General features: G+C 45.0%; 1 protein-coding gene across 1 annotated transcript; it reads left to right on the top strand.

Moving 5' to 3' along the window:
- Positions 1–33,202: 33,202 nt before the first annotated feature.
- fbxl16 (F-box and leucine-rich repeat protein 16) lies at positions 33,203–69,650 on the top strand (the record flags this gene model as incomplete). The annotated part of the gene is made up of 6 exons (XM_084331153.1): positions 33,203–33,901; positions 46,109–46,351; positions 48,048–48,313; positions 54,898–54,982; positions 56,512–56,575; positions 69,502–69,650. The coding sequence occupies 6 exons, from the start codon at positions 33,203–33,205 to the stop codon at positions 69,648–69,650; spliced, it is 1,506 nt and encodes a 501-aa protein (XP_084187279.1).
- Between the last annotated feature and the right edge of the window lie 2,439 nt (positions 69,651–72,089).

The following is a 72,089-nucleotide window of genomic DNA, read 5'->3' as shown; positions in this document are numbered from 1 at the left end:
TTTGGGAACCACTGCTCTATCTCATCAAATTGGCCCACGCAACTCCAATCCCAGTCATCCAGAATATACACTGTGTTCCTTCACTGTCTGCACCTTGTTTCATTTATATTATATACACTGTGTTCCTTCACTGTCTGCACCTTGTTTCATTTATATTATATACACTGTGTTCCTTCACTGTCTGTCTGCACCTTGTTTAATTTATTTACATTTAGTCATTTAGCTGACGCTTTTATCCAAAGCGACTTACAAGTTCTGTACGACAAGTCATCAGGAAGGGCACAACTCTATCAGCTGAGTAACAATATTCATCAAAGTGTTGAGTGCTACAGTGTAGGTTAGTTTATTAGGACAAGTGCATGACAGTAAGGTTAGTTAGGGTTAGATATTCTTTTCTTTTTTTTACTTTTTAATTAGATAATGGTTGAAGAAGTGCGTCTTTAGTCGACGGTGAAAGATTGGACGGGTTTCGGCTGTCCTAACTGGGGTGGGTAGTTCATTCCACCATTGTGGGGCAAGGACTGAGAATAGGCGACTTCTCTTTGATGACCGTCCCGGAGCTTGGATATGAGTAGGTCTGAGGCGGCCAGAAGATGCAGAGCATAGGGGTCTTGAGGGTGTGTAGTTAGAGACCATTGACCGGAGGTAGGCGGGAGCGGTTCCATTTGCCACACGGTATGCTAGGTTGAGGGCCTTGAAGCGGATTTGTGCAGCAATGGGGAGCCAGTGCAGGTCCCTAAGAAGTGGGGTGACATGGGCCGACTTTGGTAGGTTTGAGATCAGGCGGGCCACTGCATTCTGAATGAGTTGAAGAGGCTTGGTGGCAGTGGCCGGGAGGCCAGCTAGCAGTGCGTTGCAGTAGTCGAGGCGGGAGATGACTGTTGATTGGATGAGGAGTTGGGTGGCTTCTTTTGTCAGGAAGGGGCGGATCCTTCTGACGTTGCTCAGGAGGAATCTGCAGGTTCTGGTTGTCGCTGCGATGTGAGCAGAGAAGTTCAACTGGTCGTTGAGGACAACACCAAGGTTCTTGGCGGTCGGGGACGCGGTCACAGCTGCATTCTCGACTGTGATGGAAAGGTCGGTCAGGGCAGGGGGAGGGTTTGGCCGGCAGGTGGAGCAATTCTGTTTTGCTTAGGTTCAGTTTGAGGTGGTTGGTCGTCATCCAGGCGGAGATGTCGGACAGACAGGCCGAGATCCGCTCAGAGACGTGGATATCTGAGGGAGGGAAGGAGAGGAAGAGTTGAGTATCGTCGGCATAACAATGATAGGAGAAGCCATGAGACGTGATAATGTTACCCAGTGATTTAGTGTAGAGGGAGAAGAGAAGGGGTCCTAGGACCGAGCCCTGGGGGACACCCGTCCGCAGGGGGCGGGTGGCCAACAGGATCCCTCTCCATGACACTTGGTAGGAGCGGTCATTGAGGTATGTCAGCCATGTCAGCGCAGAGCCAGCCATTCCTGCGAGGGCCACGAGGAGGATCTGATGGTTGACTGTGTCGAAGGCTACAGATAGATCTAGGAGAATCAGGACAGAGGAGAGAAGTAGGGCTGGGCGATATAACGATAATGATAAATATCGCGATATATTTTAATAATCGATATCAAATATCGAAATAAAAAAAAATCGTTTTTTTTTTATTTTTTTTATGTGACCTGCAACAGGGCAGTTTTAAAACCAGAGGTGGTGGACAGACTTGTCTTTCTTGCCTGCAATGGCTTTGCTTGTCCAAATGACAATACTGACCAAATTGAGATTTATTTTGTTTGCTTTCTAATTTAAAATACAGTTTGAAACCGTCTGTACACAGTAGGCTATGTGTGCTAGCAGAACTAGACTCCAGTCACGAGTCACGGTGCACATGTGCGGTGGTTTGTCCACCAAAAAAGCGCCAAAATATCGAAAATAAACGAGCAGAGCCAGAACTGTTCAACTCCCCTGGAGCCACAGCCAGCAGAGAAGCCGGTTTACTTTAGCTTTTAAACCAGCTGCAGCCTGAGAACTGGAGTGTGAGGGGATGTAACACTAAAGATGGTGGCAATGACAAAGAATTGCTGCAAAATAAACATACATCTCTTGTTAATTTTTTTATTTGTATTTTTTTTTAATACTTATAACAATTCGATAATTATCGATATCGAGAAATATGATAACATTATCATATCGTTATCGCGATATGATTTTTTTTCCATATCGCCCAGCCCTAGGAGAGAGTATTTATTTTATATTATATACACTGTGTTCCTTCACTGTCTGCACCTTGTTTCATTTATATTATAAGTAAGTCAAGGTAGACAGCGCTCACAGTATATGACACTGGGTGCTGAAATCCCGAGGATTATCTGGAAGAAAGCAGGAGGCTGGACCAGCACTCTCAGATTAAAAAAAAATGTAATGGCAGTCTATAGTACAGACATGTTTCGGAACAGGTGTTCCTTCTTCAGTGTTAATAGGCTAGCAATGGTAGCTTGTAAAAGTGGGTGCTATATACCATGTGGGCAGGAAGTGACATCATTGAGGTGAGCTTGGGAATGCTAGTCAACTTTGACCTCCATAGTAAGGACTTTATAATATAATATAATATGTTAAAAACTCAAATTAAATACCAATATAAACCAGAAACTTAATAAGCCAATTGCAATAATTGCAAACCAAAATTCTATAAGAAAAGAACAACAGAAGGAAAAACAAGAGGAAAACATTTCACCATTCGTAAAAGTAATAATAATAATAATAATAATAATAATAATAATAATAATAATAATAATAATAATAATAATAATAATAATAATAATAATAATAATAATAATATAATCATAGTAATAAAAGTAATAAAAGTCACTTATTATAGGAAACAGGATAATTCCCTCTGGTTCAATACCATTAAACAAATGAATATAGTAGCCTGTCTCCCCCTCTAGAGGGCATTGTTGACTAACTCGAGTCCCATAAACAGTAAGATTGCATTTGGAGAAATAGCGAGCTACGGAACAAATGATAACCCTTTAGAAAGGACATAGTGGTGCTAGTCACTCTATTATGCATTTGAAATGTTACCAATGTTACATATCTCCGGGACCGATGAACTTTTATTTCGCTTACTCCTCCTCGTCTTCCTATGGCCCCTCTCACCGGCCGTGGTGGAAGGGGGCCGTCCGGAAAAAATCGACTGGCTGCGGAGGGAGTATTTCGGAGACATCTCTTGCCTAGGTCGGTCTCTGGGCTGCCTAGTAGGCCTGCGGGAGTGCGGGATGCACCATGTGTGTAGATAGTCTTGCTCGTCTCTTCGTCTCTTTGCATCTCTTATGCCGCTCGATGTCTTGCCTTGGCGATACGCAGGCCCCTCGGGATGATGGCGTCCTGCCAATAATTGGTGAGGGTCACGCCATGGAGTAGGGTACGGGTCTCTCTCTGCTTCTGGCGAGAATGAGACTAGGCAGTGGGCAAGGCGCTCACCACGAATACTGGAGACGCTGGGTTCGCCTGTTCGAGCCCAGCGCTCCACATTGCTTTCAGTTTAGCTGGTCGTCCGTACTAATACACATTGGCAGTATTAGGGGGTGGGAAACTGATGGGTGGGGATCGGGCGTTGTGGACAGCGACTCCTACAGGTCGGTTGGTGCGCCTGCGCAGTAGAATCAGGAAGCGATGGGGGCGGCGCCCCTCCAAAGCGCAGACCCCTGACGCTGAAAGATCGTGCCGCGCAGGTGGAAAGATGCGACTGCTGTTACCTCGAGTATCGGAGGGGACTCGTGCTATGTATGACTTAGTCCACATTGCAGCCGGCTTGTGGGAGGCAAGAAACAGCGTTCGAGACAGGGGAGGGTTGAATTGGATGATACGAAGTTGGGATGGGAGAAAATATAGAAAATGGGAGAAAAAGTGGATACAAAAAAAAGAAAACCTTTACATAGATGGTCATTTTGCCTCATTTTCCCAACTCCAGCATAAATATGAGCTCCCCCCCACTAATTTCTTTCGATATTTACAAATTAGGAACTATGTTCGTTTAAATATTCCACATTTTGAAACGTATACACCAATTGCTGTGATATATTCCCTCATGACTACAGAGCCCAATACCAAAGGCCTGATATCCAATTTTGTAGACTCATTTACAGAACACTATATTCCATCTACACAATGCTTGAGGAGGTCCTGGGAGAGAGATATCCAGGTGGACATTCCAATAGACACCTGGGATGAGGGCCTCCCCAGTATCCACTCTTGTTCTATTAATTCCAGACATCAGTTAATTAAATTTAAGGTGATGCATAGACTTCATTATTCTTGTACAAGATTGCACTCAATATACCCCTCAGTCTCACCACTCTGTACCAGATGTAAATCTGCTGAGGGCTCACTGGGTCACCTCTTCTGGTTTTGCCCGAAGCTCCATAGGTTCTGGAGTGAGGTGTTCCAATGCTACTCAAACATCTACACCCATGACTTTCCCCAGACCCAATAGTGGCTATCTTTGGCTGGTCACATAATATGACAACACTCAATTACTCTGAGATACAGACTATACAGTATGGCATGGTAATTGCAAAGAAATGCATTTTAATGCTGTGGAACAAAGAAACAGTACCACTTTTCCAAACCTGGTTGACAGAACTCATTAATATGCTACACATGGAGAGAATACGCTATGAGAACGCAGGGCAACCCAGCAAATTTAAAGACATTTGGCAACCTTTTCTTGACTATCTATCTTAAAACTAACAAACGACTAGATACAATATATACTGTAGATATCTAAAACAATGTGAACTTATAGAGCACTGTTTTTTTTTGTGTTTTGTTTTTGCTATGTGTTTGTTGTGTGATGTTTCTTCCCTCGGCTCATTGCTCTATAGGCATCAACTAAAGGGACTCTTGATGACCTGATGGTATTTTGTACAAAGACCACTGGACTATGTGGACTGAATGTCTATTATAGATATATATTCTCAATCTCTGATTTATCTATGTCTATGTCTAACACTGGTAAGAGACACGAAGGAGTGACTGGTTGTCTTGTTTTTTTTGTTTTTTTTAGGGGGGATGGTATATATATTTAAATTTGTCGCTGTGATGTCTTTATTTTGTCTGTCCTGTCTGCTTTGTTTGTATCATTCTGAATACACTGAATAAAAATAATATCAAGAAGCTTTTATCCAAAGCACTTTACAATTTGTTCCTCACATTTACCCATTCACTCACACATTGATTCACACACGGACGGCGGGGGCGACCATGCAAGGTGCCAACCTGCTCATCGGGAGCAGTTAGGGGTTTAAGTGTCTTGCTCAAGGACACTTCGACAGAGTGGGAGGAGTGGGAATCGAACCAGGAACCATCCAATTACCAGACGATCGCTCTACCTCCTGAGCCACTGACATCCTCAAGCTCTGCATTGTGGACTCTGGGTTGTGGACTCTGCGTTGTGGACTCTGGGTTGTGGATGCAGAGCTAATGATGCTAATGATGGAGCATCGCCGTCGGTTGTGTGATAGTAAAGGGTTAACCTTCTGTCGTGTGGCAGTGAAAGGGTTAAAGGCCCAATCCGTGATTCAAACATAAATAAACAGTGGATATGAGTTCTAAACTGTACTTGTTGTATTTTGTAGGTGTGTTTATGTTGGTAATAATCTGTAAACACTGGAGCAGATCATTTAACTCTTCAAGGATGTTTGTGTAAATAAACATCCCCACATTGAACATTTAAATATTTTATTTGGTTTAAATTGCAATCTGTTACGGTGAAAGGACAACAACAAAAAACAGATGATGTTCAAAGGTTAAAATAAAGCATCTTCCTCGTAGGTTATGAACACAAAGAATAACTCAAATATGAAAGAACAGTTATATATCGTATAGCTTATGCTCTGCACTCTAGTGGAACCCTATCCCTTATCAATCTAATACTGAATACATTTCTTCACATGTACACACCCACATCCGCTCCTCTACATAAGCGGGGACGTGGCCATACTAACAGCTCCTTCCCTATTTTCACCACCGACAAGTGTCTGTATACACCACTTGAGTTTAGTGCCGAAATAGTTGTTGGAAAGGAGCTACGTGGACATTGTATCTTATTTTTCTCTCTCTCACAAATTTACGAGAAAAGCTAAGACATAATGTTTGCACCTTCGGAGGGTTTGGACGCTCGCAACGTCACCCTTCACCAGCGCTTCACCATTGCCGCGTCCTCCGTGCGTCGTGGGGCGTCTCTGGCTCCGCGGTGGTGGCAGTCAGATATGCCGGGGCAGCGCCCGGTGGTGAGTTTGCCTCTCAGAGGGGCTGTTGAGCCTCCATCTCCCGTGAGATGGCCTGGTTCCGGCCCTGGTTCCCCCGCCAGTGGGCCGACAGCTCCTCTGGTGGCAGGGGATTTGCGACGCAGACTCTTCGCCTCAGCTCGCTCTCGTCGTAAGGCGGCGAGCAGCAGGGGCGAACGGCCAGGCTTTGATGTTGTGCTGGAGCCGGACGAGAGTTCTCTTGCCTCGTCTCCATTTCTGATGGAGACTGAGGATTATATGGAGGGGGCGAGAGCTCTCTTGTTCGAAGCCCCAGTAGAGACGTATCACTCTCCCCCTCGGGGAGTGGCAGGGAGTGTTGCGTCTCCTTGGGGTCCCTTGTACTCCAGGGTTGGGTTAGAACCTCCGACCCTGATACAAGATAACTGTAAGTTACATTGTTAATTTAGTTTGTATTTACTTTCCTAGTTTAAGTTAATTCAATTAAAGAAATTGTAACTACAATATTGTATCTACAATTACATTTAAATAAAATTAAGTAAGTAACATTTTTTAAATAGTCTTTGGTATGACTCGGCCGGGGCTTGAACTCCCAGCATCCCGAACTCAGGGCGGACACTCTACCCACGAGGCCACTGAGCCGGTTTTTCAGCTTCTCTATTTCAAGGCAATATTTACAAAAACTAAACTAAAACTAGTAATTTCCTATACAAACATGTTTCCTACTATTTATGCATAATAATCATCTGTTCTGTGCGCACGCGAGGGAACACGTGGCATCATTTAAACAGCGTACAGGCAGTTCTGATATTACGACTGCACCCCTGCCCATATCTGTGTCTTTTGGCCAGCTTCCTACCGCTCGTCCCAGGCGGCATGGAGGGAACGTTATCTGGGTTCTTGTTAGAATTACCATTGATGTGTTTTGGGTCTCGACGTGTGCATAGCGCTGGCCCTGTTCAGTGTGGAACCACGCATGGGCTGGCGCGCCTTGGTTGCTCATTATCATTAGTCATTATAGAAACAGCGTTTTTTGTAGAGCAACTGGGATGAAGATTTTATCTCTTCCGAGCGCCAGTGTACTAGGTTAGTCTCGACGAACTCTCGCTCATCTCTGGGGGGAGATGACGGAGTAGATCGAAACATTGGCGGAGGGGTCTCACGCCCATGGGGTGGGGTACCGGGCACGGTGCGTTCATGTTCTGACCGTCTTGGTGGCACCCTCTGTGATGTTTTAGATCGACACGCGTACCTACCCCCCTCTTAGGACTGGGGATGGTGGCGTGATTAGGACACGGACTGGTTCTGGTCGCGCCGGACCAGGTTGGTTAACCCGTTGTCCGCCGGGGCGCAGATCTGCTGTTCTGGTACCCTGAAGGACTTTGTGCTTTTTCGGGGGGAAAATGCCGGGTTGGCCCGGGCGTCGCAGGGTTTGATGTTATGGAGGTGTGTGTCGTGGTTACGTCACTAAGAGTTATCCTTCGCTGTTGTTTGGTCCATATTGTGTTGTACCTTGCGCTGTGCTAAGGGGCCTGGTCCTTCTCCATTTCTTTTCGCCCCTCCCTTCCCCTGCTTGGCGGGGCTGGGAGGGGGCTGTCGAGGTGGTTCTATTGTACCCCTCTGGCATCCCTGTGTACGTCCCGGTCCGCCGGGCCCAGGTCCGGACTCGTTCTCGTCGACCTGTTGGCCTGGGTTAACCCCTTCTTGAAAACTGAAACACTTGTACTGCCTGTATAGCCGGTGTTTACGCGCAGTTGTGTTTCGGAGTTTTTTCTTGGGGGGGTTAAGGGAACAACCGCCTCCTGTTAAACTAAACATAGGGGGGTGGTTGAATCCCCGGTGTGTTGGTAGCGGAGTCGACTCTCTGGTTTAGGCCGGGCTTAACCCCGTCTGCCTGCGAGTGTGCCCCCGCACTTTTCATGATGTTTGCCAATCGTGTCAGCCTTCTCTACCTCGGCCTCTCTAGGGGGTCGGGTTTTGTGGAGGCTGCGACATGGTGCACACAGGGACCGAAACTAGAGAGCGCCACCCGCCATTTGCGCTCAGTTTTTACGTTTGGCGCCTCCCACTGAGACGTCTGAGCGCCGTGTGACGGGCAATCAAATAGTCATGTGAAAACCGAAAATCATGATCCAGTTCTCACTCGCTGTCTCAGCAGACATGAAGCGCGCACCGCGCACTGCTGCTGCTACCCCCTCCCCACCTGTTTCTGTATGCCTGCATGTAAACAGAGGCTATTGCCTCCGAGTCACCGTGACGTTAGTTAGCACTGCTGCTCCTACCCCTGTATGCCTGCATGTAAACAGAGGCTATTGCCTCACCGTGACGTTACTCTAGTCAGTGTGGGACCTTCGTGAGATAACGTTAGCTACCGTTACAAAATGACCCAGTCAACTATTCACTTAGTTTAATACACGAGGCATTGTGTAACGTTATCCAGCCGGCTAGCTACGGATAGCTCCCGACATCAACAAATCCTCCAGCAATAGTCCAGTGCATAATACCTCCGTTGGCTAGGTAACTAGTCACTACGAAATGTCGCAGTAAACTAAATAGTTCACTGAGGCGTTGTCCCAACGCCATCCAGCAGTAGCTACAGATAGCTCTTGGCATCAATGTCCTACAACAACAACATGCGTATTCGAGTCCCTGGTTTACATCGCATGAGTGAGGGCTGCTGACTAGGGTCCAGGTGCAGCGCCGGAGAATTCTTTTGCATGCTGAATGTAGCGTTTAGGGTCCAGCTGCACCCCCGGAGAATCCTTGCTGGAGCTGGAGGCCACTCGAGTATACACACAGACAGTGGAGCTGTTTGCAGACAGCGAGGTGGCGATGTCTCGCAGATAACACAATCACAAGTATGATTATATAATATATATATTTTATTAAAAAGAAAATCTATATAAAATAATAATAAAAAAAAAATGTTATCAAAAAAAAGTTGGCGGGTAAGAAATATGCTTGGCGGGTAGATTCTTCCCATCTACCCGCCACTGGCCGGTGAGTCAAAAAGTTAATTTCGCTCCCTGGGTGCACAGCATACTGAACGCCCCTTCCGCCGGGGTGCTCTTCACAGTAGACCCCTTAGGCGCCTGTCTAGTTTGCAGTGCTCCGGGCACAGGTAGAGTTACGCTCTTGACCTGTTGCCAGGAATGAGGGATCAACCTCTTTGAGGGTTGATTGAGTTCAAAGTCTCCCTGCTCACCCACAAATGCCTCTACGGAAACGCCCCAATATACCTCAAAGAACTCATTACCCCTCACTCCTCCTCGACATCTCCGCTCTGGCCAGGCAAACCTCCTCCAGCGCCCAAGGACAAATCTATGCACTATGGGAGATCAGGCTTTTTGCTCCTCCGCTCCCAGTCTGTGGAATGCTCTCCCTGACTACCTGAGAGCACCACAGACTGTGGATGTTTTTAAGAAAGGCCTCAAAACCCACCTTTTTAGTAGAGCCTTCTGTTGACCTTTTATCAAATTTTTTGCTCCACACATTTTATGTTCTTTTACCAATTTATTTTATCAGTTTTATTATTCTATGTTTCTCTGCTATTTTATGTTTTAGTCTTGCCTATTTTTATATTCTTTCTTTCCTTTATTCTCGTTAGCTTTTAAGTCCCTTTAACTGTAGCGCTCTGAGAGTTGCCCCGCAACTGTAAAGCGCATTACAAATGAAATCTATTATTATTATTATTATTAGGGTTGTCTCCCCGGTGCGCCGACTGGACCCACAGTGTTGTGGGGGTGTAGCCTCTGTGGAGTGCTTCAGGGCGGCGTGCTGTAGGGGGGAAGGGCCTGCTCTTGGATTGGGCCCTGTCCGATACGCTGGCGATGTGGGGGGTGGTGTCACTAGTGACCGTCTGGTGGGGTCTCGATGCTACGGCATCGTTGGCCTCACCAGGCCCCCTTTCCGGGGGGTCCTGACCCTCAGGCTGTTCCTTGGGCTGGGTCCTCCTCCGCGCTCCGCTGCTATGGCCTTGCCACGGGGTTGGGTTCTTGACCTTTGCCCTGTGATGTTAGGGGCTGTAACGTTTTTTTTCCCCTTCCCGTTCGTTCCCTAGTGGCATGTGGTAGCCTGAGTAGTCGCGGGTCCTTCTGTGTGAAGGTAAGTCCCACGATCTGCTCACCCTGTGCGTTGAGTTGCTAAACCCTCTTCGCACAGTCGGATCCGATTCCCTCCCGTCCCCCTCTAGGGGGGTCCGGGGGCTCGGGTCCTCCCCGGTTCTGATGGTTGTGGGGGACCTCAGTGGGTACATTTGTCGAGCTTCCGCTCTGCTCAGCTCCTGTGTTCCACTAGAGTGCAGAGCGTAAGCTATACGATATATAACATATGGTTATCCTATAACCATAGTTATGAGTATAGCGAGGACCCCGTGGTCTTCGCCTTCGGTGGTGAAAGACTTGGGAAGGAGCTGTTAGTATGGCCACGTCCCCGCTTATGTAGAGGAGCGGATGTGGGTGTGGCCAGGCGGATGGGTGTGTACATGTGAAGACATTTATTCAGTATTAGATTGATAAGGGATAGGCTTCCACTAGAGTGCAGAGCGCTTGCTATACTCATATGACTATGGTTATAGGATAACCGTATGTTAATCACGGCAGTGGATCATGATGACAGAAACATGACTGGAATCGCAGTCGATTTAGAATTAAATTAACAAATTAACTGGCTTTCTATTCTATGGATTTTGGGGGCAAAGTAATTGGATTATGCTACTAAGTACTCGTTTGGCAGGATGAGTCTATGAAGGATTATATTTTTTTAAGTAACCTGCATGCGCATGTGCACACGTCAAACCAACCAATCGGGAGACTGGAGATTTGGAGCACATGGCAGATTCCAGTTCGCTTAGCTGTATGGAGGGAATTCTACCTTCTCGTTTAGATGCATTCAAATCAATGTCAACACTTTGGAAATTATGTTCCCTTCTCTGACCTCAAGGGCCACCGTTGTCCCACATCACCTTAGATTAATTAACGTTTTTTATTTGTTTTTAACACATTGAGTGCCACGCCCCTTCCGGGAAGTGACCCCTTCCTTGCCGTCCATTAAACCCATGTAAACGTAGTTGTAGTTTGTAGAGCTAAACCTATATTTTATAGTATAGCTATGAGTCTAATAACGCCGTAGAGTCTCAGTGAGTTGCTTCTGGTCAACGTGCAAAAAACAGATACTTTTTTCATCCGTACATTTCCGTTTTATACCGTTTTGAATATGAATATAGTTTGGTTGCTTCTGAGTCATTCCAGGGAAAAGACGCGAAAACTGCGTTTATTATTATCCTTCCTTGTGCACGCATGCAATGTGGTTTAGACCGGTGCACCCCCCCCCCCCCCCCCCCCCCCTACTGCAACCCAACGGCAAACAGCCATACACATAAAACACAGATAGCTTCAATCGCCGTAGAAATGAATATCAGATCAACGCAAGCTTTCATATATAGTTTCCTTACCTGGTCTCTGATGTAATGCAAAAAAAGGAATCCAAATATCTGATCGCCATTCCAGTTATCCACAGCGATCCTGTCTCCGACGTTGTTGGGCATTGCACTTCAATGGGCGGGCGGGGTCAGTAGTCCAAACCATCCCTACAAGTGTGTGTTTTGCCGGAGTGTTTAGGACCCGCCCCCACGCCGCAGCTCGGTAGAAAAAAGAAACTAACCCGTTCCTAATGGAGTGCAATAATGGCAGAAGGCATTAGAGGGCGGTATAAGACCGTCTGCCAGCTCAGACACATTCAGTACAGCATGCACAAGGTGCCCCGCTGAATTATGAATGGCAATAGCGAATAAAAGAAATACTGTGAGAAAAACGTAGATCTACGTTTCCGGTTCTCAACGATCGGGCGACAGAAACGTACAGTAGTTCTACGTTTTCGGCAACCAAATGGTTAACCAAAGTGTGGTCCGGGGTCCTTGAGGGGGCTCCATGGGCTCGCCAGCAAAATGTGGAATAGTCTTAAAAGTCTTATATTTAATAATCAGAATTATAGGCCTTAAATAGTCTTTAAAAGTCTCCCTCAGATATCCACGTCTCTGAGCGGATCTCGGCCTGTCTGTCCGACATCTCCGCCTGGATGACGACCAACCACCTCAAACTGAACCTAAGAATTGCTCCACCTGCCGGCCAAATCCTCCCCCCTGACCGACCTTTCCATCACAGTCGAGAATGCAGCTGTGACCGCGTCCCCGACCGCCAAGAACCTTGGTGTTGTCCTTGACAACCAGTTGAACTTCTCTGCTCACATCGCAGCGACAACCAGAACCTGCAGATTCCTCCTGAGCAACGTCAGAAGGATCCACCCCTTCCTGACAAAAGAAGCCACCCAACTCCTCGTCCAATCAACAGTCATCTCCCGCCTCGACTACTGCAACGCACTGCTTGCTGGCCTCCCGGCCACTGCCACCAAGCCTCTTCAACTCATTCAGAACGCAGCGGCCCGCCTGATCTCAAACCTACCGAAGTCGGCCCATGTCACCCCACTTCTTAGGGACCTGCACTGGCTCCCCATTGCTGCAGGAATCCGCTTCAAGGCCCTCGACCTAGCATACCGTGCGGCAAAGGGAACCGCTCCCGCCTACCTCCGGTCAATGGTTTCTAACTACACACCCTCAAGACCCCTACTACGCTCTGCATCTTCTGGCCGCCTCAGACCCCTCTCTCTCTCTCACACCCATCTGTCTCTCTCTCTCCCCATTCTCTCTCTCTCTCTCTCTCTCTCTCTCTCTCTCTCTCTCTCTCTCTCTCTCTCTCTCTCTCTCTCACTCACTCACTCACCCACCTCCCTTTCTCTCTCTCTCTCTCTCTCTCTCTCCTCTCTCTCTCTCTCTCTCTCTCTCTCTCTCTCTCTCTCTCTCTCTATGTAACATATATACAGCTCTATGTAACATATATATACAGCTCTATGTAACATATAGATACAGCTCTATGTAACATATATATACAGCTCTATGTAACATATATATACAGCTCTATGTAACACATACATACAGCTCTATGTAACACATACATACAGCTCTATGTAACATATACAGCTCTATGTAACATATACAGCTCTATGTATCATATAGATACAGCTCTATGTAACATATATACATCTCTATGTAACATATATATACAGCTCTATGTAACATATATATACAGCTCTATGTAACATAGAACAGGTAAATAAAGTAAAATTACTGGGCATAATAATTGATAGCCAGCTGTCATGGGCAGAACACATTGATACCATAGTGAAGAAAATGGGGAGTGGTATCTCCATGGCGAGGAAATGTCTTTCTTATGTCCCTACATATATTGTGGGACAGGTGGCGAAATCTTTAATTTTATGTCACCTAGATTATTGTGCACCAGTATGGTCCTCTGCATCCAAAGGTCAACTAAAGAAATTGCAAACTGCCCAGAACAGAGCTGCAAGGTTAGTCTTACATTGTTCCATGAGAACAAACACTATAACTATGCACCAGCAACTCTTATGGTTAACGGTAGAGAATAGGCTGGTTTTCAACACAGTAAAACTTTTCAGGAACACTGTCTTTTCGTCTCAACCTGTTTTCTTATACAAACAAATTGTCAGATGCAGTCAGGTTCATTCTTATTTTACTAGGTCAGCTGATGATGGACAGATTATGTTACCACGTCCAAAATCAAATGCTTTAAAGAGGACTGTTGTTTATCGTGCCATCAATCATTGGAATAACTGCCCACTGAACATAAGTAAATTGAATAGTAAAGTGTCTTTCAAATACCACCTGAGAATGCACTACTTAAATATGTGAGCAAAATATTCTGATGTTGATAATGATGTCTACAATGTTTTACTGTTTTTAGATTATCATCGTTAATTGTGATTGTCATATGTATCTCATGTTGTTATGTTTTGTGTGTTCCGTTGTCTTTCTGTGTGGACCCCAGGAAGACTAGCTCGCCACTTAGGTGACAGCTAATGGGGATCCTTTTAAACAATAAACAATAGATACAGCTCTATGTAACATATATATACAGCTCTATGTAACATATATATACAGCTCTATGTAACATATATATACAGCTCTATGTAACATATATATACATCTCTATGTAACATATATCTCTATGTAACATATACATACAGCTCACGTTAATAAGATCAGATGGGGGTCAGATAGAGATCTTCTGGGGTGCTGCTGTGTGAATACTTGACATGAAAAGATGTGTCACTTGTCTTTACAGTTCACTTTGAACGGACCTGTGTCGGTCGACCTCGTGTTAAACTCCAGGGTAGAAACACCAGTAAACCAAAGACTAGTGGGGTGAAATGTAAATGAGCTCCATATTTCACAAAGGCTCTACAAACAAAATAGCATACAGTAGGCTTTTTTGAATAGAGTAAGCCTGCAGTATAGTTATAGTAGCCTCTACTTTGTCATCTGTATTCATAAGGATAATGGACTCTATGCTTCACTGGATAATGGCTCCTCAGGCCTGTGTGCAGAGTGGCAGACTACGGAGAGAGGGCTCTCAGGCTGGACGGTGGCGGCCATGTTGGCTCCTCAGGCCTGTGTGCAGAGTGGCAGACTACGGAGAGAGGGCTCTCAGGCTGGACGGTGGCGGCCATGTTGGCTCCTCAGGCCTGTGTGCAGAGTGTGGCAGACTACGGAGAGAGGGCTCTCAGGCTGGACGGTGGCGGCCATGTTGGCTCCTCAGGCCTGTGTGCAGAGTGGGGGAGACTGCGGAGAGAGGGCTCTCAGGCTGGACGGTGGCGGCCATGTTGGCTCCTATCCATGCCGTTTGCCCATTTAACACTAGTGGCAAAGGAATCATATAGCCTGTTTAAAGGAATCATATAGCCTGTTATAAAGGAATCATATAGCCTGTTTAAATGAATCATATAGCCTGTTATAAAGGAATCATATAGCCTGTTTAAAGGAATCATATAGGCTGCTTAAAGGAATCATATAGGCTGTTTAAAGGAATCATATAGCCTGTTATAAAGGAATCATATAGCATGTTTAAATGAATCATATAGCCTGTTATAAAGGAATCATATAGCCTGTTATAAAGGAATCATATAGCATGTTTAAATGAATCATATAGCCTGTTATAAAGGAATCATATAGCCTGTTATAAAGGAATCATATAGCATGTTTAAAGGAATCATATAGCTTGTTATAAAGGAATCATATAGCCTGTTATAATGGAATCATATAGCCTGTTTAAAGGAATCATATAGCTTGTTATAAAGGAATCATATAGGCTGTTTAAAGGAATCATATAGCCTGTTATAAAGGAATGATTATGTTGTTCCTCAGACCTCTTCTCCTGATTTCCTGATAATGATGTAGGCTGATGTAGGCTGTGCTACAGCAGGCATTAACCCTGTACATCCCTGTACATTAACCATGTAGCAGTGCACTCCTCTGCGTTATGGCTAAATGCTCTTCGTTACGCAGCCCTATAAATGTTGCATAATAGTGTCTGAACCGTTTGATCCACCTGCTACCGATACTGTATTCGCGGTGGAGCCGGCTACGTGAGGCCGCGGACAACAGGATTACCCTGCCCGGGGGGCTTAGGCCTGCGCAGGAGAACACCATGTTTACATCTGGCCTGCGCAGGAGAACACCATGTTTACATCTGGCCTGCGCAGGAGAACACCATGTTTACATCTGGCCTGCGCAGGAGAACACCATGATTACATCTGATATGATTGCACGGCAGAGGTCTGAAGGACTGCAGACAACCGGACTGAAGAGAGAGTCATATATGAATATGATCATGACTTATAGATTACTGTTGTGATATTGGTCTCATGCAGCATCGAGTCAAGCGTTCCTCTACTAATCCCCTTCGGGGAAATGCAGGTGTCGTAGCAGCAGGTGAGAGGGGGGGTGGGGGTGTACAGGCTGAAAGATAATAATATAGTAATAATAATACAGTAGAACATAATAATAACAGTGGAATGGCAAGATTTAGGGGCGACAGTGGCTCGGGAGGTAAAGCAGTCGTCTGGTAAGCCAGAGGTTCCTGGTTTGATTCCCACTCATCCTGGGCGGCAGCCAGTCGAAGTGTCCTTGAGCAAGACACTTAACCCCTAACTGCTCCCGATGAACAGGTCGGCACCTTGCACGGAAAGCTGTTATATCAAGGCACCATTTACCATTTAAATGAAACCGCGTCTACTTCTGTTTTACGACTGTATCTACCGTTCTGAGTTGATATTGTGGAAAGGTAAGCCTACATCGGCTCAGTAGCTTACTTCACACATTTAAGGCGGAATCCACAGAGAATGGATTGCGCGAAGCAAATTGCATTCGCGGAGCCTGCTCTGCGTCTGCGAGGTATCCACGGAAGCACATTGCTCGATGAGATACCAGCGCAGACACGCCCAATATGTGTGGCTGCAAGCAGTCTGCACTCTGCACTCCTGACAGTGCTCTTGGCAGAAATGTGTCTGTCGAAATGTAGGGTGCTGTCAAGTTTAGCGTGCTGTCCAAAAAAAGAAAAGAAATTAGAAATCAAGAAATCACTCCATCCATTAACTCAACTGGACTGTCATACTATTCATTTGCACTAGCACTATTGCACTTGGGACATTGATATTATATTATTGATGTTATTATTTATACATGCTATATTCAGTATGTTTGTATGTGGTGATGCTCTAAACTCAATTTCGTTGGACCAACAATGACAATAAAGATTATATTCTTTTGCACTCCTCTATACATTACGAAGTAAACGAAATACAATACAAAATGAACGGAATACTAAAGAAAATAGATCTTATGAGTTATGAACAGTATCTAACTTGTTCGAGAAATATAAAGCCGAGTGCCATAGCCTTCGCAACGCGGTGATAAGGCTATCTGACATTTCAAATGCTTGCTTCTGAGATGATGATCAATACAGTAAACATTTATTTCTGATATAGGTGCTGGTCAGCAGTAATGCAATGTCATGATTATTATTATTCTGAAGTTATTATTATTATTATTATTATTATTATTATTATTATTATTATTATTATTATTATTATTATTATTATTATTATTATTATTATTATTATTATTATTATTATTATTATTAAATAAAAAAATTATTAATAAGAACTCGTCTCCTTCACTATAATCTAAATGAAATCAGATATAGGCCAGGGCTTTACAATTTAATAAAGAATATATATTTAATGGGATAGGAACTAAATTAAATGTACCATACAATGAAATAATATTATAATCATATTGGGCCATATTCCGTTTATATTCCATTTAATTGTATTCAATCTATTTATTAAGTTGTAAAGCCCTGGCCTATATTTGATTTCATAATTAGATTATATTCTAGTGAAGGTTATTATTAATTAATTATTAATTTTATAATAATAATAATAATAATAATAATAATAATAATAATAATAATAATAATAATAATAATAATAATAATAATAATAATAATAATAATAATAATAATAATAATAATAATAATAACTTCGTTCGTCATAAAACCTAAGGTCGCTTATATAGGGAAGAAATAACAAACAGACTGTAGCTAAGGGGCTACACAACCCTGACTATATTTAAATAATGAGCTTGGCAAATACTAAATGATATATTAACCAATATTAAATGTACACAAAATGGCGGACACTCTTATTAACTGGAGGGGTACCAAGTTGAATTATTACATTTAATGTGTAACATAAAAACACACATGTAACATATCACATAATATCCTGTGGTCACATTAACACTTTAGTTGCCAAAGGACGAGTTTAGGCGTCCTTCCCCGCCATGCTCAAGTTGCCGAAGACGCCGTAACTCGTCTTTGATATCAATATTTCAAAAATCTGTGATCGGAATCATATTTCCTTTCCGGGGCCCTGAGACACAAGTGTGATCTCCTCTCAATCCTCTAGCGGTTCAAGACCGCCATCTGGTGGCCGATCGGCAGATCGAAAAAACGGATGTTACCTTTAACCCGGCAGGACTCACTCCATATGTGGTCCGGGCACTCGCTAATGTTAGAGAGACTCAGTCTTCACACAGTGAACATCGATCGCTGCAAATAACTCGAAAAAACAACATGATTTGGACGTATATATTATTATACAACCTGGAAATGGACCGGGTGTTTCAACATCCCATAATGGAAAACTGTCTACCCCACGCTGATCGCCCAACGGCCCGCGGAGACTGGGGTGAGTTTTAGTGTGTAAAATTACCGTCTTCGATACTAACTGCTATGATGAACATTTGACCTGTGAGGTTTTGCCCGCTGCTCACTACCTTTTCTCTGTCTTCTTTAAGCCTACTGTTAGGAATTCCCTATTCTCTGTCTTCTTTAAGCCTACTGTTAGGAATTCCCTACTCACTCTCTCTAGCCCCCACCCTCTCGTTCTTTACCCTTAGTGGCCACACCTGTTTGATATTCTATTATCTCTCGCACCTGTGGTGGCAGGCTAATTAGTCCCCCTGTGGGCTTTAAATACCAGGGCGCTTCCCCTCGTTTTGGCGTGGGGTCGTGTTGTATACTTGCCGAGTCATATTCTCTAAACATCTAGACTCTTTCGGGAGATCCTCTGTCTGCCTATGCTGTTCCATTCTCCGGCGTCGAGATGTTTGCTCCAGCCTTCGCCAGCTGTCGCCGTTGCCTGTGGGGGAGACTGGTCTGCGCTCCCTGTACTTCCACGGGAGGCACCCCAGCGTTCCACTGCAGACCCCCGCGCAGCTGTTCGTCCTGACGCACATCCAGACCAGCGCAGACGCTCTCCAGTCCTCAGCGCGCAACGCGCATCTTCCAAGGACGCTCGAGCTTGGCACGCTCTCCAGACCAGCGCGCAATGCGCATCTTCCAAGAACCCTCGAGCTTGGCACGCTCCTCCGTACCAGCGCACAGACGCGCATCTTCCAGACCTTCGAGCTTGGCACGCTCCTCCGTACCAGCGCACTGACGCGCATCTTCCAGACCTTCGAGCTTGGCACGCTCCTCCGTACCAGCGCACAGACGCGCATCTTCCAGACCTTCGTGCTTGGCACACTCCTCCTCGCAGACGCACCCCGAGGCGTCTCTCGGTTCCGACGCGCACACCAAGGTGTGGCGCGCACTCTGTTCCTCGGCTCCGACAGCGGCTACCCGGTGGACGACGCCCTCGCCACCGCCACTGTTCCGACGCGCACACCAAGGTGTGGCGCGCACTCTGTTCCTCGGCTCCGACAGCGGCTACCCGGTGGACGACGCCCTCGCCACCGCCACTGTTCCGACGCGCACACCAAGGTGTGGCGCGCACTCTGTTCCTCGGCTCCGACAGCGGCTACCCGGTGGACGACACCCTCTCCACCGCCACTGTTCCAGCACTCTGTCCCTCGGCTCGGACAGCCAGCCACCCAGTGCCCTTGCCCCCGTTCCCGCTGCTGTCCCTGTACCTTTACGCATACGCCTGGGTGAGTTTTGATTGTGATGTCACTCACTCAGCGTAGTGCCCTTGCCCCCGTTCCCGCTGCTGTCCCTTACCTTTACGCATACGCCTGGGTGAGTTTTGATTGTGATGTCACTCACTCAGCGTAATGCCCCTTGCCCCCTTCCCGCTGCGTTTCCTGTACCATTACGCATACGCCTGGGTGAGTTTAGATTGTGATGTCACTCTCCCAGCGTATTGCCTCTGTTTTTGGTTCTCACTTAGAATAGTATTTTTGGACTTTACATCTCCCCCTGTGTGTTTGTCACACGAAGATATTATTCCTTTGTTCACTTTGTTATTTGGACTGTTCTGCACCTGCTCTGTTTTTTCCCTTTTGTGCATTAACTATCTCCTCTGTCCTGCAGAGCGGCCCAGATGATTTCCACCAGTCCTCCCAGTTCCTCCCTGTTCCCCAGCCCGCCTCCGCGGCCCTCAGTCCCCTCTTTTCCCTAGTTCTCCCCTTTCTAGTTCCACCTAGTTCCTGGTCCCAAGTTCTCCCCTTCTAGTTCCACCTAGTTCCTGTTCCCTAGTTCTCCCCTTTCTAGTTCCACCTAGTTCCTGTTCCCTAGTTCTCCCCTTTCTAGTTCCACCTAGTTCCTGGTCCCAAGTTCTCCCCTTCTAGTTCCACCTAGTTCCTGTTCCCTAGTTCTCCCCTTTCTAGTTCCACCTAGTTCCTGGTCCCAAGTTCTCCCCTTCTAGTTCCACCTAGTTCCTTGTCCCTAGTTCCCCTAGTCCCCGTTTCTCCTGTTCCCTAGCTCTCCTTGTCCCTAGTCCTCTCTCCCTAGTTCTCCTTGTCCCTGGTTTACCTAGTCTCTAGTTCCTCTGTCCCAAGGCGTTCCCTTAACCTTCCCTTAGGCGTTCCCTTACTTTCCCTTAGTGTTCCCTTTTCCTGCCCGCCTCTTAAAGGCACCTTTCCTTCCCCTCATATTATATTCCTGTATTTGTGATTCTCCCTTAAAGGGACAGTGCCCTTTTCCCTGTATTTCCCTGTTGTTCAATAAATTCTGTTTCTTGGCAAACCATCATACCTGTCTTGTGTTGTGCGATTGGGGTCGGTTACAAACCATAACAGTACGACCCCAACAGATCGACGACCCCAGCCAGCACAGACGGTGTATGTTGAGTTTGCCTTTTTTTTTCTTGTTCCCTCTAGCTCCCCTGTTAGCCCTGTTAGCTCCCCTGTTTGCTTCCCGTTTTGCCCTGTTTGATCCCCCTGTAGCTAGCCATGCCCTGGCGGCTAACCCAGTCCCTCAGCAGAGCCCCGGTCTGCTAGCTTGGCCCCGGCTGTTAGCACAGCCTCTATGTTAAATGCAGCCTTGCAGCTGGCATAGGCCCTGTAGCTAGCCAGGCCCAAGCAGCTAACCCGGTCCCTCTGCATGGCCTCCACTTTTTTGTGTAGTTTATCCCACTGCTAGGACTGCCCTTTCAGCTAGCAAGGTCAGTTTTTCTCACACAGCTAGGACTGTCCTTCCAGCTAGCTTGTGCTCTCATGCTGGTCCAGCCCTGTCTGCCAGCCTGGCTCCGGCAGCTTGCGCAGCCTCTATGTTGATGTAGCAGTACAGCTAGCATAGGCCCTGTAGCTATCAGTGCCCTGGCAGCTAACCTTCCCTCTGCTAGCCCTTTCCCGGTGCTTCCATGGTTACCCCTTAGCTACCCTGCTTGCCCCTCGGTTCCTCTAGACCAGTTGCTCTAGACCAGTTCTCTAGACCCAGTTCCTCTAGACCAGTTTCTCTAGACCAGTTCTCTAAACCAGTTCTCTAGACCAGTTCTCTTGCCCAGTTCGCTAGACTAGTTCTCTAGACCCAGTTCCTCTAGACCAGTTGCCCCTCTGCTACCCTAGTTACCCCTCGGCGACCCTGTTTCTTTTGCTAGCCCCACTCTTGTGGTGGCTTCCCCTACTGGCTTGGCCAGTGCCTTTGTTTTTGTCTTGTTTTGCCCCCTGCCACTCTGTCTGTATTTGTTTTGGGTCGCCGGGTGGCTCCCGTTGGAGGGGGGGATACTGTGAGGTTTTGCCCGCTGCTCACTACCTTTTCTCTGTCTTCTTTAAGCCTACTGTTAGGAATTCCCTATTCTCTGTCTTCTTTAAGCCTACTGTTAGGAATTCCCTACTCACTCTCTCTAGCCCCCACCCTCTCGTTCTTTACCCTTAGTGGCCACACCTGTTTGATATTCTATTATCTCTCGCACCTGTGGTGGCAGGCTAATTAGTCCCCCTGTGGGCTTTAAATACCAGGGCGCTTCCCCTCGTTTTGGCGTGGGGTCGTGTTGTATACTTGCCGAGTCATATTCTCTAAACATCTAGACTCTTTCGGGAGATCCTCTGTCTGCCTATGCTGTTCCATTCTCCGGCGTCGAGATGTTTGCTCCAGCCTTCGCCAGCTGTCGCCGTTGCCTGTGGGGGAGACTGGTCTGCGCTCCCTGTACTTCCACGGGAGGCACCCCAGCGTTCCACTGCAGACCCCCGCGCAGCTGTTCGTCCTGACGCACATCCAGACCAGCGCAGACGCTCTCCAGTCCTCAGCGCGCAACGCGCATCTTCCAAGGACGCTCGAGCTTGGCACGCTCTCCAGACCAGCGCGCAATGCGCATCTTCCAAGAACCCTCGAGCTTGGCACGCTCCTCCGTACCAGCGCACAGACGCGCATCTTCCAGACCTTCGAGCTTGGCACGCTCCTCCGTACCAGCGCACTGACGCGCATCTTCCAGACCTTCGAGCTTGGCACGCTCCTCCGTACCAGCGCACAGACGCGCATCTTCCAGACCTTCGTGCTTGGCACACTCCTCCTCGCAGACGCACCCCGAGGCGTCTCTCGGTTCCGACGCGCACACCAAGGTGTGGCGCGCACTCTGTTCCTCGGCTCCGACAGCGGCTACCCGGTGGACGACGCCCTCGCCACCGCCACTGTTCCGACGCGCACACCAAGGTGTGGCGCGCACTCTGTTCCTCGGCTCCGACAGCGGCTACCCGGTGGACGACGCCCTCGCCACCGCCACTGTTCCGACGCGCACACCAAGGTGTGGCGCGCACTCTGTTCCTCGGCTCCGACAGCGGCTACCCGGTGGACGACACCCTCTCCACCGCCACTGTTCCAGCACTCTGTCCCTCGGCTCGGACAGCCAGCCACCCAGTGCCCTTGCCCCCGTTCCCGCTGCTGTCCCTGTACCTTTACGCATACGCCTGGGTGAGTTTTGATTGTGATGTCACTCACTCAGCGTAGTGCCCTTGCCCCCGTTCCCGCTGCTGTCCCTTACCTTTACGCATACGCCTGGGTGAGTTTTGATTGTGATGTCACTCACTCAGCGTAATGCCCCTTGCCCCCTTCCCGCTGCGTTTCCTGTACCATTACGCATACGCCTGGGTGAGTTTAGATTGTGATGTCACTCTCCCAGCGTATTGCCTCTGTTTTTGGTTCTCACTTAGAATAGTATTTTTGGACTTTACATCTCCCCCTGTGTGTTTGTCACACGAAGATATTATTACTTTGTTCACTTTGTTATTTGGACTGTTCTGCACCTGCTCTGTTTTTTCCCTTTTGTGCATTAACTATCTCCTCTGTCCTGCAGAGCGGCCCAGATGATTTCCACCAGTCCTCCCAGTTCCTCCCTGTTCCCCAGCCCGCCTCCGCGGCCCTCAGTCCCCTCTTTTCCCTAGTTCTCCCCTTTCTAGTTCCACCTAGTTCCTGGTCCCAAGTTCTCCCCTTCTAGTTCCACCTAGTTCCTGTTCCCTAGTTCTCCCCTTTCTAGTTCCACCTAGTTCCTGTTCCCTAGTTCTCCCCTTTCTAGTTCCACCTAGTTCCTGGTCCCAAGTTCTCCCCTTCTAGTTCCACCTAGTTCCTGTTCCCTAGTTCTCCCCTTTCTAGTTCCACCTAGTTCCTGGTCCCAAGTTCTCCCCTTCTAGTTCCACCTAGTTCCTTGTCCCTAGTTCCCCTAGTCCCCGTTTCTCCTGTTCCCTAGCTCTCCTTGTCCCTAGTCCTCTCTCCCTAGTTCTCCTTGTCCCTGGTTTACCTAGTCTCTAGTTCCTCTGTCCCAAGGCGTTCCCTTAACCTTCCCTTAGGCGTTCCCTTACTTTCCCTTAGTGTTCCCTTTTCCTGCCCGCCTCTTAAAGGCACCTTTCCTTCCCCTCATATTATATTCCTGTATTTGTGATTCTCCCTTAAAGGGACAGTGCCCTTTTCCCTGTATTTCCCTGTTGTTCAATAAATTCTGTTTCTTGGCAAACCATCATACCTGTCTTGTGTTGTGCGATTGGGGTCGGTTACAAACCATAACATGACCCACATTAGATGAATGGTAAAACGTTGCCCACGGAATTATAAACGATCCCCCGCCCATCCGGTCAATATCAGATGATACGTAGAAACTTCTAGAAGTACGTCCAATTAAAATTTTTGATCTCACACAGATTCCTACCAAACTGTATTTCATCATCAATATAATGTATTTGGGGCTATAAATCACGTTCTGGAGAAAGCTGCAGAAAGAGATGAAAACATACTTATACTTTAGATCATATTTTAGTATGAATATGTGAATGAAAAAGTTTAACGTTGCTACACCATGAACAATACATATAGGACCTTGAATGGGCCCTAATAATGGCAATCTAGAAATAGAATTTAAAAAGTTATAGCCCTGCAAAGAAGGGGAACTTCTCCATGTTAAATAGAGCTGGCAACGGATGGTATATCATGAATTTAACCTTAGGCAATCAAAGTGTTAATATCCTGGGGCTAATCAAATTTACATGCAACCAGTCAGGTAGTCGCTGGATAGGGGGGCCTCGCACGGACCGGGTTCCTATAGTCCAAAACGCTGGTCTTCGGTGTTGGAGTATGTCACTGCACTTCTCCTGGCTTTGGCGATATTACGATACCGTTTTTAACTGGTAATTCACTTCACCAACATTACCATACAGCGTTGTAGCAAAAAACAACTCTCTCCTCTCTCACTTTTTCTTTCCCAACTAATGGTATCTTTCTCTCCGTTCCAATACGTAACGTGCAGGTGAGTGGCTCGCAAACTATAACGGTAACTCTTCTCCGTCCCAATACGTGCAGGTGCGCGCTGTATACAGCCACTATAGCGATATATCTCTGCATGTGGCTTTATATTTGTCGCTCAAATTAGATTGTTTATACGAGCATTAAGCCAAAGCCCACAACATTATATAACGATGTTTAAATAAGTACGATGCTCAATATCTTGATTTGATATTGTCGTTCGAGATATTCTATATTCTTTCACGGTCTGCTACAATTACTGCTGCCATGATCACCTGTTTAGAGGCTCATTTACATAGAAAGGGGAGATTTTCCGCCCATATTACCTCATTTAAATATACGGCAATTGCACGGACGCAAAGCCATATGTTACGCATGAGCAACCAAATTATTTTCATTTGAGAGTGAGATGCGCCGGCTTTGCGTCGGAAAACGCGAGCAAAGGCTCTGTGGATTCCGGCCTTAGACTTTGTGTTCAGAGAATGTTCTAGTGCAGAGGGGTGTTTCTATTTTAACTGGCGCAGCTTTTCCAGCCATTACGGCTTTACTGGTTTATCGGCCCAGGAAACCCACAGACCGAGTGATGCTACTCAGCCAATCAAATCTGTGCATTCCGATAAGCACTGTGACTCGAGCCAATGAGTGAGATACGAACACGTCACATGGCATGCTCTAAAAAGATACTTTTGCCAACACAATATGTAAATATATAACATAACATACCCCTTTCCTGTGGACGATTAGTACTTTATTTACATTTTCTGATGAGACTGTGTTGCAATGTAATATTTCACAATGCTTGTATAATAATAATAATGTTGTTTGTAGGCTAATGACAGACGTTGATCTTATTCTGACTTACCTTTCCTCACGTGAGACTAGAGAAAATAATCTCTAGTAGGGAACATAAACTCATATCTACAAGCTTGCAGACGTCCACAGGTGTGGAATGAGCTTGATTGCACTATAAAAGTGTCATTATTATCTGTGACAGTTTTTAGAAATCGCTTAATGAAAACAGACGCTACTAAAATATGTTTATACTTGAATATCCTGAACGGCTGACGACCTCTAAACTCTACTCTGAAATCCATTTCAATTGGACTGTCATTTCCACTTGTTTTCATATGTCTCTATTTATTGCATCTGACTTATTTAATCAATGTCTAGACTGATACATGTCTTGGGACAAATGTTACTGTATGATATATCACTTTTAAATCTAGACAAGGTGTTAGTAAACATAGAGAGAGTGATCTGCAATCTGCTTGGGTTGGAGGTGCAATTCCTAACAGGCTCAACCATATGGATAAAAGTGCCCATATTATGTGCATTACACAAACCAAAAACAGATATTGTCGGAATTACAAGAAGAAAGAAACATCACCACCTTTGGCTGATAGTAATTTATTCATTTATTAGGATTTCTTTTGGACTGGTCTAATAAATGTTTATGGTTCTTAGATGGACCCCCCCCCGCTGCCTCCTCCTCCAGGGGTCACTGCAGGGGTCACGGCAGGGCGCCACGCGGAGCGGCATACTGGCTCATATTAGGCAGGCCATGCATTATGCAGCAGCTTAGGCCTCTGCGCTGGATCTCCATGTCCTCGGCTACAGTCCACCTGTCGCTGCTCTGGTCGTAGCGCTCCACGTTGGAGATGGAGTTGGAGCCATTCCAGCCTCCAGCCATGAAGAGCAGGTCGTCCAGCACCCCGATCCCAAAGTAGCTGCGGGGGGTGAGCATGGTGGGCAGGGCACGCCAGGAGTCAGTCAAGGGGCTGTAGGCCTCCGCGCTACACAGGTCGTTTACTATGTCAAACCCTCCCACCTGAGGACAGGACACATGAGAGGAATGTTTTAGTATGTGGTTAAGGCAGGCAGGCACTGTATTAATCCACTTAGGGAAATGTGGGCGTCACAGCAGCATTGCAAGTCAAATGATATATATCTATAAAAATATCTAGTATAAAGCATTTGTCTCCGTGTGCACCTACCACATAGACTTGTCCTCCGTACGCAGCGACTCCCACTCCGCTACGCCTGCTGCTCATGGGGGCGATCAGAGTCCACTGTTCGGTGTCTGGGCTGTAGCACTCAGCTGTGAGCAGACACATCAGCATCCTGCTGAAGCCACCACAGATGTAAACCTGTAATAAGGAAGAATATATATATATATATTTTTTTTTAACCCTCTCTTTCTCTGTTTTTCTCCCCATCCCAATTTAGTCGTTGTGCCAATTCCCCCCCTCCCCTACCTGTTTGTTGTGCGCATGTTCTCCTACTGGTCAGTACAAGGGAATCCTGAAGTATCCGCACGCTTCCTCCGACATGTGCGGCGACAGCCAGTGACTCTCTTCTCACCTGGCAGCGAGGGCTCTCATTGGTGAAGTGTAACGCGTGGGAGGTCACGCTGCCTTCATCAAGTCCTGCCTCCGCTGAGCAAGTGCCCAGACCTGACCTGTAGGCGTCGCTGTCCACAACGCCAGATCCAATCACTTAGTTTTTAATGTAAACGTTCCTTGGGTTCATCTACCACCCGTGTGTCCCTCAGTTCTATCCACCTTGCCGTGGAGGGCTGCTGCCCTGGCGGCGGTCCAGCATGGGTGAAATCACTGTCCACTGGTTGGTTTCAGGCTTGTAGCGCTCGGCGGTGTTCAGTTCCACGTCTCTGTCGAACCCTCCCATGGCGTAGATACAGCCGTCCAACGCGACCACGCTGATGTGACTGCGGCGTGAGTGCATGGGAGCCACCAGCTGCGAGTGACGGGGTTGAACCTGCACACACTGCTGAGACACTCTACGTCGTCAAAGCCGCCGACGCAGTAGACCAGACCGTGGAGATAAGCGGTGCCGTGGAAGGCCCAGGGACTCTCCGCCTCAACGCTCACGTCCATCCATCCACCGGCTCGGATATCGTAAACCTCCATGCCATTTGTCAGGATGTAGCCACTCTTGCCTCCGATGGCCAATAGGACCTCCTGGGGCAGGCGTGGGCGGGTCAGGGGGTTTGGGAGCCTGTCGGAGCCAGGGGGTTTCAGGACACTGAGGATGAGGGGCCTGCAGTCAGGGCTGTCCCTCACCACAGGGTTGTTCTGGACGTTGTTCAGAAAGTAGTCAGGCCTCATCAAGCCCATGCGAACCTGGGAAGAGACAAGCAAGTACAACTTAGACAGCGGTTGTAGACGGTTTCACTGGAATTCTGTTGCTAGGGAACAGTTTGGACCCAAATGTTTGAGAACCACTGTACTAGGGAACCTAGTGTTGTTTTAATGCAATGCACAGTAATACAATTAGTTACCTTGGGCAGCAGCAAAGGGATGTGTGTTTTACGTATGGCTGACCTTCAAAGCTTTTTTTGGCAATCAAAGCTTCGGGGCCGAGCTTCGATTTTAATTCGAAGCTTCGAAAAAAAATTAAAAAAAAATATATTTTTTTAATATTTTTTTATTTTAATTTTTTTATCTTATGTTGTGGAACTTGTACAGCACTTTCGTAAACGTTGTTGTTTTTAAATGTGCTCTATAAATAAAGTGGGTTGGATTAATTAATTAAGTAGCCCCTTTCGTGACTGACGCATCCAACAAGGTTTCACTCGGCTGTGTGATTTAATTCAAGGTGGATCGCTGTTGTCGTTTGAACAACTTCAGATTTCATGGGAACTACCAATCCCCCAAATCAAGAATGTTTAAGATGAATGAAGTAAGATTTTGATTATTTGAAATATGGCCTGTGTAGACTAAACTATGCACAGAATTATGTCAGTCTACAAGGTCCGGATTCTACATGGTCCGGCAATGTAGACCTTGTAGACTCCACTACAGACCAATTATCAGTGAATGTTCATGCATTTTTAAGAAGGGCAACTTCCACAAAAAAACAAAGAACTCACCAAAACATCTCAGTAGCACCTTATCTAAATGTTATATTTCATATATGGAGATTCATATTTATTTATGTATTGCATGCATTTCTACATTTTATTTCCTATTTTGTTTATTCATCCCAGTATCTTTCTTTCTTATGTGTGGAATTCTACAAGGTGCGCGCACACACACACACACACACACACCTACACACACACACACACACACACACACACACTTACATTTAGTCATTTAGCTGACGCTTTTATCCAAAGCGACTTACAAGTTCTGTACGACAAGACAGCAAGAAGGGTACAACTCTATCAGCTGAGTAACAATGTTCATCAAAGTGTTGCGTGTTACAGTGTAGGTTAGTTTATTAGGACAAGTGCATGACAGTAAGGTTAGTCACGGTTAGATTTTTTTTTTTTTTTTTTATCATTTCAGATAATGGTTGAAGAAGTGAGTCTTTAGTCGACGGCGAAAGATTGGACGGGATTTGGCTGTCCTAACACACACACACACACACACACACACACACAAATCGAAGTAAAAAAAAATATGTAAAAAAAAAAAAAATTTAATTTTTTTTTAATTTTAATTTTTAATTTTTTTTTAAACTTCGATTTTTTTTTAATGTTCGAAGCTTGTGCCATCGAATCGAACGTTCGAAGCTTCGAAGCATTTAAGACAGCCCTAGTTTTACGCTCCTCACAGGAGTGGTCGATCCAACAGAGGATGGCCTCGAACACGTCTCCTCATTCTTCATGTTTAGATCATCCCTCTCTGCAGGGACAGCTCCACAAACTCCTGTGAGACATGCAGCATCTCCACAAAGTGACACACGATGAAGAGATGGGCCTTGTGCCTCAGGTCAGGGCAGCAGTAGATGTCCGCGAACCTCCAGATGCCGACACAGTTTTCCAGAGACAGCTGGCCTTCTAGGAAGTCAGAGCACGCTCCTACTATGCCAGTGACGAGAAGCTGGTCTGCAGCTACCAGAAGCTCTTTCACGTTCTCTGCTGTCACCGGCACTTTTTACAGTAGAAGTACAGTATAGTATATTTTTACAGTAGAAGTACAGTATAGTATCTTATTACAGTATAGTATATTTTTACTAACCAAGTTAACCTGAACCAAGCTAACCTGAACCAAGCTAAACTTACCTGAAATAGGCGCTGCAGCAACACATGATTGCCTTGTGGGCGTTAAACTCAGTGCTGTTGACTTTAATAACCACATCACAAAACCTTCGCTCCAGACGCAGGTCATTAAGGATTGTATAGGACATTGTTTCCTTTTCCATGTGGTGTTTTTAAATTGTACAGTATATATTCAAGCTTACAGACAAGTAGCCGGACAGCGTGAATGCCACCTACAACAGAACTGCGTTTCCGCGTTGCTCTGATTGGCCACTGACCCCACGTGACCGTACCCTATTACACGCCCCCTTATCAACGGGCGTTATGCAACGCTCTACAGCTCTTTCGCTGACTTCCTCGCAGAACATCTGTTACACGCCCCCTTCGCAGAACAGCTGTTAATAAAGTTTTCAATCAATGAATATTTCTTCTCCAGTCAAATCTGTAATACCCAAACACTTCTCAGCTGCCTTAACAACTGCTCTAATCCTACCTGACGTATAGTCTTGTGCTTTGCCACACCATTTAGAAAAGTGCAGAATAAAAGTATTGCTTTCCCCCAAAAATATACAAGATACAAGATACTTTAATGCCACACATTATATATTGATGAATGAATGTATCATTTAAAAATCATTCCGGATTCTAAATGAATGTTGTTGTTTACATGTTGTGTGCATGTATCCCTTCTCTACTTCCCATTTCCCCACGTGGAACACACCTAATAGGATCAATTACATGCTGGTGCTCTAGTGCAACATTGAGTGGCTGAATGTTATCTATAGCACATTTAAGTCCAAACCTAAGAAAACTCTCCCTTTCAGTGTCTCTTTTGACATGATTCTTGTACCGGATCTCCTCTCTGGTAAACAAGAATACCCTGAAGACTCTGGCAGGAGCACTCATTCAAGGGTACTATGACTATGCTTGCACCTCATGGTACCAAAGCACCTCAAAGGCGCTAAAAACAAAATACTCCTATACTTCCTGAGTAACTTGCCCAACACTGCTTAATGGTTGTTTAAATATTTTACATGGGGCACGTATAATCAGGATTTCTTTTGTTACATAGACTTAATTTCCTGCATTCTGTATCAGACAAAGTCTGCCACCGCGCCCTCTACAACAAACAGCCATCAGTCGTTAATTGACTTTACAATTTTTAGACAGTAGAGGTTGAGTACTTTATTATCTAAAGATGGTAAGTTAGAGTGTTGTGTTTGTTCATAGTTAAAGACAGTAGAGGTTGAGTACTTTATTATCTAAAGATGGTAAGTTAGAGTGTTGTGTTTGTTCATAGTTAAAGACAGTAGAGGTTGAGTACTTTATTATCTAAAGATGGTAAGTTAGAGTGTTGTGTTTGTTCATAGTTAAAGACAGTAGAGGTTGAGTACTTTATTATCTAAAGATGGTAAGTTAGAGTGTTGTGTTTGTTCATAGTTAAAGACAGTAGAGTTTGAGTACTTTATTAGCTAACGATGTTAAGTTAGAGTGTTGTGTTCATTCATAGTTAGACATTAGTAGAATAGACACAACGTGAGGTAATCACCATCCATTTTAAACCGGTTATTACCTAATGCTAACGTTAGCGAGACTGGTAACATTAGAGGTAATCACCATCCATTTTAAACCGGTTATTACCTAATGCTAACGTTAGCAGATAGACGCGAGACTGGTAACATTACAGCTTGGCGTTATCGTTAATGTTGTTATTGATTGATTGATGAGTCGGCATTTAATACAGAGGTGCTTCACAGCGCTCACAGAGCGGCATTTCCAATATTATAAATACGGAAACAGCTGTTCTGCGAGGAAGTCAGCGAAAGAGCTTTAGAGCGTCGCATAACGCACTTCGATAAGGGGGCGTGTAATAGGGTAGGGTCACGTGGGGTCAGTGGCCAATCAGAACAACGCATAAACGCAGTTCTGTTGTATGTGGCATTCACGCAGCCGGAAACAACAAGTGAGATCTTCACTTGTCTTCTGAGATCTGAGATCTTCTTCTTCTTCTTCTTCTTTAGAATTTCCGGCAGTGTAGACGCAACATGGCGTATTACTGCCCTCCTCAGTTCCATACTATGCCCACAATTTAGGCCTTAAAAAAAAAAAAAAAAAAAACTATATAATAATAATAATAATAATAATAATAATAATAATAATAATAATAATAATAATAATAATAATAATAATAATAATAATAATAATAATAATAATAAATAAAACAACATTATATCCTCTGATACAACTCTGACTCGTGCAGAAATGTCAGCACTGACTCTGTGATCAGCTGGTGGTTCTCATTATTCATGCCAAAGAAAGATTTAAAAGAGAAGGAAGAAACTCCCAATTCTGATTCCTTTTATAAAAGATTTCCCTTTCTTTCCTATACCTTTCAAATTCTAGGAAAACATGCTTGACAGTTTCAGGCTCTCAACATTCACACCGCCCATCTGGATGTTTTCCCACAATGCTTAAGGTACTGTTCAACCCACAATGTCCCAGCCTCAATCTACACATCTTGACCCTATCGCTCCTAGACCCATATCCAGCCACGTTGATTTTGACCCGAGGCTGCAGAGAGAAATAGTGCCTTCCCTTGGTCCCCTTTTCCCACTCAGCCTCAACTCCTTTCTTTATCTTCTCTCTGAGTTCCACTCTTCCCATTGAAATGCTTATCTCTTCTTCCCTTCCCAGGCTCTGTTTGGCAAGGGAATCAGCTGTCTCATTTCCCTCAATCCCAGCATGCCCCGGAACCCAACAAAACTCCACTGAACAGCCTGCCTTCTCAATCCTATATAAAACTAATATTATTTCCTGAATGAGATCTGGGCGAGCTTTAGACCTACCTGCACTCACAGCCATCAGTGAAGCAGCCGAGTCAGAACATATAATCACCTGGCTTGGTCCCACTTCCTCCACCCACCACAATGCCCAGAGAATGGCAAGTAACTCTGTTACAAATACAGAGCTGCCGTCAGAGAGTCGCTGTACTGACTCACTGCTGACTCACTACTGACTCACTGCTGACTCACTACTGTACTGACTCACTGCTGACTCACTACTGTACTGACTCACTGCTGACTCACTGCTGACTCAAGGTGCTCCCATGGTCGAGCGGACAGTGCGCGGAGCGGACTCTGCGAGGTCCGCGGAATGAATGAATGTCTCTCTCAGATGCCCCCCCTCTCCATGTGCAGTGTTGAGCTGCAAGATAAGATATTTATTCTCTCTCTCTCCCCCTCCCCTCTCTCTCCCCCCTCCTCTCTCTCTCCCTCCCCCTCTCTCCCCCCTCTCTCTGTTCTCTGTCTCTCCCTCTCTCCCCCCCCCTCTCTCTCTCTCCCCTCTCTCTCTCCTCCCCCTCTCTCTCCCCCCTCTCTCTGTTCTCTGTCTCTCCCTCTCTCTCCCCCCCTCTCTCTCTCTCCTCTCTCTCTCTCCTCCCCCCTCTCCCCCCCCTCTCTCTCCCCCCTCTCTCTGTTCTCTGTCTCTCCCTCTCTCCCCCCCCCCCATCAGGGTCCTGATGTTGAACATGTCCTCCCCCAGCAGTGACCTCAAGTCTCCGTGTGTGACCCGTAACGGGATGGTGAAACTCCCCCCGAGTCAACCCAACGGCCTGGGCAGCGCCAGCATCACCAAGGGCACGCCCGCCGCCAAGAACCGCCTGTGCCAGTCCTCCTCGGTGCCCTCCATCCTGCCCCCGCCGCCCTCCTCCCTGCCCTACCACCACCACCACCACCTGGACGTCCTGGGCGGCGGGCCCGGCATGCCCCTCTTGGCCGCCTCGCTCCTGGACCCCGAGGCCGGGAAGCCCCTCCGTCAGCAGCTGCCCCCCCTCACGCTGCCCAAGCCCCCGGCGCTGGAGCGCCAGCTGGTTCTGGAGGAGCGGCTGCTGGACCGCCTGCTCTGGTACTTCACCGCGGCGGAGAAGTGTGTTCTGGCGCAGGTGTGCAAGACGTGGCGCAAGGTGCTGTACCAGCCCAAGTTCTGGGAGGCGGTGACGCCCATCCTGCACGCCAAGGAGCTGTACGCCCTGCTCCCCGGCGGCGACAAGGAGTTCGTCAGCCTGCAGGCCTTTGCGCTGCGCGGCTTCCAGGCCTTCTGCCTGGTGGGCGTGTCGGACCTGGACATCTGCGAGTTCATCGACAACTACCCGCTGTCCAAGAAGGCCGTGCGCTCAGTCAGCCTGAAGAGGTCCACCATCACAGACGCCGGCCTGGAGGTGAGCTGCTGTTTTACTGTTGTTGTGCTGAACTCACTGGTTCTCCATCAGCCAGGAGTCTGTCTTCTATTTATTACAAACAAACCGCTGTTGAGAACCGCTGTTTAGAACCGCTGTTTAGAACCGCTCTTTAGAACCGTTGTTTAGAACCGCTGTTTAGAACTGCTGTTAGAACCGCTCTTTAGAACCGATATTTGGAACCGCTGTTAGAACCGCTCTTTAGAACCGCTGTTAGAACCGCTGTTAGAACCGCTCTTTAGAACCGCTGTTAGAACCGCTGTTAGAACCGCTCTTTAGAACCGCTGTTAGAACCGCTGTTTAGAACCGCTCTTTAGAACCGCTATTTAGAACCGCTGTTAGAACCACTCTTTAGAACCGCTGTTAGAACTGCTCTTTAGAACCGCTGTTAGAACCGCTCTTTAGAACTGCTGTTAGAACCGCTCTTTAGAACCGTTCTTTAGAACCGCTCCTTAGAACCTCTCTTTAGAACTGCTGTTAGAACCGCTCTTTAGAACCGCTCTTTGGAACCGCTGTTAGAACCGCTCTTTAGAACCGCTGTTAGAACCGCTGTTAGAACCGCTGTTAGAACCTCTCTTTAGAGCCGCTCTTTAGAGCCGCTCTTTAGAACCGCTTTTTAGAACCGCTGTTTAGAACTGCTGTTAGAACCGCTGTTAGAACCGCTCTTTAGAACCGCTCTTTAGAACCGCTTTTTAGAACCGCTGTTTAGAACTGCTGTTAGAACCGCTCTTTAGAACCGATATTTGGAACCGCTGTTAGAACCGCTATTTAGAACCGCTGTTAGAACCGCTCTTTAGAACCGCTGTTAGAACCGCTCTTTAGAACCGCTGTTAGAACCGCTCTTTAGAACAGCTGTTAGAACCGCTCTTTAGAACCGTTCTTTAGAACCGCTCTTTAGAGCCGCTCTTTAGAACCGCTCCTTAGAACCTCTCTTTAGAACTGCTGTTAGAACCGCTCTTTAGAACCGCTCTTTGGAACCTCTGTTAGAACCGCTCTTTAGAACCGCTGTTAGAACCGCTGTTAGAACCGCTGTTAGAACCGCTCTTTAGAACCGCTTTTTAGAACCGCTGTTTAGAACTGCTGTTAGAATCGCTCTTTAGAACCGATATTTGGAACAGCTGTTAGAACCGCTCTTTAGAACCGCTGTTAGAACCGCTGTTAGAACCGCTGTTAGAACCGCTGTTAGAACCGCTGTTTAGAACCGCTGTTTAGAACTGCTGTTTAGAACCGCTGTTAGAACCGCTGTTTAGAACCGCTGTTTAGAACCGCTGTTAGAACCGCTGTTTAGAACCGCTGTTTAGAACCGCTGTTAGAACCGCTCTTTAGAACCGCTCTTTAGAATCGCTGTTAGAACCGCTCTTTAAAACCGCTGTTAGAACCGCTCTTTAGAACCGCTCTTTAGAACCGCTGTTAGAACCACTCTTTAGAACCGCTGTAAGAACCACTGTTTAGAACCGCTGTTTAGAACCGTTCTTTAGAACCGCTCTTTAGATAATAATGTACTCAACCTCTACTGTCTTTAACTATGAATGAACACAACACTCTAACTTACCATCTTTAGATAATAAAGTACTCAACCTCTACTGTCTTTAACTATGAATGAACACAACACTCTAACTCACCATCTTTAGATAATAAAGTACTCAACCTCTACTGTCTTTAACTATGAATGAACACAACACTCTAACTCACCATCTTTAGATAATAAAGTACTCAACCTCTACTGTCTTTAACTATGAATGAACACAACACTCTAACTCACCATCTTTAGATAATAAAGTACTCAACCTCTACTGCAGGGGTTCTCAACCTTTTTTCCCCCAGGGACCCCCAAACATCTCTGATGAAATTCCTGGACCCCCTCCTAATAAAATACCATAAAATACTTATTTTTTGTCATTTTAATACTTTTTTTTGTCATTTTAATAACAAACTGCTTATACACAGGCATATGCATCATAATTAGACCCACTATGCTTCTTTGACTTGTGCCTTCAATCAACAAATCTCATCTTGCACCATATGTATTTCAAAATGTTGGCCAATATTAAAATCCTGTATTCATCCTCTCAAATCAGGCCCTAATGGTGAACGGTTTGCATTTATGTTGAATGAAGTAAGAATCCACTGCAGTAAAAATATCCTCACCTCGAGTGGTGGTAGTAAGGTTGACTGACATGAGAATGTCCTGCTTCAGATCCTCATTTTCGATATACTGCACATAAACGATGAGCACAGCCTCGTCTGCGACAGTTGTAGTTTCATCAAGTTGTATGGCAAATGGACCCTTTCTAAGCTTTTCTGACAGCTGCTGATCGCAATCACTTGACATCTTATCAATTCGGTCTTTCACTACATTGTTCGAGAGTGGTACTGATTTTATTTTATCCGCCACCTGTGGGCCGCACAGTTTCTAAACCATTTTGATGCAGGCTGGTTTGATGAGCTGCTCGCCAATATTGTGTGGTTTCTTTGCTTTTGCAATTAAAAGCGAACACTCAAAGGAGGCTTCGGTAGCCTTCTGTAAATCACTGCCACCCCTGCTCCACGCTACTCTAACATCAACGGGCTTGTTCGCCTTGAGAGACTGTTCTTTCCTCCGAAAAAAGTCCGGATCCTTCCCAACGGTTTCTGGGTGCTTAGACGCTTGCTGGGCTTCAGGCTCGAGTTTGCCAACTTTTCTCCACAAATCACACTCTCAGGTCGTTTGTCTGGTCCCTCAGTGAAGCCCATGGTGATGTAATTTTCGCGATTGCTGTAGGTCCTAACTTTTTTTGCAGATGAGCTGCCGTCATCTCCTTTTCGTTTGTCACACATTTTCGCCTCTGGCGGCTGACTGCAGACGAGCCGAGAAAGTTAACTAGCGTGCTAGGCTAGCTATGGAAAGTGATACAGTCAACTGATTCGCGTTTTAGCGGCTACCCGGTAGCCTACTGTTAACGTTCAAAAATCATGTCTAGATGTTTATTTATTTATCTTTATTTTTTATTGTAGTGGAGAGACTATTCATGCTTCTGATGATAAAAATATGCTAATTAAATATTTCTCTGAAAGAAAAAATTTATTAAAAAAATAAAATAAAAAATAAAATAAAAAAATGCCTCAAATCATCTGTGGTCTGGCGGACCCCCTGCGCCCCCTGGCGGACCCCCAGGGGGTCCGCGGACCCCAGGTTGGGAATCACTGCTCTACTGTCTTTAACTATGAATGAACACAACACTCTAACTCACCATCTTTAGATAATAAAGTACTCAACCTCTACTGTCTTTAACTATGAATGAACACAACACTCTAACTTACCATCTTTAGATAATAAAGTACTCAACCTCTACTGTCTTTAACTATGAATGAACACAACACTAACTTACCATCTTTAGATAATAAAGTACTCAACCTCTACTGTCTTTAACACTTTGAGTGCCGTGGGTTAATTCACATTTAGTCCCTTGAATGCCACCATCGGCGTCAATGTTAACGTTAATATCGCCTAATCTATGTTTTAAATTATGGCTATGTGTCTAATCTGCCCGTCGCTTATCAAAGAATAATTTTCCAGTCAGTGTTGTCAAGGCAGATTGGTTTTTTATCGCTTCATTTCCGTTTGAGAGCATTTTGAAAAGCACCCGTTTTCAGGTGAACAACAACCTATTCTATGATAATCGCCTTTTACTGGAATATTCCAGAACGTTGATATTTGTCGGCCTATTTATGAATCGTTTTCAAATAAACGCTAGATGATCAATAGTATATGTGCACGCACGCACGTTCGAGCCGCGCGCTGATAATAGTTGCTTTCATTTCCTCATGGATTTTACAGTGAAACAGCTAGAGCACATATCACAAAATAGCTTATATCTCTGTGAAAACGAGTCTGATTATCCTAACACTGATAACATAGATTCCTTACCTGACATCAGATGGTATCCAAATGGTATATTCCAATTCCTGATCACCATTCAAAAAAAAATCGATAAGTATATTGATCCAACGTGTGTACAGTATAACCCATGCTTGCCGCGGCTCAGAAGCTCCAGAATGAACTCTGGTAACTCCGGCTGCATCAGTGGACTGGAAAATGTGGACTGGAATATTTCTTTTTCCCCATCCATTTTCATTGAGTCCATTCCAAAAGGGTGATTTAAAAAAAATAAAAATCCGAGAAAAGCCGTGACGTGGCTTTCAACGTCACTATCGTAAACCCGAGATTAGCCGTGAGTGGCGCTCAAAGTGTTAACTATGAATGAACACAACACTCTAACTCACCATCTTTAGATAATAAAGTACTCAACCTCTACTGTCCTTTCACAGCACATACAGTACTGTATTTAACATGTTCTTGAGACAACCCCCCATTCTGTAAATACAATGCAACACACAGGAAAAGGCCATTTTCACAATAGGTCCCCTTTAAGTAAGTAATAGATTCCTTCCATTGTGTCTTGGTTTGAAACAATAAGAAAGAAATGCATAATGCTAGGAACTGTGCCTCTGTTTGGAGCCACTGAAAATTCTCAGAATGCTCCTCACACCCGCGAAGGCTGCTATTCTGGGACGAGAGTGGTTGGTTACCATGGAGACGAGAGTGGTTGGTTACCATGGAGAAAGAGTGGTTGGTTACCATGGAGAAATCCGGTATTGTTGGTAAGGTGATCTATATGAGTTTTCATCAGTTGAGCTGCTGGTTGGTTGGTTTCTACATTTATGATTTATGATTTTATTAGGATCCATTATTAGATAATGCAGAACATCAGCTACTCTTCCTGGGGTCAAACACACAACATATAAACATGACAATAGATATTTACAGACAAAACAACCAAGTGGTATTAAAATCAGAGAGTGACAATATCCGCTTCAGCTTCAGACAGACAGGCAGCTTCAGACAGACAGACAGACACAGACAGACAGACAGCTTCAGACAGACAGACAGACAGACAGACAGACAGGCAGCTTCAGACAGACAGACAGACAGACAGACAGACAGACAGACAGACAGACAGACAGACACAGACAGACAGACAGCTTCAGACAGACAGACAGACAGACAGACAGGCAGCTTCAGACAGACAGACAGACAGACAGACAGACAGACAGACAGACAGACAGACAGACAGACAGACAGACAGACAGACAGACACAGACAGCTTCAGACAGACAGACAGACAGACAGGCAGCTTCAGACAGACAGACAGACAGCTACTGGAGACACAGGAGAGACGGTTCTTTATTGAGACAGTAGGAAGGCTGAGAGGGAGACAGAGTAGAGGAGACACGGGAGAGAAGGTTCTTTATTGAGACAGTAGGAAGGCTGAGAGGTAGACAGAGTAGAGGAGACACAGGAGAGAAGGTTCTTTATTGAGACAGTAGGAAGGCTGAGAGGGAGACAGAGTAGAGGAGACACAGGAGAGAAGGTTCTTTGAGACAGTAGGAAGGCTGAGAGGGAGACAGAGTAGAGGAGACACAGGAGGGAAGGTTCTTTATTGAGACAGTAGGAAGGCTGAGAGGGAGACAGAGTAGAGGAGACACAGGAGAGAAGGTTCTTTGAGACAGTAGGAAGGCTGAGAGGGAGACAGCGTAGAGGAGACACAGGAGAGACGGTTCTTTATTGAGACAGTAGGAAGGCTGAGAGGGAGACAGAGTAGAGGAGACACAGGAGGGAAGGTGCTTTATTGAGACAGTAGGAAGACTGAGAGGGAGACACAGGAGAGAAGGTTCTTTATTGAGACAGTAGGAAGGCTGAGAGGGAGACAGAGTAGAGGAGACACAGGAAGGAAGGTTCTTCATTGAGACAGTAGGAAGGCTGAGAGGGATACAGAGTAGGAGACACAGGAGAGAAGGTTCTTTATTGAGACAGTAGGAAGGCTGAGAGGGAGACAGAGTAAGAGACACAGGAGAGAAGGTTCTTTATTGAGACAGTAGGAAGGCTGAGAGGGATACGGAGTAGGAGACACAGGAGAGAAGGTTCTTTATTGAGGCAGTAGGAAGGCTGAGAGGGAGACAGAGTAGGAGACACAGGAGAGAAGGTTCTTTATTGAGACAGTATGAAGGCTGAGAGGGAGACAGAGTAGGAGACACAGGAGAGAAGGTTCTTTATTGAGACAGTAGGAAGGCTGAGAGGGAGACAGAGTAGAGGAGACACAGGAGAGAAGGTTTTTTATTGAGACAGTAGGAAGGCTGAGAGGGAGACAGAGTAGAGGAGACACAGGAGAGAAGGTTCTTTATTGAGACAGTAGGAAGGCTGAGAGGGAGACAGAATAGAGGAGACACAGGATGGAAGGTTCTTTATTGAGACAGTAGGAAGACTGAGAGGGAGACACAGGAGAGAAGGTTCTTTATTGAGACAGTAGGAAGGCTGAGAGGGAGACAGAGTAGGAGACACAGGAGAGACGGTTCTTTATTGAGACAGTAGGAAGGCTGAGAGGGAGACAGAGTAGAGGAGACACGGGAGAGAAGGTTCTTTATTGAGACAGTAGGAAGGCTGAGAGGTAGACAGAGTAGAGGAGACACAGGAGAGAAGGTTCTTTATTGAGACAGTAGGAAGGCTGAGAGGGAGACAGCGTAGAGGAGACACAGGAGAGAAGGTTCTTTATTGAGACAGTAGGAAGGCTGAGAGGGATACAGAGTAGGAGACACAGGAGAGAAGGTTCTTTATTGAGGCAGTAGGAAGGCTGAGAGGGAGACAGAGTAGGAGACACAGGAGAGAAGGTTCTTTATTGAGACAGTAGGAAGGCTGAGAGGGAGACAGAGTAGGAGACACAGGAGAGAAGGTTCTTTATTGAGACAGTAAGAAGGCTGAGAGGGAGACAGAGTAGAGGAGACACAGGAGAGAAGGTTCTTTATTGAGACAGTAGGAAGGCTCAGAGGGAGACAGAGTAGGAGACACAGGAGAGAAGGTTCTTTGAGACAGTAGGAAGGCTGAGGCCATGTTTAGACGGGAACGCTCGCAGGTGAAACCGGCAAAATATTTCTTCGAATGTGCCTTTTGTTTATACGGCAACGGCGTTTTTGCGGGGAGAATCCGCAAAAAAGTGAGACCACCTTCCTGGGTGGAAATCCTAGAAACGATAAACCTTCGTGCTATCATCTGAACAGTCAAACCGCATAAAACTATGACGAAAGGGTTCTCAAGGCTCTCGTGAAGGCTACATTGGCAGTACTTTTAAATACACAAGAATCAGTCCCGCGGCTATCGCAACTATTAGTACTGTAACTGGAGCCACTGTCTGTGAGTGACTCTGCTTTGGTCCAATCACATTCCCCCACCCACAGTCTGCGAATCAGAGGCAGAGTAGGGCGGGTCTTCACAGCACTTCAGGTTGTCTCAACAACCTGAGGCAGTGTAGCGTATGGGTTGCGTGAATATTTCCCCTAACGGAGTCCTCATTTGTGCAGGCTACCGCCCTAATGGAGTTGCACTTCCGCGTTCGGTTTGTGCGATCTGATTGGCCACTGACGTTTCTGGTCATGTGACATCTGCGGCAATCGTGTGACAGCGGGGCTCCGTCGTCTCGAGTCTTTACAGCCTCGTCTGCACGCAGAATTCCATCCCAAAACACTAGTAGTCTAAACGCAACATTAAAAGTGAGACCGCAAGACGACTTTTGCGGTTTCTGTTCAGACTCTCTCCGTCTAAACATGGCCTGAGAGGGAGACAGAGTAGAGGAGACACAGGAGAGAAGGTTCTTTGAGACAATAGGAAGGCTGAGAGAGAGACAAAGTAGAGGAGACACAGGAGAGAAGGTTCTTTGAGACAATAGGAAGGCTGAGAGAGAGACAAAGTAGAGGAGACACAGGAGGGAAGGTTCTGGTAGGATTGGATCCTGGTCAGCAGGGGTACAGTACTTCTAGTGACGTTCTAGAGTCCAAACGGGCCAAACCTTCCCGCTTTAGCTGTTTTTACACCAAACAACAACAGTCTTCTGCACTGTAACAGATCCAAAGACTGGATAGCACACATCCCCTTCAGGTAGTGTTGAATACGGACAAACGCCTTTATGTTATTAGTAACAGTTGTGTAATCAGATTCAGATACACACACACACACACACACACACACACACACATGCACACTGACACGTGTCACACACTCAGAAATGACCAATAAGCTGGCGGCGAGCCGTCCTAACGAGGACTTGAAAGAAAAGGGAATTGTACTTGTTCAGAGAGCATGAGTAACATTAATCCCTCTCACTAGATGGACGGAGACAAAGCAGCCAGTAGGGGGGGGGGGGGGGGTGTTCACCCACTGTGTTCGATGCTACAACCGCTGACATGACATGGAGGAGAGGAGGAGAGGTCAACGTCGACCACGGGCCACTTAGATGGAAATTAAAAGTGTAATTTACTAGGGTGACCAAACGTCCTCTTTTGCCCGGACATGTCCTCTTTTCACGCCCTGTCCGGGGCGTCCGGGGGGGGGGGGTTTATAAATTCATGGAAATGTCCGGGTTTCATTGTTTTTCAGTTTCAGTTTCACGGCCCTTTGCGAGCATCTGAAGGCTCGGGACTGCATTTTTCGCCGAACATAAAAATTACCGAATTAAAGCGCTATTTGTTGCCGTTCGAATGCCATCTGAACCGCCAAAATCCGTGCCTCGGTTCTCGAGTTACATGCCGATATGTCAGGCATGCAACTTTTTACGCGGGGCGCCAGATTATCACCCCGGACTCCCGGAGAAGCATGCAGCTGCAGAGCCGCAGAGCCAAAGGCGCTCTCAGGGCCGCACTCTGACGGCCGCTCAGCAGCGCCACCCACCCAATGGCTGAATTGGAGTATTGCACTGTGCGGGCACAGCTGTGAGATCCGCGCGAGGCCAGAGGATGTACATACTGTATGAGTAAATTAACTATACTTTTGCTCACACAATATCTTGAATGAAGGCGTTTATTTATTTAGAAACATAAATTGAAAATAAATAATAATAAAAAACAAGTAATAAACAGATTAAGAAAAAAAACAAGCAGGAGTAGGATGAAGTGTAAACGTATGTATTCCAACCCTTTCACACTCTATTATCTTATGCAACTCATATCATAAATTTGATTTGATTTGATATTCACTCCACAAACTGAAATATACATACATTGTTGAATGAACAGCCTGTTTCTTGAAGTTAGACTCTCCTCTAAATTGTAACCCCCCTCTCTATCACAGAATTTTTGGATGTTACCCGGGAGCAGTGATGGGCAAGCTACTTGGAAAATGTAGCAAGCTACACTACAAGTTACTCTCGATTAAATATAGCTCAACTACATTGGAAGCTATCCCCAGAGAAATGTAGCAAGCTACACTACAAGAACATGGCAAAAATAGCTAGCTACATCGGCACTACTTTTTTTTCTTTTTTTTTTAACTTCGTGATCAAGTTTACACCAAACAAATAGGCAGGCAAAAAAATAGCTCAGTTTTATTGTTTATTATAAAACTGAAACAAGCCCTCGGTCTGGCTTTTTGTGTCATCCTTTTAACATGAGGAAAGAACTGTGGAAACGTAATAAATAAAAGGCAGTGAAACAATAATAAAATAAACACAAATATATACTCTCTCTATTGGAATGGAGACTTTTCAGCACAGGATAAACTACTGTTTCAACTCAAACCACAGTAGCAAAATGACAATAACCTGGCCAAAGAAAAGGTGCAAGAAACATTTGTCTACAAAATAGACATTAACGAAATCCTATGTAACATTTTTTTTTTATCCACTTTTTCTCCCATTTTCTATATATTTTCTCCCATCCCAATTTTGTATGATCCAATTCAACCCTCCCCTGTCACGAACGCTGTTTCTTGCCTCCCACAAGCCGGCTGCAATGTGGACTAAGTCATACATAGCACAAGTCCCCTCCGGTACTTGAGGTAACAGCAGTCGCATCTTTTCACCTGCGCAGCTCGATCTCTCAGTGGCGAGGAGTAACGCATGGGAGGCTCACGCTGCCCCCGACACTTCCTGATTCTATTGCGCAGGCGCACCAACCGACCTGTAGGAGTCGCTGTCCACAACGCCCGATCCCCACCCATCAGTTTCCCACCCCCTAATACGGCCAATGTGTATTAGTACGGACGACCAGCTAAACTGAAAGCAAATGTGGAGCGCTGGGCTCAGATTTCGCTGGGCTCAGATTTCGTGGCGAGCGCCTTGCCCACTACGCCACGTAGCCGCCCCCATCCTATCCTATGTAACATTTATACATTCTTAAGTACGGAAATAATATAAGTATATATATATATATATATGTCTATCTATCTTGCTCTCTCTATGTATATCTATCTGTACCTCCCTCTGAATTGTCCTCTGTCTGTTCCCATCAAATATGAACTTTATAGGACATGAGAGGCTATTATTATGTATAAATAAAAGGCAGTGAAACAATAAGCAGCTAGCCTATCTCTGTTAGTTAAAGCTGTTGATAAAAAGTGCACTGACTTGTGTGCTGTTTGGGAACAGTTGACAATGTTTATGTAAAGACAGTAAAGGTTTTCATCAGCTCACCTGAATATGTGTTCTCAAGTTAGTATTGGACATGTGGGAAGTTGAGAGCAGCTTCGTTTTTGGCTGACACAATAAACACCTAAACACATATGTTTTAGGCGTTTTTTCAGTCAAACTCATAAATGTGTCGAGGTAGGGCCATGGAGAGGCATTGTTGTTATTGTTGTTGACATCATCATCTTTATCAATGCCATCAGTGGAAACATCAAATCCCTCTGCCATTATTTCGCGCGGACTGGTTCTGTTATTGTAAATTGCATTCATTCATTCTCATTCAGTGGTCTGCGTTTCGATTTTCACTTCCTGGTTTGCGGCTGGAGTCCCGCCCTATCCTGCCTCTGATTGGCCTACCCGTAATGTTTTGGCCTAACCATACCCAATCGTGAGTCGTCATACTCATATCTAAACCAACCAACCAATCATAGTGGGTTTTCTACGGGGATTTTTTTTTTCTCCTCACAAATCTTTATAGTCTAGACTGTTTCTCCCGACAGTAGCGTTGTAGCGTTTCCTCGTCGCTACGTCACTACTTCGTTCTATAAATAGCTGCGCTACAGACACCGCTAATTGGTTCAAAAAGTAGCGACGCTACCATCACGCTACTGAGAATTGTAGTTAAGCTATGTAGCATCGCTACTTGTAGCTAGCTACTGCCCATCACTGCCCGGGAGTGAATTGTTTCGTGCTTTAAACATGATTTGTGCAGTCTTAAATTCAGCCAGGTCCCTGAGTTTCATGGCATGTGATTTAAAAAAGAGTGTGTTTGTGTGTTCCAGATATCCTACCTTATTGATAATCAAATCAAAATCAAATTTATTTACACACGTTAACACACTGGGTCTCAACGCTACGGGGGGGGGGGGGGGGGGGGTTATAAGTCCGTGGCCGACATTAAATCATTTATGTAGTATGGGCAATATATAGATCAGAGCAGCTTATATGGAATATAATAATCAAACACGCTGAAACTCACCGCAGCTTCCTCGTAGTGTTGGGCGATGCTACTGGAGCAAAAAGATCGTTATTATGGGATGTCGATCTTGTTGGTCCAGTTCCAGGTTGTATAATACTATATACGTCCAAATCATGTTGTTTATCGAGTTATTGGCAACGGATCGCTATCCAGTGTATCAAGCTGGAGTCCGAAATATGGGTGAGCACCACTTCCGGCCGCTCACTTCCGGTTTTGGCACCTTGCCGATCGGCCACCAGATGGCGGTCTTGCACCGTTGGAGAGTTGAGAGGAGATCTACAGGACCCGTCAAGTCTCCGTGGGTGAAATATGATTGCCATGACAGATTTTTGAAATATTCATCTCAAAGACGCTGTACGACGTCATTGGCAGATTACGCATGGCGAGGAATGACGTCTAAACACGTCATTGGCGATTAAAGGGTTAATATATATATAGTTCAGTTTATTGTTGTGCTTTGCGTGTTTTTGGAGACTTGTTTTCTCCCCTTTGTTTTACCTCTTTTTGGAGAAAAGTACTCTCCTCTTTTGTTTGTTGTCGGCGCATTTTGCCTTTTCATGTTCTACAGTAATAAAACGGTAACCTTCGTTTGAGAATCAACACCTGTCTCTCGTCTATCCGACCTGCACTGCACCTGGGTCCAACACACCTACCCAACTCGTAACGGTGAGAAATAAAAGCAGACTTGAACCTGCGCCTCCCCCCCCCCTCCCCCCTCCGCAGGTGATGCTGGAGCAGATGCAGGGCCTGATGCACCTGGAGCTGTCGGGCTGCAACGACTTCACGGAGGCCGGCCTGTGGTCCAGCCTGAACGCACGGCTCACCTCGCTCAGCGTCAGCGACTGCATCAACGTGGCCGACGACGCCATCGCCGCCATCTCGCAGCTCCTGCCGAACCTGTCAGAGCTGAGCCTGCAGGCATACCACGTCACGGACACGGCCATGGCCTACTTCACCGCCAAGCAGGTACCAGGGTGGTGGTCCACCAGGCGTGTTGTACACACATTTACTCCAGGCGTGTTGTACACACATTTACTCCAGCCGCTTATTACACACATTTACACCAGGCGTGTTGTACACACATTTACACCAGGCGTGTTGTACACACATTTACTCCAGGCGTGTTGTACACACATTTACACCAGGCGTGTTGTACACACATTTACACCAGGCGTGTTGTACACACATTTACACCAGGCGTGTTGTACACACATTTACTCCAGGCGTGTTGTACACACATTTACTCCAGCCGCTTATTACACACATTTACACCAGGCGTGTTGTACACACATTTACACCAGGCGTGTTGTACACACATTTACACCAGGCGTGTTGTACACACATTTACACCAGGCGTGTTGTACACACATTTACACCAGGCGTGTTGTACACACATTTACACCAGGCGTGTTGTACACACATTTACACCAGGCGTGTTGTACACACATTTACTCCAGGCGTGTTGTACACACATTTACACCAGGCGTGTTGTACACACATTTACTCCAGGCGTGTTTTACACACATTTACACCAGGTGTTTATTACACACATTTACACCAGGTGTTTATTACACACATTTACACCAGCCGCTTATTACACACATTTACACCAGCCGCTTATTACACACATTTACACCAGGCGCTTATTACACACATTTACACCAGGTGTTTATTACACACATTTACACCAGGCGCTTATTACACACATTTACACCAGGTGTTTATTACACACATTTACACCAGGCGCTTATTACACACATTTACACCAGGCGCTTATTACACACATTTACACCAGGTGTTTATTACACACATTTACACCAGGCGCTTATTACACACATTTACACCAGGTGTTTATTACACACATTTACACCAGCCGCTTATTACACACATTTACACCAGCCGCTTATTACACACATTTACACCAGGCGCTTATTACACACATTTACACCAGGCGCTTATTACACACATTTACACCAGGCGCTTATTACACACATTTACACCAGGCGTTGCAGGGCCAAGGAAGAGAATAGTCAAAGACTCCAGGCACCCAAACAACTGCCTCTTTGCACTGCTGCGGTCAGGCAAGCGCTACCGGAGTCTCATGGCCGGCACAGAGAGACTCAGAAGGAGCTTCTATCCCCAGGCAAGCGCTACCGGAGTCTCATGGCCGGTACAGAGAGACTCAGAAGGAGCTTCTATCCCCAGGCAAGCGCTACCAGAGTCTCATGGCCGGCCCAGAGAGACTCAGAAGGAGCTTAGGGGGCGACAGTGGCTCAGGAGGTATAGCAGTTGTCTGGTAGTCGAAAGGTTCCCGGTTCAATTCCCGCTCCTCTCCAGGCAGCGTGTCGATGTGTCTACTGTCCTATAATTGTATTGCCTGTATTTATGTCTTCTACTATTACCCTGCCCATATCTGTACCTCCCCTCCCCTCTCCCCCCTCCCCATGCTGCTATGATGCCACAATTTACCCAAGGGGATCAATAAATGAATATCTTATCTTATCTCTGGGCTACACCCTTTACCTTCTCTTCTCTTCTCTTCTCTTATCTCTTCTCTCCTCTCCTCTCCTCTCCTCTCCTCTCCTCTCCTCTCCTCTCCTCTCCTCTCCTCTCCTCTCCTCTCCTCTCCTCTCCTCTCCTCCCCTCTCCTCTCTTCTCTCAGGGCTACACCACTCACACTCTGCGGCTGCACTCGTGCTGGGAGATAACTAACCACGGCGTAGTGAACATGGTGCACAGCCTGCCCAACCTGACGGCGCTCAGCCTCTCGGGCTGCTCCAAGATCACGGACGACGGTGTGGAGCTGGTGGCGGAGAACCTGCGGAAGCTGCGCAGCCTGGACCTGTCCTGGTGCCCCCGCATCACAGACATGGCCCTGGAGTACATCGCCTGCGACCTGCACAAGCTGGAGGAGCTGGTGCTCGACAGGTGTGTGTGTGTGTGTGTGCGTGTGCGTGTGCGTGTGTGTGTGTGTGTGCGTGTGTCCTTGTTTTCCTGTGGGGACATTTGATCGGACCTTAGTTGCTCGGGAGGTAGAGCAGTCGTCTGGTAATCCGGAGGTTCCCCGGTTTCGATTCCCGCTTCTCCCGGGCCAGCGTGTCGAACTGTCCTTGAGCAAGACACTTAACCTCTTAAGCCCTAGCCATATTTTCAGAAAGTTTACAGAAAAAGTACATACATTATTTATTTATTTTTATTTAACCTTTATTTATCCAGGCAAGCAATTAAGAACAAATTCTTATATACAAAAGCAGCAATAAATGGAAGTTTGCTCCACTTCTACAAGGTCCAGTTGCATGTTCTTGGTATCTAGGGACATCTCTGGACCTCAGGGAATGTATTCCAAAATATTGTGTCTGTTACTATGCCTGAGTAAATTGTAATGAACCAAAGGAGAATATCAATTATTATAATTTTTCTTATTTTTTTCCATCTTTGATGGTGAATAACACCATGCTAACATTGACCAGACGTGAAAGATTTAGCTCATTGAGCTCACTGAGCTCATTCAGCACCTTCTTGAGATCACATGTACAAAGAATCTAAGCAAATGAATAAAGGACAGATGATTTACAGGGGGTTTTGTAGATACAGCACAGAATTTTGCCACCCGGACACATGCAATTTGAAATATGAATATAGAATATAGAATAGCAGGCCTATAAATTACCTTATTATGGCCAAGTCATACATCTATGGATCAGACCAAATCTCATCTTTCCAATTGCAGAGTTAAATCTGGATTTAGGACAACCGGGCGCCTGTTAAAGGGCAGCAAAGACCGTGAATTAAAACTACTGTAAGTACAGTTACTTTTGTATAATGGCGATAGCTCCGGTATTTTTCACCAGATTGCGATGCGTTTTCTTTCTATACGTTCACAGAAAGGTAAAGAAACAATATACGTTGTATTTTATGGCAATAACGTTCAGGTTTGTTCGACCCGTGAGATATGATCACGAAAATAACTATATTTTCTGTTCACGTCAGCCAGCTGCAGCTTTGACAGCGGCTGGTGTGAGCTGGGCAGTGTAATTTTATGAAATTCCGACGTCCCTCAAAAGCCCTGTGTCTCCTATTTCTTAGGACTACAATGATTTCATGACGGCGTCATTTTCTTGCATCTAAATCATCCGGTTTCCGATGCAATGTGCAGAGATTTTTATAAACTCATATTTCACTAATAACACTTAAAATCATTGGTAAACAAACGTAGTGCTGAGCATATACACTTTGACTGCTGTTTTGACAGGGTTAGGGTATTTACTCTTGGCTACATTTGAAAAAGAAATGCAACATTAATTAATACGGACTGTATTGATCTATTTATGACATGAAATAAATCTCAACCCGGTACCGGCCCGATCGGGCTTAAGGGGTTAACCCCTAACTGCTCCCGATGTGCAGGTTGGCACCTTGCATGGTCGCCTCAGCTGTCGGTGTGTGAATGTGTGAGTGAATGGGTGAATGTGAGGAACAAATTTTAAAGCGCTTTGGATAAAAGCTGTTTAAATGCACCATTTACCATTTATTTTCCATTTACCTCACAAAATAAATGCATTATTTTAGGTTTAGAAGTTATGGTTAGGGTTTGAATAAAGGTAAGTGTGAGTTTACCTGTCCAGTAGGGCTTAATTAATCATATTTCAATAAAAATTTAGATTTTTGTCTTTCCACAATCATGAAAACAAGATAATTGAGATAAATTATAATTGTGCCACATGCCGTGTTGCCCCTCAAGCCCAAACAGTAGTTTCAGCTCATGTTGAGAGGGAGGAGGAGCCACGGCGCGTTTCTCCAGTTATTTAGAAACGTCTTTGGTAACTTGTAGAAGATGACAGAAAGGCAGCCTTTGGTAACTTGTAGAAGATGACAGAAAGGCAGCCTTTGGTAACTTGTAGAAGATGACAGAAAGGCAGTCTTTGGTAACTTGTAGAAGATGACAGAAAGGCAGTCTTTGGTAACTTGTAGAAGATGACAGAAAGGCAGTCTTTGGTAACTTGTAGAAGATGACAGAAAGGCAGTCTTTGGTAACTTGTAGAAGATGACAGAAAGGCAGTCTTTGGTAACTTGTAGAAGATGACAGAAAGGCAGCCTTTGGTAACTTGTAGAAGATGACAGAAAGGCAGTCTTTGGTAACTTGTAGAAGATGACAGAAAGGCAGTCTTTGGTAACTTGTAGAAGATGACAGAAAGGCAGTCTTTGGTAACTTGTAGAAGATGACAGAAAGGCAGTCTTTGGTAACTTGTAGAAGATGACAGAAAGGCAGTCTTTGGTAACTTGTAGAAGATGACAGAAAGGCAGTCTTTGGTAACTTGTAGAAGATGACAGAAAGGCAGCCTTTGGTAACTTGTAGAAGATGACAGAAAGGCAGTCTTTGGTAACTTGTAGAAGATGACAGAAAGGCAGCCTTTGGTAACTTGTAGAAGATGACAGAAAGGCAGCCTTTGGTAACCTGTAGAAGATGACAGAAAGGCAGTCTTTGGTAACTTGTAGAAGATGACAGAAAGGCAGTCTTTGGTAACTTGTAAAAGATGACAGAAAGGCAGCATTTGGTAACCTGTAGAAGATGACAGAAAGGCAGTCTTTGGTAACTTGTAGAAGATTACAGAAAGGCAGTCTTTGGTAACTTGTAGAAGATGACAGAAAGGCAGTCTTTGGTAACTTGTAGAAGATGACAGAAAGGCAGCCTTTGGTAACTTGTAGAAGATTACAGAAAGGCAGTCTTTGGTAATTTGTAGAAGATGACAGAAAAGCAGTCTTTGGTAACTTGTAGAAGATGACAGAAAGGCAGTCTTTGGTAACTTGTAGAAGATGACAGAAAGGCAGTCTTTGGTAACTTGTAGAAGATGACAGAAAGGCAGTCTTTGGTAACTTGTAGAAGATGACAGAAAGGCAGTCTTTGGTAACTTGTAGAAGATGACAGAAAGGCAGTCTTTGGTAACTTGTAGAAGATGACAGAAAGGCAGCCTTTGGTAACTTGTAGAAGATGACAGAAAGGCAGTCTTTGGTAACTTGTAGAAGATGACAGAAAGGCAGCCTTTGGTAACTTGTAGAAGATGACAGAAAGGCAGCCTTTGGTAACCTGTAGAAGATGACAGAAAGGCAGTCTTTGGTAACTTGTAGAAGATGACAGAAAGGCAGTCTTTGGTAACTTGTAGAAGATGACAGAAAGGCAGCATTTGGTAACCTGTAGAAGATGACAGAAAGGCAGTCTTTGGTAACTTGTAGAAGATTACAGAAAGGCAGTCTTTGGTAACTTGTAGAAGATGACAGAAAGGCAGTCTTTGGTAACTTGTAGAAGATGACAGAAAGGCAGCCTTTGGTAACTTGTAGAAGATTACAGAAAGGCAGTCTTTGGTAATTTGTAGAAGATGACAGAAAAGCAGTCTTTGGTAACTTGTAGAAGATGACAGAAAGGCAGTCTTTGGTAACTTGTAGAAGATGACAGAAAGGCAGTCTTTGGTAACTTGTAGAAGATGACAGAAGGGCAGTCTTTGGTAACTTGTAGAAGATGACAGAAAGGCAGTCTTTGGTAACTTGTAGAAGATGATAGAAAGGCAGTCTTTGGTCACTTGTAGAAGATGACAGAAAGGCAGTCTTTGGTAACTTTTAGAAGATGACAGAAAGGCAGTCTTTGGTAACTTGTAGAAGATGACAGAAAGGCAGTCTTTGGTAACTTGTAGAAGATGATAGAATGGCAGTCTTTGGTAACTTGTAGAAGATGACAGAAAGGCAGTCTTTGGTAACTTGTAGAAGATGACAGAAAGGCAGTCTTTGGTAACTTGTAGAAGATGACAGAAAGACAGTCTTTGGTAACTTGTAGAAGATGACAGAAAGGCAGTCTTTGGTAACTTGTAGAAGATGATAGAAAGGCAGTCTTTGGTAACTTGTAGAAGATGACAGAAAGGCAGTCTTTGGTAACTTGTAGAAGATGACAGAAAGGCAGTCTTTGGTAACTTGTAGAAGATGACAGAAAGGCAGTCTTTGGTAACTTGTAGAAGATGACAGAAAGGCAGTCTTTGGTAACTTGTAGAAGATGACAGAAAGGCAGCCTTTGGTAACTTGTAGAAGATGACAGAAAGGCAGTCTTTGGTAACTTGTAGAAGATGACAGAAAGGCAGTCTTTGGTAACTTGTAGAAGATGACAGAAAGGCAGTCTTTGGTAACTTGTAGAAGATGACAGAAAGGCAGCCTTTGGTAACTTGTAGAAGATGACAGAAAGGCAGTCTTTGGTAACTTGTAGAAGATGACAGAAAGGCAGCCTTTGGTAACTTGTAGAAGATGACAGAAAGGCAGCCTTTGGTAACCTGTAGAAGATGACAGAAAGGCAGTCTTTGGTAACTTGTAGAAGATGACAGAAAGGCAGTCTTTGGTAACTTGTAGAAGATGACAGAAAGGCAGCATTTGGTAACCTGTAGAAGATGACAGAAAGGCAGTCTTTGGTAACTTGTAGAAGATTACAGAAAGGCAGTCTTTGGTAACTTGTAGAAGATGACAGAAAGGCAGTCTTTGGTAACTTGTAGAAGATGACAGAAAGGCAGCCTTTGGTAACTTGTAGAAGATTACAGAAAGGCAGTCTTTGGTAATTTGTAGAAGATGACAGAAAAGCAGTCTTTGGTAACTTGTAGAAGATGACAGAAAGGCAGTCTTTGGTAACTTGTAGAAGATGACAGAAGGGCAGTCTTTGGTAACTTGTAGAAGATGACAGAAAGGCAGTCTTTGGTAACTTGTAGAAGATGATAGAAAGGCAGTCTTTGGTCACTTGTAGAAGATGACAGAAAGGCAGTCTTTGGTAACTTGTAGAAGATGACAGAAAGGCAGTCTTTGGTAACTTGTAGAAGATGACAGAAAGGCAGTCTTTGGTAACTTGTAGAAGATGATAGAATGGCAGTCTTTGGTAACTTGTAGAAGATGACAGAAAGGCAGTCTTTGGTAACTTGTAGAAGATGACAGAAAGGCAGTCTTTGGTAACTTGTAGAAGATGACAGAAAGGCAGTCTTTGGTAACTTGTAGAAGGTGACAGAAAGGCAGTCTTTGGTAACTTGTAGAAGATGACAGAAAGGCAGTCTTTGGTAACTTGTAGAAGATGACAGAAAGGCAGTCTTTGGTAACTTGTAGAAGATGACAGAAAGGCAGCCTTTGGTAACTTGTAGAAGATGACAGAAAGGCAGTCTTTGGTAACTTGTAGAAGATGACAGAAAAGCAGTCTTTGGTAACTTGTAGAAGATGACAGAAAGGCAGTCTTTGGTAACTTGTAGAAGATGACAGAAAGGCAGTCTTTGGTAACTTGTAGAAGATGACAGAAAGGCAGTCTTTGGTAACTTGTAGAAGATGACAGAAAGGCAGTCTTTGGTAACTTGTAGAAGATGACAGAAAGGCAGTCTTTGGTAACTTGTAGAAGATGACAGAAAGGCAGTCTTTGGTAACTTGTAGAAGAGGACAGAAAGGGCGCCTTTGGTAACTTGTAGAACCTCTTAAGCTGCAACGTCCCACATATGGGATGTTTTTCTGACTTTTTGCAACCGGCGTGCATATTTTGTAATACAATATATATATATCGAATTGAAGGCTTATTTGTTGCCCGTCGATAGCGACAAAATCCAACAAAATCCGTTCAGCGCTTCTCGAGTTACATGCCGGTATTTGAGGCTTGTGCAAAGTACACGGTATTGCGCAAAATACCACTCCCGACTCAGGCTGCAGTAGTTCCGTCAATCTAGATCCGATCTCGAAAATTATTGTGGATCGTTGTAGCCAATGAGTGTGGCTTCCAATGATACCCCATGTGGGGATGTGTGAATCAGGGATCTAGGTGAACAACTAAATTATTTAACAGGAAGCCAAATGAATTGAAGTCTATGAGAAAACTGAGTTTTTCTTTGTACACAGTTTACCAAAATGACTCCTAATTTCTTTATGAAATTTGGATATGTACTACATAAGGCTTCAGGCTATGGCTCCGTCTGGATTTGTAAGCCATACCACCTTCTGGGGATTTAATACCTCTGGACTACTAACTACTACAGAAAAACTTGAGTAACAAATGTTTCTACAACTCAAGTTCAGACCTATGTAACTCTATTACGTTAGCACTAAAAGTTAATTTTCTTTCTGGAATCAGAAACTTCAGAATGTCATCTTTCAAAAGAGACCAGGCTCATGCATGTGCTATAAGTATAAAGTATGTTGTTTTGGTTTGCAAAGAAAGTATGCAGTCCTCAAAAACGAAAACTAAAATGGCAAATTTTGGGGGCGCTTGCTTGCTAAGAATGAAAGCTGCTGGTGCCTCTGGGAGTCTATGGAAGACCTTTATAGCGTGTGCATAGCACAAATAAACCCAGTTCGATTCCCGCTCCTCCCGGGTATCATGTCAAAGTGTCCTTGAGCAAGACACTTAACCCCTAACTGCTCCCGATGAATGTGAGGAACAAATTGTAAAGCGCTTTGGATAAAAGCTGTTATATTTACTATTTATTTATTTGTTTATCTCCTCCTCTGTCTCTTCTCAGATGTGTTCGTATCACAGACACCGGGCTGGGCTACCTGTCCACCATGTCCTCCCTGAGGAACCTCTACCTGCGCTGGTGCTGCCAGGTATATACTCACACACACACACACACACACACACACACACACACACACACACACACACACACACACACACACGCACACACACACACACACACACACACACACGCGCACGCACGCACGCACGCGCGCGCGCACGCACGCACGCGCGCGCGCACACACACACACACACGCACGCACGCAGACACGCACACACACACACACACGCACACACACACACACACACACGCACGCACGCATTTCCCTAATTCCCACTTTGTATGCTGTGTCTATCCACTATGTTTGTTACTTTTGTAATTTTTTCCCCTATGGAAAGCGACCTTGGGTCTTTTGAAAGGCGCTGTATAAAATGAAGCTATTATTATTATGGCCTGTCTAGCTACAGTAGTAATACAGCTAGCCTACAGTAGCCTAGGCTAAAACATACTGCCATCAATAAAATCACTTGCAGTGTACATACATTAGTATTTAGTCATGCATAATTGGTAAAAACAAACTCAATCTTTGCAACTTCAAAGAAAGCTTGCTGTATTACCTACCTCACACACAGCAGTAGGATGCAGGGTTACAGCTCAGACTGCATTAAGCCTTCTGGCATCTGAACATTCAAGAGGGGATGTGTCTAAAACTGAAGACTTAAATGGATGGAATATTGTAGTGACGGGGCTGCTCAGAGTTGTAGCTAACACTTTTTTGCGTGACATTATTTAACTGTCGGGGCACATGGTCAAGTTTAGACCATTGGAAGGGCACCAATGGGCACGTCCTCTAATTTTCACCACTCAAAAGGGCATTTTAGCGTGATGTTTTCAACTGTGGGGGCACATGGTCAAATTTAGACCATTGGAGGGGCACATCCTCTAGATTTTTCACTCAAAAGGGCACTTTTGCGTGATGTTTTTCAACTGTGGGGGCACATGGTCAAGTTTAGACCATTGGAAGGGCACCAATGGGCACGTCCTCTCATTTCTGCCACTCAAAAGGGCACTTTAGGTGTAGTGCAATGTTTTCAATTGTGGGGGCACATGGTCAAGTTTAACCATTGGAGGGGCATGTCCTCTAATTTTCACCACTCAAAAGGGCACTTTAGCGCAATGTTTTCATTTTCAACTGTGGGGGCACATGGTCACGTTTAACCATTAGAGGGGCACCAATAGGGCACATCCTCTAATCTTTTCCACGCAAAAGGGCACTTTTGCATGACATTATTTAACCGTGGGGCACATGGTCAAGTTTAGACCATTGAAAAAGCACCAATAGGGCACACCCTCTAATTTTTCACCGCTCAAAAGGGCACTTTAGCGCGCGTTTTTCAACCGTGGGGGCACCCGCTGAGTCTGCCAGTGCACACTGCTCTCACTCACTCACTCTCACACTGACAGGCTCAAGATGTATTGTATCAAAAAGTGTATTTCACTCATTAGTTTAATTGGGAACGTTCATGTATTTCTTTCTGTGTGTGTGTGTGTGTGTGTGTGTGTGTGTGTGTGTGTGTGTGTGTGTGTGTGTGTGTGTGTGTGTGTGTGTGTGTGTAGGTGCAGGACTTTGGGTTGCAGCATTTGTTTGGAATGAGGAGTCTACGTCTTCTGTCCCTCGCAGGTATGATCTCTCTCTCTCACTCTTTCTCTCTCTCCCTCTTTCTCTATCTCTCTCTATCTCTCTGTCAGGCTAGTCTGACCTGTGAGTGGCCTCTAGAAATGACCTTGTTGACGTCAGGGTTGAGGATGTTACATCTCTGGCCTAGTCCGCCCCCTGGTGGCCATATTCAGTATCACAACAGAGGATAACATGAATCCATTCACCCTCCAGTAAAATATTCATTAATTGAAACGATGGTTTTGTGATGAGGGGGGGGGGTCAAGATATTCAGAGGGGTGATAGCAATATTACGTTACCTGCTTAACATGTTTGATAATCCAATCCATCATTATCATCATCATCATATCATTATCTTGCTAAGCTCCAGGCCAGCAGGAAAACCCTCCCACCCACTATACACAGACTTGGCTGACAGGAGGAGCATGTTCAGTGCTAGGCTCACATTACCTAAATGTAGCACTGAACGGCACAGGAAGTCCTTCATTCCAACATCAGACTTTACAATGCATCACTGTGCCTCACTGCATCACTGAGCACAGGGTGACAGTTACCATCTTCCTGGATTTCTACTTTTAAAACAACAATATTACACCTACTGTACACTTACTGTAGATCTCTGTATTTTTTACTGTATATTTTATATTAGAATGTACATACATAACATAGGAAATGTGAATCCCGGACAGTTTTTTATTTTATTATTATAATTGTATTCTTAGGCTTATTTTATTCTTTATTCGTAGGCAATTTTTTGTTAGTCTTATTCGTGATTTTGTTTTGTCTACCTAAATGTTTACTGTGAGTGATTTGTAGTGCCAGATTGGAGAGACCTTCTCTTGTTGGCTCTCCACACAGCTTGCGATGGAGGATATATCTGTCCAGAAACACTCCAACAGGTGCTCCCTCTCCCGCCCAGCTGCCCGTGTGTGTGTAGGCCTAGGGGAGCTGTCCACTTTCAATGGGCCGCTGTGTGGTGCTGAAATGTGCACGCGGACTGATCAGCCTTTTATTCTCGACGTTAGCTTGGCGCTACAGTAGACAGTAGATACAAATGAAGTAGCGAGCTTGTTTTTTTGTCTAATCACTCAGTAAAACCTGGTTAACCTGATCAACCTCCCGCTGGTACCGATGTTACAGCTCTCATTCGCTGGCCTTGATGTCAGACGACAACACGCTCTCATCAGAAACAGGACAACAGATACATAATGACCACGTCAGATATATACGGTTAACCCTTTCACTACCACACTACAGAAGGTTAACCCTTTTACTACCACACTACAGAAGGTTAACCTTTCACTACCACACTACAGAAGGTTAACCTTTCACTACCACACTACAGAAGGTTAACCTTTCACTACCACACTACAGAAGGTTAACCTTTCACTACCACACTACAAATGGTTAAAGCTGCTGGTGCCTCGTCAGATACATAATGACCACATCAGATACATAATGACCTCGTCAGATACATAATGACCTCGTCAGATACATAATGACCACGTCAGATACATAATGATCACGTCAGATACATAATGACCACGTCAGATACATAATGACCACGTCAGATACATAATGACCACGTCAGATACATAATGACCACGTCAGATACATAATGACCACATCAGATACATAATGACCTCGTCAGATACATAATGACCACGTCAGATACATAATGACCACGTCAGATACATAATGACCACGTCAGATACATAATGACCACGTCAGATACATAATGACCACGTCAGATACATAATGACCACGTCAGATACATAATGACCACGTCAGATACATAATGACCAAGTCAGATACATAATGACCTCGTCAGATACATAATGACCAAGTCAGATACATAATGACCTCGTCAGATACATAATGACCTCGTCAGATACATAATGACCTCGTCAGATACATAATGACCAAGTCAGATACATAATGACCAAGTCAGATACATAATGACCACGTCAGATACATAATGACCACATCAGATACATAATGTCCACGTCAGATACATAATGACCACGTCAGATACATAATGACCACGTCAGATACATAATGACCAAGTCAGATACATAATGACCTCGTCAGATACATAATGACCAAGTCAGATACATAATGACCAAGTCAGATACATAATGACCACGTCAGATACATAATGACCACGTCAGATACATAATGACCACGTCAGATACATAATGACCACGTCAGATACATAATGACCACGTCAGATACATAATGACCACGTCAGATACATAATGACCACGTCAGATACATAATGACCAAGTCAGATACATAATGACCACGTCAGATACATAATGACCTCGTCAGATACATAATGACCACGTCAGATACATAATGACCACGTCAGATACATAATGACCACATCAGATACATAATGACCTCGTCAGATACATAATGACCACGTCAGATACATAATGACCACGTCAGATACATAATGTCCACGTCAGATACATAATGACCACGTCAGATACATAATGACCACGTCAGATACATAATGACCACGTCAGATACATAATGACCACGTCAGATACATAATGACCACGTCAGATACATAATGACCACATCAGATACATAATGACCTCGTCAGATACATAATGACCTCGTCAGATACATAATGACCACGTCAGATACATAATGACCTCGTCAGATACATAATGACCACGTCAGATACATAATGACCTCGTCAGATACATAATGACCACGTCAGATACATAATGACCACGTCAGATACATAATGACCACATCAGATACATAATGACCTCGTCAGATACATAATGACCACGTCAGATACATAATGACCACGTCAGATACATAATGACCACGTCTAGGGTGGCCAGATGTCACGCATTGCGCGTGATTGTACAGCATTTCTGTCTCTTTTCACGCGTCACGCAAATTGAGACCATGTCCCGCATGATTGGTTGTCATCCGCGCTAATGTCCCCGCCCCCCCAGCCAATGTGAAGAGCCTCTATGCGTCGCATAACGTTACTAGTATCTGGCCGCGAGTGACACCGCATCCTATGACAACAACAAGTCCCAACGCTGTCGAGCGCGGCGGGTCCGTTTCAGAGCCAGTTGTCCTTCCGCGCAACTTGGGATAAACAGATCAGTTGCATGCGCTGCTGTAATCTCCGCTGCTCGGCACGAGAGAAGACCGCTCGCTTGGTCGAAATTTGAAAAGGGGAAAACAATCCCAAACGGTTTAGATTGAAAACGAATAATAACAATAAAAAAGATGCGAGTAGCCGTTTGGTAACCTAACCACCCCCCGCACAAATCAGTGCAGGTGGAAGATAATCATATTCTTTATTATTGTGCCATTACTGCGGGGGGGTGTTCTTAGTCCAGGTTCTGTGGTGGCAGAGTAGAGGAGGGGAGAGGCTAGAGCTGGAAGAGAGTTCAGTTTCCTGACAGCCTGGTGTATGAAGCTGTCTTTCAGTCTGCTGGTCCTGGCTCGGAGGCTCCTCATTCTCCTCCCGGAGGGCAGGAGAGTGAAAAAGCGTTGTGAGGGTGGTCATTATTATACATAGTCTGGGTGGTCATTATGTGTGTGTGTGTGTGTGTGTGTGTGTGTGTGTGTGTGTGTGTGTGTGTGTGTGTGTGTGTGTGTGTGGTGTGGTGTGTGTGTGTGTGTGTGTGTGTGTGTGTGTGTGTGTGTGTGTGTGTGTGTGTGTGTGTGTGTGTGATAAGACTGGGGGTCCAGACCTAATCATAGGTGATTGTAAGTCTGGGTGGTCATTTTATTTATTATTTGTTTATTTATTTATTTTGAGTACTTAGAGACAAAAGGAAAATCAAATAAATGAATAAGGGCAAAACATATTAGGCTTGTGGTCATTTGAATGAGGACAGTGGCGGATGAGCCTTGATTGAGGGGACAGGGACAGTCCACCAAAAAAAAGGAGGGGCGGGTGCTGCGCTGGGGGGGGGGGGGGGCGTCCCACATTGTCCCTCACAAACATACCATTTGTCCCACATTTGGTTTATTGGGATCTGGTCACCCTAACCACGTCAGATACATACTGTAGGCTGCAGGTCATTTATCCGTCGATGAACGCATAGAAAATGTATGGAAGGTATTAGATTATGTCAGAAAGAGACGCATGAACCAAGGAAGGCGTCATGACCAAATGCACCTTGACCATATGGAACAGAGTAGTAAAAACACACAAATTGGAGAAGCAGTCAGAGGTTCTGAGATGGGTAGCACATGACAAGATATTCAAACCAGGGAGGTTAGACCATGGATTCAGAAGGTGGGAGAGGGGGGGGGGCAACAGCGATATGCAAAATGATAGAGAAGGGGGAAATGCAGACACTACAAAAATTAAAGGAGAAATTTGGACTATATTTATTAAAGCCTTTTTTTTATACAAGAAGAGTGCCTGGAACTTCCTTATTTTTATATTATTTATATTATTCAAATGGAACTCAAACATGTTCCGTTGTGATGTCACAGTATGATGACATAATAGTACATTCTAGAACATTTGTGATGTCACAGTATGATGTCATAATCAAACATTCTAGAACATTTGTGTATCTATTCAACAATTCTCTCAGAATATCTCATTGTGCATCTTGAAACAGTACTGAACAGTACTGAACAGATAGACTAAACAACATAGATTGAAGCCTTCATTTCTCAACCAAGGTGCCTTGCCTGCCGTTTTGCTGTGGAAAGGTGAGTGTCCACAACGGCTAGCTAGCTGTTCTACTTGAATACTGAATGTTAATATTCAATCAGACCATATTGAATACTGAATGTTAATTCAGGTTGACAGTTGACATCATTTGCTGGAAAGTTGATTTAATAAAAGAAAAAAGACTCATTTAATCAGATGAATCACTTTATTCAAATTGAGGATTTAGTTTGAGGATATAAAAAAGAAAAGAAAAATCATTTATAAAATAATTGTATTTTAAATGTTTTAATTAAAAACGAAGGTTAAACCCTGACGAAGTTTGTATCCCAAAAACGCTTCGGGGACAGCCTTACCATACATATTATTTACATTTGAACAAGGAGGGCTGCAGCGTCTTTGTGGTGTGAATCCTGTGTCTTTTTGAAGGTGCTCTTGGATGAGGGAAGTCAGCTGAATAAAAATAAGTAAGTTCCAGGCACTCTTCTTGTATATAAAAAAGGCTTTAATAAATAGCTTAGTTCATAGAACCATTAAAAAAACACCAACATGTTTCGGCCTCTATCAGCCTTCTGGTATGCCCTGAAGAAGGCCGATAGAGAGGCCGAAACATGTTGGTGTTTTTTTAATATGAACTAAGCTATTTTAGTGGCACGGCATAGCTCAACATATCAAACCAATTGTTAATTTTGTGATAAAAGCACCAAATTTGGCAGATGTGTTGATAGATATATTGGGAACAAAACTGGATATTGGGGCATTACAAACGAGTACCCTGGTGGCTGTGGCAGGCATTTTTCAAAATGGCCACCAGCGCTTAGTCAAATTTCTTATCCCATTGGATTTGCATGCAATAACGGATATAATCTAGATCCCACTAACCCTAAGAACCAAATCAAATACTCACTCAACATTCTAAGGACATTTACATTTTTTTTTAAATTCATTTCATTATATTATTAATATATAGTGGCGTGAATCAGTAAAACATTTCTCGTAGCAGGCTGCAACTTAAAGACGTAATTTCAATATTATAGCATACTAAAGTGCAAATGTTATTTATTTAAGTACAGTATATGAGGTATAAGCTGGCCCCAAGCTTACGTTGCAAAACAAATTTAAAATTTACAATAATATTTGTATATATTATTATTATATTTTTTACCACATGGTGGCGCTGGAGCATTATCACGGTGGCGCTGTGCCCCTATACCATTGTTTAGGGTCACCCTTGCCTTGTTGCTGCTATTTCCAGCTGGACACATGCTATGTCGCCCACCTTTTTCCCAGTCTGTTTATGGAGGAGCTACAGGTAGGTTACTTTCTTCTGTTTTTGACAAGTTGTGAATGAATACAAGATAAGAATATAATATTTACAATATAGATTTTCGTGTTTCTTCACTGATTATTGTGAGTAGCGCTGTATTTTGTGAGTTTATTCATCTACATTTTTACGTCTTCACAACTGCTGCAGTTGATAATATTGACCATAACCCTAGCTCAACTACCTCAAAGGAGTCCTTTCATGGCACAGGTATTTCACTCCTTCAACACCCTACATTTGCAGGTCAAGGAGTTGACTGCAGCATTGTGATTGTTGGAGGGTGTGGAAGCCAAAAGACAGTAGGCCTTTTGCCAAGCTACTACACAGAAGTCTCACCGGTTGTCCGTAGCACCACAAAGGTACCTGTACCACCTAGCACTGTGGCACCTCAAACTCAGACCATAACATCAAGGAAGAGTACTGCTGGCTAGAAAATGTGCGGAAGAGTCTTGCAAGTGTTCCACGAGAGTGCCCACACAGTGGCAATGATCAAACACTCCATGGACGTAGTCAGAAATGCAGTTCAACATCTGAATTCTGGGCAGACACCAGTAGTAACATTTGATCAACCCCTGTATGGTATTGCCAAGCAGATCCAGTGGAAGTGGCCAGAGATTTATGGGGAAGACAAATTTGTTGTGATGTTTGGCGGCCTGCATATAGAGATGGCAGCTCTGAAGACCCTGGGTGATTGGTTGAAAGGCAGTGGCTGGGTTGAAGCACTGGTACAAGCAGAGATCACAACAGCAGGCACCGCTGACTCCTTGCGTGCAGCACATGTTGCTCGCACCAGACGTGCCCACCAAGTCACTGTGGCTGCACTATATGTCCTGCAGTATCGGGCCTACAATAACCGTAATACAGATACAGAAGATGTGCCTTTGGGGTTTGATGAATGGTGCTCAAGGAGGGAGAGCTGCCCTCAATTCCAGTACTGGGTAATAGTCATGGCGTTGGAGCCTTGTGTATTGGTCTATGTGAGATCCCTGTGGCAGTCCTTCTTCATCATGTACCTCGATGCTCTGACAGAACTCATCCCCAGGTTCTTTGCTCTGGACCATATGAACTATGCCCGCTGGATCCCAGTTCATCTTCGTGACATGACTGAACTACCAACAAGACACCTAGATGTTGCCAGAGAATTTAATGTTGGCAATTTCACCATTTAGAAGACCAATCCCCATTGATCAAGCACATGAGCAAAATAATGCTTGCATCAAGAGTGATGGAGGGGTGGTAGGTCTTACAGACAACCCTAGTGCCCTCCGACGGTGGATGGTAGCTGGCCCTGAGGTTGCAGCACTGATTGAGGACTTTGAAGATGCTCACCAGCTCATGGGAAGATAAGATGGGGTGCTCCACCATGATCAGACAGCAAGTGTGCAGAAAGCATTTAGAAAAGATGTCTGCTCACTCGTCAATGTAATGGAAGAACTGGGCAACCCATTTGAAGAGGAGAGTGAAGACCTGCTTGTTCTTTACAGCAAAGATATTGCAGATCCATCAGCAGTGGGGACTGTTAAGAATGCACAGACGATTGGCCAACAACAGTTCCAAGCATTCACAAAGGAATGTCTTGTGGAGAGAACAAAACCCATTGATGACACAATCCACCGCAACCGGTTGAAACGGTTTGTTGGCTCAACGCGAAAGACCACAAGTAAGGAGAAGCAGCAGCTAACATCAATGAAAAGTGATGTTGAGTTTTTTTTCACGACTCTACATTAGCTGTCAAACAAGAGATGGAAACCTGGAAGACTTCTTCCAGCATGAGAACCAAGCATGGCCACCAGCACTCTCTGATGGAGGAAGATTATGACTTGGGACAAAGAGTGACCTTCTGAAATGCCTGGAGGACCCGTCTCCAGCTCAGACTAAAGCCCCTGATGCTATCTGTGTAGTTCTTGATGAAGCTGCCATGATTCAGATGATGAAGCCAGCAGGTGCCAAGACATTTGATGAATATGCACAGCAGGTTTGCATCCCATATATCTATTCTCAGCTATGTCACATGTGGACCTTATCTGGGATACTTACAAGGATGACTCCCTGAAAGGCACAGCAAGAACCAAGTGTGGAAAGGGTGTAAGGAGACATGTGGTTGGGAAGGCCATACCAGGAAACTTTCTGCAGGTTGACAGTAACAAGACAGAACTATTCAGCTTCCTATCCAAGGTCCTCCTTCAGGTGTTCAGTGAGGAAGACAAGGAGGTTGTCCTCACTGATGGGATGGGGGTGCTCAGCACACAGCCACTGCAGGATCTCCACACCCTGGCCCCATGCAGCCATGAAGAAGCAGATAGTCGTATGCTACTGCATGTATCTCATGCTGCACTGCATGGCCACCACAAATTGCTTATTCGCACTGTTGACACTAATGTTGTGGTCTTGGCTGTGTTTGCCATAACACAACTACCAGCTGGATGTGAACTGTGGCTAGCAGTCAGAACTGGCAAGAGCTTTTGCTACTTGGCAGCCCACCAAATAGCTGCGTGCCTCGGACCAGAGATGTCATGTGCCCTTCCAATGTTCCATGCTTTGACAGGCTGTGACACTGTATCCAGTTTTGCTGGACACGGAAAGAAAGCAGCATGGTCAACATGGAAGTCACTGCCGGACCTGACAGATGCACTACTGATGCTGGCAAATGGACCAAAGGAGATCCCAGATGATGCAATGAACATTATTGAGAGGTTTTTCATACTTCTATTTGATAGAACCAGCACCTGCACCAAGGTGAACCAGGCAAGAAGGAAACTTTTTCCACGTAAAAGCTTGGCACAGAAAATCCCGCCTACCCGAGCTGCTCTGGTGGAGCACGTATTGAGAGCAGTCTACCAGGGTGGTCACATCTGGGGGAAGACACTGCTTCCAGACCCTGTGCTGCCATCACCAATTGACTGGGGGTGGGTGAAGACAGAAGGAATGTATGAGCCCCACTGGACGACAATGCCACAAGCATCACAATCCTGCCACGAGCTGATCTCTTGTGCTGCAGGTGCAAGAAGGCTGCACTTCAGTGCACAGGCCTCTGCTTCTGTGATGGAGAATGTGTCAATTGAACCCTGTTGAACCATTCTTCGATAGTTTAATCGGGCAATAGCACCATCACCATTTTGTGTGTGGGGGAGGGGGATAAAAAGGAAAATGTTTAATTATGTTTTGTAAATTGTTGTATATTTGTTGATTTTTAAAATTAAATTTGTTTATATAACAATTATAAAAAATATATTAATAAAACATGTTCTTCACTTTAAGTTGGATGTAAATACTATTTGTGGTGTTAAAAACATGGAAAACAATAGCTTTGGTGGCCAAAGTGTTCTATGCCAGTAATCTCTGACAGCCATTTTTGGAAATGGTTACCATGGTCACCAAAATGCCAATCTGCAATGCCCCAATATCCATATCTTTTCTAAATATATTAAGCTAAATATGTACCAAATTTGGTGCTTTTATCACAAATTGAACAATAGGTTAGCTATGCCGCACCACTACTAGAAAACAGGGACCACTTCAGATATCTACAGGTTAGAGACTACTACAACAAAGAAATAAGGGGGGCCAAAGACGAAGAACAGAATGGAATAATCAAGATGATAGTATGGGCATACGAAGGGGGGCAAGGAAGAGTAATATCAGCAATATACCGAGCTATAATGAACAGCAAGGGACACACGACCGATTACATAAGGGAGAAATGGGAGAGAGAACTAGAGATAGAAATAACAGGGAAGGAATGGGGGAACATATGCGAGGTGCAACATTCAACAACAGGATCGAGGATATGGAAAGAGTTTGGATGGAAAAACATAATCAGATTCTTTATAACCCCAGAGCTGAAGGGAAAATATGCACCAACACAAAGAGCATGCTGGAGGATGTGTGGGAAGGAGGGGGCAAATCACACACATATTCTGGGGATGTCAGAAGCTGAAGGGGTATTGGGAGGAGATAGGGGAGGCAATGATCAGAATATTAGGATACGGATTGCCACAAACGGGACTGGTGCTGTACTTAGGGGACCTGACACACGAGGGAATACAGGGGGGGGGACAAATATTTAATAAAGATAATGTTGATATCGGCCAGAAAAGCAATAACGAGACTGTGGTACAAGGAAGACCCACCGACAATAGCACAATGGGTAGGAATAGTAGAGGAGATACAGGATATGGAGAGGATAACGCACATGCTGAGGCTACAGGAAGAGAAATTTGGGGAAAGATGGGGAAAGTGGGAGGATTATAAAGGGAACGAAAACGACATCACAGAGGAAGAACCAAATGCAACACAAGAGGGCGAAGGGTAAAGGAGGAAAGAAGTTCAAGGAGGGTCTCTGAACCCATGTCACACACTTTTGCTTTAGTTAGTATTTTATAATATTTTTTCTTTTGGGGTATTACAATTGTTTTATGTTTTTGTACTTTATTATTTATGTCTGTTTAACAGTGTTATATTAATATCCAGGGATGATGTGGTTTGTGTATGGGTGAATCAAAAGGCAAAGAGAAAGTTAATAAAAAAAAAAAAAAAAAAGGACGAAGGATAAGGGAAGAAAGAAGCTCAAGGAGGGTCTCTGGACCCATATCACACATGCATGCCTTAGTTAGTATTTAATATTTTTGAGTAGGAATTACATTTTTATACCTGTTTAAGGGAGGTACACAATCAGCCTTTGTATTAAGTACCTGGAAAACAACTGTAGTGGAACCAGACAACTAACCATGATACCCATGTAACCATTTATGTGCACTGCTTTTTTTGTTTTTATTGTGTTGTTAGTTTCTTTTTTCTGTAAGTGCTGTTTGTCTATAAGTGCTAATACAAATTTAAGTTTAAAAAAAAAAAAAAACATTGAGAGGTTTTGTATCAGGTTTTTATTATCAATTACTAACGTCCTCGTATGAAACCCTCCAACTAGACTCTGTCTGGAGGAGGGATATACCAGACCTGGAAAGTGACTTTGATTGGCAAGAAGCATGGGCAAATGTCCGTCTTACATCAAGGAACCCGGACCATCAACAAATCAATCTTAACTATATTCACAGGACATACTTGACTCCTGTAAGACTGAACAGAATGGGCCTTAAACAAGACTCAAAATGCTCCCAATGTACAAATGGAGACGAAGGGACATTTATGCACATGTATTGGGACTGCCCACCAGTTAAGGCATTCTGGAAAGATGTGACCCATCAATTATCAAAACTCGTATCTTGGAATATACCAGTACACCCCTCTGTATTACTATTGAATGATGTTTTTGAGTTTGCAGTAAATCCACAGCTAAAGAGATTGGTTTTATCGGGTATCACAGTAGCTAAAAAACTGATCGCATCACGCTGGTTTCAACCGGAAAAAATGTGCAGGAAGGTTTGGTCTCTTACATATCTCGATGTGATTTATCAAGAAATATCTACAGCAAGAATTCTGGGTCTCAACGAATCCAAAATGTCAATGTGGTTAGAAGTGGTGGAGAGAATAAAAGCTAGCTTATAATGGTAGTGTCTGGTTAGGAGTGAGGGATAATGGAGGTACTATCCAAGGAGGGGTCCGGGAGGGGGGGGTTCGAGCTGGAGCATATGTGTGTAGGCCGGGTTTTAGAAAATAGGTATTAGGGGTATATCCTGTATAAGGCATTTGTATAATTGGTAATTTTGTTGGATATACACTATATACGTTAAAATATTATTATAGACTTTTTTTTGTTTTCTGTTTCTGTACTTGCATGTCATTTTAGCCACCTTGTCTGTTAGTTTCATTATGCATTATGTGTTGAGTACTGACTTAATAATTTTTGTTTTGCAATAATAAAAAAAAAAAAAAAAAAAAAGGAAGGCGTCATGGCAACAGCCTGACAGCGACGTGGTTGACACACGTAGAACAACAGTTGTTGATGTTTTTCTACTGGTTAAAACCGGGGCAGTGACTGTTGAGAACCGGGACATATTAGTGTTTTACACGTATTTGTTGCGACTCATAAAGCTTGAAACGGGGACAATCCCAGACAAACCAGGACGTCTCCATGTCATCATCATCAAGACACCATCGTCACTGCAGGAGACAGGAAGTGGTCGCTGGGCTGCAGGGGGACAGGAAGTGGTCACTGGACTGCAGGGGGACAGGAAGTGGTCACTGGACTGCAGGGGGACAGGAAGTGGTCACTGGACTGCAGGGGGACAGGAAGTGGTCACTGGACTGCAGGGGGACAGGAAGTGGTCACTGGACTGCAGGGGGACAGGAAGTGGTCACTGGACTGCAGGGGGACAGGAAGTGGAATGGAATCCTTGAGCATTCGATCTAGTCAGCTGTCTAGTTTAGTGATCTAGTCTAGTGATCTAGTCTAGTGATCTAGTCATCTATCTAGTCTAGTGATCTAGTCTAGTGATCTAGTCATCTATCTAGTCTAGTGATCTAGTCATCTATCTAGTCTAGTGATCTAGTCTAGTGATCTAGTCATCTATCTAGTCTAGTGATCTAGTCTAGTGATCTAGTCTAGTGATCTATTCTAGTCTATGCACGCTATCATCAAATCGCCAATAAATTGAAAAAAAAACGACAAACAAACGATATATAGCGTCGGGGGCACTCAAAGGTCAGCATGAACTAATAACAAAACGCGTCCGTGGCACTCAATGTGTTAATTATCGAATTCTCTGTATCCCCACTTCTTTTTTTCTTTTTTATTTGTTCTTTCTTTCTTTCTTTCTTTCCTTCTTCTTCGTCCTTTCTTTCTTTCTTTCTTATTTGTTCTTTCCTTCTTTCTTAATTTCTTTCTTTCTTTCTTTCTTTCTTTCTTTCTTTCTTTCTTTCTTTCTTTCTTTCATCTTCGTTCTTTCTTTCTTTCTCTCTCTCTCCCTCTCTTCCTCTCTCTCTCTTCCTCTCTTCCTTCCTCTCTTCCTCTGTCCCTCTCTTCCACTCTCCCTGCTCCAGGCTGCCCCCTGCTGACGACCACCGGGCTGTCGGGTCTGATTCAGCTGCAGGAGCTGGAGGAGCTGGAGTTGACCAACTGCCCCGGAGCGACGGCCGAGCTCTTCAAGTACTACAGCCAGCACCTGCCGCGCTGCATGGTCATCGAGTAGCCCGTCCACCACCACTGAACCCCCCCCCGCCTCCAACACCCCCGCTGGCCGACTGACCTGTCATCATCCCCCTTTCTCTGACCACCAGGGGTCTCCCTCCTCCAGTGTGCCAGCCGCTCCCCCGTCCCCCCTCCCCCACCTACCCCCCCCCCCCCCCACACACACACACACACACACCTACCCCCAACACACACACACACACACACACACACACACATACACACTCTGACACTGACTGACAGAGGCCCAGACGGAGAGGCGGGTAGACATGGTGCAGATGAGTGGACTTCCCCCTCCATCCCCACCCCTCCTCCTCCCCCTCCTCGTCCTCGTCCTCTTCCTCCTCCTCGTCGTCCTCCTCATCCCCCTCCTCCTCCTCCCCCTCCTCCTCCTCCTCCCCCATAGTAGCCTGGTGACGACGTGACTGCGTCCCAGGTCCGTGGGGGGGGGGCCCAGGTCCGTGGAGGGTCCAGGTCCGTGGATGGGTGGGGGGCTGGCAGGACGTGGATGCTCCGAGACGCCACGTTTCTGAAGAGTGCTGTTTACGACTTGTTTACAGGAGGAAGGATCTGTTCATTTATTTTATGCTTTTCTTTTTCCCTTTTGAGGAAAGGAGGTCTATCGAGGGAATTCTGATGTTATTTTGTATTTGTGAGGGATGGATGGATGGGACGAGGAAAGGGACTCTTCCCGCCATGCGCAGAGGCAGACGTGGAGGTGGCTGATCCAGGAACTGTGAAATAGAGATCTGAAAGCGGGACACAATGGAGAGGCTATTTGTGGGGGTGTGCGAGGCGGACATGTTGGAGGAGTACTCACACATGTCCTTTACACTGTAAACAAACACTCTCATACACACACACACAGACACACACACACACTGTACATGATACATGAAGATGTTTTCCATGTAAGTACCATGAGAACTAGCATTGGCATTACCCAGCGCCCCCCTGTGTAAAATACTTGCTATTATGTTTTTTTTTGTTTTTCTCAGAAAGGGATTTAAAAGGTGTAACTATAATCTCATGTTGGCGGACGAGTCAGCTTGAAAGGACATACTGTATCTCTCTCTCTCCCTTTCTCTTGCTCTCCCTCTCTCTCTCTCTTCCTCTCTCTCCCTTTCTCTTCCTCTTTCTCTCTCTCTCTCTCTCTCTCCCTCCCCCCTCTCTTTCTCTCGTTCTCTCTCTCTCCCCCCCCCCCCTCTCTCTCTCTATGGACCCACATACAGTACTGTCTCTTTTTTCTTTTATCAAAAACAAAAAAGGACAAAAAAAACAAGGAATATTGAAAGGAACAGGTGACGTTGACCCCCCCCCCGCTGTCAGGAGCTGCACGCTTACAGTAACTCTCATTGTCAAGTTGCAATTGACCCCCCCCCCCCCTCTTCATTATTTTTTATACTATTAGTATAATACTACTAATAGTATTATTAATATTTATATTTTCTGCTATTCCGAAGAGGAGCCTAACTGTGAAAATGTATATTTATTTATTTATTTATTCTGGGTCTGAAGGGAGACTTTGACCTCTGTGGGCGGGAGGGATGCAGTGACACGGCACACAGGAACCCCCCCCCAATGAGATGTTCTCATTGTTTTGTCTCGTGCTGAGGTCAGCTGTGAATGGTTTGCTGTACAGCTTAGTATGAGAGTGAGAGAGAGAGAGAGAGAGAGAGGCACCATGGTTCTTGGGAGAGAGAGGGGTCAGGAGTGACACACTGTATAAGGAAGTAGAGCTTGGCCTTCTGTTGTTTATTCATCTATTTATATACTTTACCATTGAGCAACTTTTCTCTCTCTGTGTCTCTGTGTCTGTCTGTCTGTCTGTCTGTCTGTCTGTCTGTCTGTCTGTCTGTCTGTCTGTCTGTCGGTCTGTCTCTCTCTGTCTCTCAGTATCTGTCTCTCTGTCTCCCTGTCTCTCTGTCTCAGTATCTGTCTCTCTGTCTCTCTCTGTCTTTCTGTCTCTGTGTCTCTGTCTCTCTGTCTCCCTCACTCCGTCTCTTCCAGGCTCCTGTGTTTGATCAGAACATTTATTTCCTTTTGTTTTATCCTTAACACATTCAGGGCCATTTGGATCCGTCTAATCTCACTCTATAAGGCCAGCATATCATAATAAGGTTTCATTGTGCGTGAGGCTGTTTGTAGAGCAAAATCTATACTTTAGTTTATAGTATTGCTGTCTGTCCATTAACCGTCCATTCAAAATGGCTTAAAGAAATAATAATTTCATCAATACGTTCCCATTTTATAGCGTCTTGAATATAAGCGTTATATGGGATTGGTCTGGTATATTTCCTGCAAAACGAGATACAGGCTGCTAAGCTAATAACGTTAAATCGAATGGCGTTTCGGCCCTACAGAAGCTAGAGCTAAAAATCAAAATGCATATGATCGATATAATGTTCCACCATGAATGCATGAAAGCGGGGGGGCGGGG

This window comes from Notolepis coatsorum (genome assembly GCF_963971535.1).
Source record: "Notolepis coatsorum genome assembly, chromosome: 15".
NCBI lineage: Eukaryota > Metazoa > Chordata > Actinopteri > Aulopiformes > Paralepididae > Notolepis > Notolepis coatsorum.
The sequence above is the reverse complement of the archived record's forward strand: the minus strand, read 5'-3'. Positions and strand labels throughout refer to the sequence as shown.